Source organism: Gymnoscopelus braueri (genome assembly GCF_963280865.1).
Source record: "Gymnoscopelus braueri genome assembly, chromosome: 17".
In the NCBI taxonomy this organism is placed as follows: Eukaryota; Metazoa; Chordata; class Actinopteri; order Myctophiformes; family Myctophidae; genus Gymnoscopelus; species Gymnoscopelus braueri.
Window position 1 is genome coordinate 36984508 of NC_137617.1, and position 72089 is coordinate 37056596.

Sequence of the window (72089 nt, forward strand, 5' to 3'; positions counted from 1 at the left end):
CGAGGGAAATAGTGGAGTTTTCGCTTACCGCCTGAGCACCCGTCCATTCACCAGGAGAGCCAGTGGAGACTGAGACAGAGTGGCTGCCTAGCCGGTCCTCGCAGGTGCGCTGAGTTGCGGTTGATTCATGATCAAGATTGGTAGGTACCGCCCCTCGATGACTTGGCCTAGGCTGTGGTGCTGTCTGCTGGGTCCCTCTCTGTCTCTCTCCCACTGTCTCTCTCTGGTGAGGTGCCTACCTGTCAGGCGGTTTCCCAGCGAGACTCCACAATGTGCACAAGAAGTCTCACCCCTCTAGCTTGTTTCTAATTAGAATGATTGAGTGTGTTACTTTTGTCCCCTATTACTTTTGTCCCCGGTCCCCCTAATAGGCTACTGTATATCCTACAATAAAGGCCACTCAGCGCTGCAGGAAGAGCGAGATCCCAAACCGACCCGACGCTGCCATGACGCCGTCGCGGCTCAACCGACGCCGTGGCAACCCAACCGACGCCGTGGCGACTGAACCGACGCCGTCGCAACCCAACCGACCCAACCAACGCCGTCGCGGCCTGCGCCGACGCAACCGACACCGTCGCCGACCCCGCCGACGCTGCCATGATGCAGTCGCTACCCGCCGACCCCCATACCGACCCACCAACGGAGTCGAACCTTCATGGCACCGCAACGTCAATTTCTGATCCATCGACCATATCTGCACTCTTCTGGCGCAGCTCCCCCCCCCCCCCCCACCTGCGTGCCCCCCACCCCCCCACCGGGACCCCCCCCCCCCCACCCAAGTGACTCATAGTAATTGTATATTTTGCGCATGAGACAGAGAGCAGTTGAGATTTCATTCGGCCAGATCTCTGGCAATTGTACTTCAATTCTTATAATTTTAATGTTTATATGATCTGTAAAGTTTATACTTTCATTTGGTGTCAGGCATGAATTTATTATCATTTATTATCATTTATTTTCTTATTTTCTTTCATTTATTTACACGCGCGTAATAAACAGAGCAGTTGAGATTTCATTCGGCCAGATCTTTCTGAATTTTACTTGAATTCTTATAATTTCAATGTTTATATGATCTGTAAAGTTTATGTTTTCATTTGGTATCAGTAATTTATTTTCTTATTTTCTGTAATTTATTTCCACCACGTAACATAATCTATCTATCTGTCTATCTATCTATGCATCTATCTATTTATCTATCTATCTATCTATGTATCTATCTGTCAATTAATCTATCATCTGTCACAAGGGTTTTCAGCCCAAGGACCCCCTAGCTGAGAGAGAGATGAAGCAGGGACCCCTTATATTGTATATATTTTTCCATCCACCGATAGCTCTCTGCCAAAAAAATAGCCGATCTACATGCTCACAACGCCTTGCGCTTCGAGGCGATGGAGCTTGTAGATTGGCTTGTAGATCGATCTGTCTGTCTGTCTGTCTGTCTGTCTGTCTGTCTGTCTGTCTGTCTGTCTGTCTGTCTGTCTGTCTTTAAATCGATCTAAATATCTATCTATCGATCTATCTCCAGCAATATATACAGCTGCCCCCCCCCCCATAAATAATATCAGTCCAGCAATAATGACAGCCCCCAATGTAAGCTCCCGACGCGGTGATTAACATCACGTTGTTCAACAAATAGCAGATCTACAAGCTCGGTTATTGTGAGCTTGTAGATCTGCTATTTTCAAATAGCGTTTGTATAAAATCGGGCTGAAGTGGTTATTGTATGGTTCATAATATAATAATTAATATCTGCGAAGTGTAGGATTATTATAATTAATATTATTATATTATAATTAAAGTAAGCCATCGGTTAGTGTGATTGAGTGCGCTCCCACGGCCTGGCTGGGTCTGTCTGTCTGTCTGTCTGTCTGTCTGTCTGTCTGTCTGTCTGTTGGACGGACGGACGGACGGGCAGATACGTAATTCTCATCTCTGCGGATGTTTAAATTGGATACACTCTTCCAAGTGCCCACATGTCTCTAATGCCCACTCTATTTTTGGTGTGAGTGAGTGTGCTTCGAAGGCCTCTGTCTGTCTGTCTGTCTGTCTGTCTGTCTGTCTGTCTGTCTGTCTGTCTGCCTGGCAGAAGTCCGCGGCAGTAACACACACACACAAACGCACACGCACACATAATAAATTAGATTAAAATCCCTAAATCAATCAATCTATCTATCTATCTATCTATCTACAGTTTAGCTGTTAATTCTTGCGCGATCTTCAAACGACTGCCCATTGAATACCGTAGGTGTCCTGAGGTATATGAAATAAATAAGAAAGCAGGCGTGGACTTTGGGAGCTGTCTGTGTGATCAACAAATAAAACAGATCTTCAAGCTGCAATGCTCATGGGAGAGACGCGTTGTTAGCTTGTAAATCTGTGATGTTACGTCCATAAATTAAGCTTGGGACGTATGATTGGTCAATAAACCTGGTAGGTGGGGCTGAAAATATCTGATCTATAAACTCACAACTCATTGCATCCACACGTGTTGTGAGCTTGTAGTTCTGTTTTCACGTGCATAAATTAGGAATTCATTCATTTCATTGGTCAAATGCAACAGACAGACAGACAGACAGACAGACAGACAGACAGACAGACAGACCCAGGCCGTGGGAGGCACTCAATCACACTAACCGATGCGCTTTTCTTAATTATAATATAAGAATAATAATTATAATAATCCTACACTTCGCAGATATAAATTATTATATTATGAACCATACAATAACCACTTCACACCTATTTTATACATACGCTATTTGAAAATAGCAGATCTACAAGCTCACAATAACTGAGCTTGTAGATCTGCTATTTGTTGAACAACGTGTTGCTAATCATGGTGTTGGGAGCTTACATTCGGGGCTGTCATTACTGGACTGATATTATTTATGGGGGGGGGATAGATAGATAGATAGATATTTAGATAGATTTAAAGATAGACAGACAGACACACAGACACGCCTTTTTTTTAGGGTAGGTTTATATGGGTTACAATGGGCTATATATGTACAGTAGACGTTGTGTATTATTATGTTACGTGCGTAATTACGCACGTGGCAAAAATCTGATTGATATCGTTAGATAAAGACAGAAAATAAATAATAATAAACTAGAATGATAGCAAATCAAAATATAAACTTGTCAGATCATAGAAACATTAATTTTTTTAGAATTCAAGTACAAATGCCAGAGATGTGGCGAATGAAATCTCAACTGCTCTCTGTCTCATGCGCAAAATATGCTGATCTACAATTGTTATAAGTCACCCCCTCGGCTTGGTGGGGGGGTCCGGGGGGTGGTCCCGGTGGGGGTGGGCACGCAGGTGGGGGGGGGAGGGGAAGAGCTGCACCAGAAGAGTGCATATGGTCGATGGATCAGAAATACACGTTGCGGTGCCATGAAGGCGGGTAGCGACTGCATCATGGCAGCGCCGGTTGCGTCGGTGCAGGCCGCGACGGTTTCGGTTCAGGCCGCGACAGTGCCGGTTGCGTCGGTGTAGGCCGCGACAGCGGCCTACACGGCGGCCGGGTCGGTACCGGTCGCGACCGGGTCGACGGACTACCGACAGAACCGACCTTTAACCGACGCACCGACGCTTTCACCGACGTTGCCACGGAAGCGTCGCGACCGGGTCGACGGTACCGACGCAGTACCGACGGTACCGACCTTTAAGCAACCTCCTACCGACCCGCCGACCGTGGACTGTGGCAGAGTTTTTTGCACATTGAAGTTGAGATTTCATTAAGCCAGATCTTTGTCAATTTTACTTCAATTCTTATCATTTTAATGTTTATATGATCTTTAAAGGTTATATTTTAATTTGGTATCAGTCATGATTTTTTTGTAATTTATTAAGATTTATTTCCTTATTTTCTCATGGCACCAAGTCAATTTCCGATCAATCTACCATATCTGCAGTCTTCTGGCACAGCTGTTCCCCCCCCCACCTGCGTGCCCCCCCCCCCCCCCAGCCACCCCCCACCCACCGGGACCCCCCCCGGCCCCGGACCCCCCCTCGGCCCAAGGTGCCACTCATAATAATGTTTTAATTTGCGCATTGACACTTTTTTCCCCCTTTTTTCTGTAATTTATTTCCACTCGCGTAGTTACGCACGTAACATAATCTTTCTATCTATCTATCTATCTATCTATCTATCTATCTATCTACATATATATATATATATATATCTGTCAAGCGCTTTGTCATAATAGCCGATCTACAAGCTCCAGCGTTGGAGCTTGTAGATCGGCTACTTTTGGTGTGAGTGAGTGTGTTCCGACGGCCTGGGTCTGTCTGTCTGTCTGTCTGTCTGTCTGTCTGTCTGTCTGTCTGTCTGTCTGTCTAAAGTCCGCAGCCGTAACACACACACACACAAACACACATGCCCAACCCCGATCGCCACACGCCCCACCCCCCAAGGTGAATAAATAATAATGTAAGAAATTAAAATCCCTAAATCTATCTATCTAATCTATCTAATCTATCTATCTATCTATCTATCTATCTATCTATCTATCTATCTATCTACATATATATATATATATATATCTGTCAAGCTCTTTGCCATAATAGCCGATCTACAAGCTCCAACACCTCGCGCTGCAGGCGTTGTGACCTTGTAGATCGGCTACTTTTGGTGTGAGTGAGTGTGTTCCGACGGCCTGGGTCTGTCTGTCTGTCTGTCTGTCTGTCTGTCTGTCTGTCTAAAGTCCGCAGCCGTAACACACACACACACACACAAACACACATGCCCAACCCCGATCGCCACACGCCCCACCCCCCCCAAGGTGAATAAATAATAATGTAAGAAATTAAAATCCCTAAATCTATCTATCTATCTATCTATCTATCTATCTATCTATCTATCTATCTATCTAATCTAATCTAATCTATCTTTTGTTTACGTGGTCTGCTCTTTTTGCCAGACCCAAGGGGTCGGGCTTATATGAGGCTTTGAACCTGTTTCGTCCATACATGGGCATGGTCACTTTGTCCTCCGGCCCCAGTCCAAAAGAATTCTGTCCCCCAAAAAAGTCTGTCCATACATGGGCATAGAAGGGACACACGTCGTGCGAAGCCCGGCCATTCATGGGCATAGACACAGGCTGACACGTCATGTGAAGTCTGGCAGAACCAGGTCTCCTGGTCTTTTCCCCCTCTACACCGATAGCTCTCAAAAATAGCCGATCTACAACCTCACAACGCCTCACGCTGCGAGGCGTTGTGAGTAAATCCTCTAATAGTGACCTCTATTCAATTAAAAACCGGCCCTCTATTAATGACCGGGAGCGCCTTGAAATAAGCAATTAAAAGCCTCCCTTCTAATAGAAGCCGACCCTTCTATTACAATCCTCTTTTTTCCACTCTTTTTTTTAAAGTCTGAAGACTCTCGCCTTGGCTACTATATACGCCTGCCGTCGGTTCAAATCACAGTGACACAGAGTAATGTATAAGACAACATTTCAGTAAAGTACTTGAGTAAATGTACTTAGTTACTTTACACCTCTGCAGACGAGCTGCTCAGCGTCCGTTCTGGGCGATCAGCGTTGCAAGATTCTGCGAGAGATTAAGCAACACTGCTAGTGGCAACGAGGTCTATATGAAAACAAGCCGCGACCACCTGTAAATGCACGTTACTTGTCTGCAGAAGTATTCCATGCACTTTCTCTCTCCCTCTCTCTCTCTCTCTCCCTCTCTCCTCTCTGGGGTCCACGGCCAAATAAGCTACATATAATTTGTGGGGTTCCTGACAGCATGAAGGTGCCCCCCCCTCCTCTGAATGGTACAACTACCGTAACAGCGGAATTTTACACGTGCGTAATTACGCACGTATACGTGCATGTTGTAACATAATAATACACAACGTGTACTGTACCTATATAGCTCACTGTAGGCTAACATTCTTGGGGGTCTTCTTAGGGACCCCCAAGCTCCTCCTTAGCGCCACCTATGGAGCGGTTTCAGAAAAGAAAAAAGGAAACTTAAAACAAAGACAGCGGTTTCAGAAAAGAAAAAAGAAAAAAAGGAAACTTAAAAAAAAGACTGCTGCTGTTGGCATAGGCTATCAGGTCGATTTCGGATACCGCTGTCTCTCTATAGGCTATACCTGCCAACCTCAGACCGTCAGATAAAATGACACTTCTTTTCTGGGGGGGTGGGGGGGATGTTCATCAGTGTGGACGATTATTGTTATGCAGTTATATTTATCGTACTTTGGTGTGAACAGACTTTATAGGTTCGACTCATCTGCCTAAACGTTTAAATTCCAAATATGAATTGCTTACCTCATGGCCAGGGATGTTCAAATTATGTTCGGGCCCTCCAAAGTACTTGTCTCGTCCGTATTGTTCAATAAAAATACTTTAATCCGATCGGTGGCCATTGTCTCATAATGTATATGAGTGATACACCTCTCAACCATTGGGGTCACGTATTTGAAAGCACATAGAGAAAATACGGAAGAAATGTCCACCAATCCGATTCAAATGTTTTTTATTGAACAATACAGAAGATACTGGTATTAATGAGTAAACGTCCATAAATGTAACATCCGTGGCCATGAGGTCAGCACTTTATTTATTTGAAATATGAACGTTTATGTGATTTACGGTCTAAAAAGGGAGACATTGCAAACAACAGGTTGAAGTTCATCCATGACTGTCATGATATGACATTGATGTTTCAGGGCTAAACTCGTTCATGATTAGGCTACGCCGTTCTCAAATAGATTAGCCAAAATAAATAAAATACTGCGGCACTTGGGTATGCACGTTTTATTACTTGATGCTTTGATAAGGGCAGTCAATCCACATAATCAAAGCTGTAACGTTATGCGTTATGATCATATCAATCAATGAAATTTGATATTAAAGAAAGAAATTAACTTTCTGTGCCAATTTAACTTAATAAAATGTATTTTCATTCTTGGTTTATTTAAAGCAACACCCTAATACACAGTCCGTGTATTATGGCCGGTCCAGTAAAGCAGCTGTACAATGTAATTTAAAATGTCCAAATTTCCTACAAATATTTGGAAATAACCAGATCTACAAGCTCACACAAGCGATGCATTGTGACATTGTAGATTGGATTGATGCCAATGAAAGTTATTAGCAGAACCTTTTTTTTTCTTCGAATTTTTTTTATTTTATTTTGTTGACTTCAGAGCCATGTTGAACAGCTGTGCCAGAAGACTGCAGATATGGTCGATTGATCGGAAATTGGTGCCATGAGAAAATAAGGAAATAAATCTTAATAAATTACAAAAAAATCATGACTGATACCAAATTAAAATATAACCTTTAAAGATCATATAAACATTAAAATGATAAGAATTGAAGTAAAATTGACAAAGATCTGGCTTAATGAAATCTCAACTTCAATGTGCAAAAAATAAAAAAAAACTCCGCCACAGTCCACGGTCGGCGGGTCGGTAGGAGGTTGCTTAAAGGTCGGTACCGTCGTTACTGCGTCGGTACCGTCGACCCGGTCGCGACGCTTCCGTGGCAACGTCGGTGAAAGCGTCGGTGCGTCGGTTAAAGGTCGGTTCTGTCGGTAGTCCGTCGACCCGGTCGCGACCGGTACCGACCCGGCCGCCGTGTAGGCCGCTGTCGCGGCCTACACCGACGCAACCGGCACTGTCGCGGCCTGAACCGAAACCGTCGCGGCCTGCACCGACGCAACCGGCGCTGCCATGATGCAGTCGCTACCCGCCTTCATGGCACCGCAACGTGTATTTCTGATCCATCGACCATATGCACTCTTCTGGTGCAGCTCTTCCCCTCCCCCCCCCACCTGCGTGCCCACCCCCACCGGGACCACCCCCCGGACCCCCCCACCAAGCCGAGGGGGTGACTTATAACAATTGTAGATCAGCATATTTTGCGCATGAGACAGAGAGCAGTTGAGATTTCATTCGCCACATCTCTGGCATTTGTACTTGAATTCTAAAAAAATTAATGTTTCTATGATCTGACAAGTTTATATTTTGATTTGCTATCATTCTAGTTTATTATTATTTATTTTCTGTCTTTATCTAACGATATCAATCAGATTTTTGCCACGTGCGTAATTACGCACGTAACATAATAATACACAACGTCTACTGTACATATATAGCCCATTGTAACCCATATAAACCTACCCTAAAAAAAAGGCGTGTCTGTGTGTCTGTCTGTCTATCTTTAAATCTATCTAAATATCTATCTATCTATCTATCCCCCCCCCATAAATAATATCAGTCCAGTAATGACAGCCCCGAATGTAAGCTCCCAACACCATGATTAGCAACACGTTGTTCAACAAATAGCAGATCTACAAGCTCAGTTATTGTGAGCTTGTAGATCTGCTATTTTCAAATAGCGTATGTATAAAATAGGTGTGAAGTGGTTATTGTATGGTTCATAATATAATAATTTATATCTGCGAAGTGTAGGATTATTATAATTATTATTCTTATATTATAATTAAGAAAAGCGCATCGGTTAGTGTGATTGAGTGCCTCCCACGGCCTGGGTCTGTCTGTCTGTCTGTCTGTCTGTCTGTCTGTCTGTCTGTCTGTCTGTCTGTTGCATTTGACCAATGAAATGAATGAATTCCTAATTTATGCACGTGAAAACAGAACTACAAGCTCACAACACGTGTGGATGCAATGAGTTGTGAGTTTATAGATCAGATATTTTCAGCCCCACCTACCAGGTTTATTGACCAATCATACGTCCCAAGCTTAATTTATGGACGTAACATCACAGATTTACAAGCTAACAACGCGTCTCTCCCATGAGCATTGCAGCTTGAAGATCTGTTTTATTTGTTGATCACACAGACAGCTCCCAAAGTCCACGCCTGCTTTCTTATTTATTTCATATACCTCAGGACACCTACGGTATTCAATGGGCAGTCGTTTGAAGATCGCGCAAGAATTAACAGCTAAACTGTAGATAGATAGATAGATAGATAGATTGATTGATTTAGGGATTTTAATCTAATTTATTATGTGTGCGTGTGCGTTTGTGTGTGTGTGTTACTGCCGCGGACTTCTGCCAGGCAGACAGACAGACAGACAGACAGACAGACAGACAGACAGACAGACAGACAGACAGACAGAGGCCTTCGAAGCACACTCACTCACACCAAAAATAGAGTGGGCATTAGAGACATGTGGGCACTTGGAAGAGTGTATCCAATTTAAACATCCGCAGAGATGAGAATTACGTATCTGCCCGTCCGTCCGTCCGTCCAACAGACAGACAGACAGACAGACAGACAGACAGACAGACAGACAGACCCAGCCAGGCCGTGGGAGCGCACTCAATCACACTAACCGATGGCTTACTTTAATTATAATATAATAATATTAATTATAATAATCCTACACTTCGCAGATATTAATTATTATATTATGAACCATACAATAACCACTTCAGCCCGATTTTATACAAACGCTATTTGAAAATAGCAGATCTACAAGCTCACAATAACCGAGCTTGTAGATCTGCTATTTGTTGAACAACGTGATGTTAATCACCGCGTCGGGAGCTTACATTGGGGGCTGTCATTATTGCTGGACTGATATTATTTATGGGGGGGGGGGCAGCTGTATATATTGCTGGAGATAGATCGATAGATAGATATTTAGATCGATTTAAAGACAGACAGACAGACAGACAGACAGACAGACAGACAGACAGACAGACAGACAGACAGATCGATCTACAAGCCAATCTACAAGCTCCATCGCCTCGAAGCGCAAGGCGTTGTGAGCATGTAGATCGGCTATTTTTTTGGCAGAGAGCTATCGGTGGATGGAAAAATATATACAATATAAGGGGTCCCTGCTTCATCTCTCTCTCAGCTAGGGGGTCCTTGGGCTGAAAACCCTTGTGACAGATGATAGATTAATTGACAGATAGATACATAGATAGATAGATAGATAAATAGATAGATGCATAGATAGATAGACAGATAGATAGATTATGTTACGTGGTGGAAATAAATTACAGAAAATAAGAAAATAAATTACTGATACCAAATGAAAACATAAACTTTACAGATCATATAAACATTGAAATTATAAGAATTCAAGTAAAATTCAGAAAGATCTGGCCGAATGAAATCTCAACTGCTCTGTTTATTACGCGCGTGTAAATAAATGAAAGAAAATAAGAAAATAAATGATAATAAATGATAATAAATTCATGCCTGACACCAAATGAAAGTATAAACTTTACAGATCATATAAACATTAAAATTATAAGAATTGAAGTACAATTGCCAGAGATCTGGCCGAATGAAATCTCAACTGCTCTCTGTCTCATGCGCAAAATATACAATTACTATGAGTCACTTGGGTGGGGGGGGGGGGGTCCCGGTGGGGGGGTGGGGGGCACGCAGGTGGGGGGGGGGGGGGGGAGCTGCGCCAGAAGAGTGCAGATATGGTCGATGGATCAGAAATTGACGTTGCGGTGCCATGAAGGTTCGACTCCGTTGGTGGGTCGGTATGGGGGTCGGCGGGTAGCGACTGCATCATGGCAGCGTCGGCGGGGTCGGCGACGGTGTCGGTTGCGTCGGCGCAGGCCGCGACGGCGTCGGTTGGGTCGGTTGGGTTGCGACGGCGTCGGTTCAGTCGCCACGGCGTCGGTTGGGTTGCCACGGCGTCGGTTGAGCCGCGACGGCGTCATGGCAGCGTCGGGTCGGTTTGGGATCTCGCTCTTCCTGCAGCGCTGAGTGGCCTTTATTGTAGGATATACAGTAGCCTATTAGGGGGACCGGGGACAAAAGTAATAGGGGACAAAAGTAACACACTCAATCATTCTAATTAGAAACAAGCTAGAGGGGTGAGACTTCTTGTGCACATTGTGGAGTCTCGCTGGGAAACCGCCTGACAGGTAGGCACCTCACCAGAGAGAGACAGTGGGAGAGAGACAGAGAGAGACCCAGCAGACAGCACCACAGCCTAGGCCAAGTCATCGAGGGGCGGTACCTACCAATCTTGATCATGAATCAACCGCAACTCAGCGCACCTGCGAGGACCGGCTAGGCAGCCACTCTGTCTCAGTCTCCACTGGCTCTCCTGGTGAATGGACGGGTGCTCAGGCGGTAAGCGAAAACTCCACTATTTCCCTCGACAATTTACAATTGCTAGTGAAATTGAGAACTAAAAGACTGTCTCTTTTATTTCATAGGCAACCTGCGGAACGATGTAAAACTTACCAGAATTGTGATGAATGGAAAACCCGAACGTGGGAAGAACCTATGTTACGATACTTACCTTATGATTTAAACCGTATAAACAATGCTCTGTGCAGCTGAATCTTGAATAAATGCCCTTAAATGGGTTTGTACCCTGCCTAACTGTGTCTTGGCCTTGATCAGTGTCCCACAACATGCTCAGTAGGGTCCTCTCTCTGCCTATGGAAGGATAGAATGATAATTTCATCTCAGCAGAAGTTTTCAACAAAAAACGGATTTTGAGGTGTAAACGTAAATTTTTTAGTGTATGGTTTTTTCCTTCTGCTGTCTAAAGATAAGATGTCAGCTGATTTAAACTTAGATTAATTGTATCTCTATGTTATTGGTCAGAAATTAACATCAGCAGCCTATGCTAGTATAGGTGTTTCTAGCTAGAATATGGGATTTTATCATGGTTGCCCCATCAGGGGCAATTGTAACAAAGTGACTGGGGTCAATTGTAACAATGTGTTTTCAATGCAAGCAGATTTTTTGTCTGGGATTACATACTTTTATGTTAGTAAATGAACGTATTTCACTAAATGTCACTACATTTCAAAGTAAAAATACATTTAAATAAAAAATAGACATACATTTGAAAAAACTAAATTGAAAAATAAAATAATTAGAATAAAAATACAAAATAATTGTAATTATGTATATAAAACATTTGTAAGTAAAAATGTTAAATTATAAAAAATACATATTACTTAATGATGTGCTTTTATTTGAGATAAAGTGTGTTAATATGACTTATTTTTAAAGTGTTACAATTGCCCCCAACCACTGTTACAACTGCCCCCGTCACGGGGGGAATTGTAACACTGTGACTCATTGCATTCAAATTAATATTTTAGTCGTGTCCTTATTAATGAAAGCTTAAAAATGGTATTATTAATTAGGGCACATATATATGTTTCTTATAGCAAAGGATGACTAGGATATTTCAAGTAGTCTGTGAATTATTGAAGGCAAATACAGAAAGTGTTGCTTTTGTCCCCTATCTCCCTTAAAACAATCCAACACATTGCATGCATATGTATTTGTAAGATTACTGAATAAATAGATATTAACCAACACAAATAATACCAGTGGTGTAAAGTAACTAAGTACATTTACTCAACTACTGTACTTAAGTACAATTTTGAGGTACTTAGATTTTGCTGGAGTATTTCCAATTGTCTATACTTTTACTTCTACTCCATTACATCTCGGAGGCAAATATTGTACTTTTACTCCACTACAATTATTTGAAAACTTTAGTTACTTTGCAGATATAAATATATTACATTACAAAACCTACATTAACCACTTTAGCCCTATTTTATACATAGGCTATTTTCAAACATTTTAGTACTTTTACTTTTGGTACTTTAAGTACATTTTGATACCAATACCTTCAAACTTTTAATCTAGTACATTTTTAATTCCGGACTTTCACTTGTAACAGAGTACTTCTACATTGCAGTATTGATACTTTTACTTAAGTAAAACATTTGAGTACTTTTTCCACCACTGAATAATACACATGTTTGCTATATCTCCTTATCTCTGCCGGCTGAGTGGCTGCACTCCTCCTTGTACCCGTCATACTTCTCAGAGTAGCAGTTTTACCCTGTCTGTCTATGACCCTTTTATGCCCATATATGGACATCTCTGCATATGTCAGTTTCAGAGGTTTAGAACGTTCACGCCATATTAGGGCATCAGCTTCCCTGATTGGCCAAGCTTCACGTGATGTCATATTATACAATATAAAGTGGTCGTCCACCAAATTCGGTTCCTGTTGCAGTTCATCAACCAGACACCAGCCAGCCCCGACCAGCCCCTGATCTACATGAAAGCAATAAGGACAATACATAACGTAGCCGATCTGGTGGATGCCGATGATGTCAAGCACGGCCCAAGACATAGATTGGAATTGATAGCTTGGTTCTCAGCGATTCTGCAGTTTGATGAGAATGATATCAAGACGGTCCCTAACCGTTTCTTCCATCCGAACGCTTTTCAATACAGGTGGAGCAATATCAATTTGTACGGACTTCATGAGTATATCCAAGCAGAAGATGATCTTCTACCCGTTATACCCAACATCACTTATTATATTGTTGGCAACCTGCGCAGCGTTGGTAATGCGAATGACAAATACTTTGCCCATGTGAGGAGGCAGTATCTAGACAATAAAAATAAGAAAATGCCTAGCCGAAGCCCCCAATACAATATGGACAGAATTGTATTTGCATACAATGGCAGTGAAATTGGGGCCGTATATGTCATGCAACATGTTGAAGGCGTGCAGAACCAATATGACAGAAGACATATATATGAAGTTCCAAACCACCTTTTGAAAACCATAAAGATTAAGATGACATTTGTGAAGGAAGGCCTTAAAGTTGTCCTGCCTAAATTAACATACATCAAAAAGTGACTCAAAGCCGGATGTTGCAGCAGTAGAGTGTGGTTTTATTCCTGTAAACACAATTTGGGACACACAACCACAGCTCTTAAGACAGTCTTGGGTCTTAAGGCAGCAAAAAAGTAATTAAAAGATTAATACAAAATAAACCGAAACCTCAAAAGGAAAGTAAAAAATCACACCCAGTGTGAAGTGGGTGGTGTGGTCACAGTGGTCATCACAGTGATGGAAGTTCACTTAAAGAAAAGTAATATTGTGGACCAACCATTGTACACCCCGTGCATAGTCCTATTTATGCATGCACATGTGTCATGTTTCATTAGCCAATCACAGTCCTGAATAGACTGTGATTGGCCAATCACGGTGCAGGGTTAGGGGGGTACACTGGTGGCCAATCACAGCGCAGGGTTGGGGGGTGCAAATATCCAAACCTCACATATAGGGGCGGTTTCACCGCCCATTGTACACCCCTAACTTAAAAAAAACCATAAATGTGTTTTTTTTAAGTGCATAGTCCTATTTATAGGGCTATGCACATGTGTCATGTTTCACTAGCCAATCAGGAAATTGTGTACATTGTGTCGGTGTCTAGCAATGGAGAGTCTAGCTCAGATTTCCTTGGATTAATTAATCTGGGGGTAAAGCGATCAGCACAGGACATAGTGGATGGACTTGTGCAACTATTCGATGAATGTGGATTAGCGGATGAGTGGCAGACGAAGTTGGTCTCGGTCTGCACAGATGGAGCAGCTGTCAACGTGGGCGTGTACAACGGCGTCATCCCTAAATTACGTCAGAAGGTGGTCATCGGGGATTCCCTTGTGCACGTTCTGTGTACAGCCCACACTCTGGAGAACTGCGCCAAGTCAGCTGATCGCATGGTACCATACTGTGAGTCTTTTAATCGTTCCGTTGTCAGGTTGCAAAAAAAACAGCACAACTACAGAAACTATGTGATGAGAATGGCATTGCCTGTGTAAAACTAGGAAAGTTTCACAACATTAGATGGTCTGCATGGAGACAAGAGACTCTCTTGAAAATATGGAGATTATTGCCTGCCATTAAAATTATTTTGTACCGAATTAACCTAATTAAAGTAATAAAAAACGGAAATAAAATGCGAACGCAAACTGGTCACACATGCTGCGCGCGCGTGCATGTGACCAGTAGGGTTCCCAAAGCGAATCCAGGCCATTTCCACCATATATATAAATATATATATATATATATATATTTAAATTGACGTACGTCAATGGCAGTGAATGTGTTAATCAATCTGTTAGCAGATAGGAGGGGGGGTCTCCGTGCTGTGGTGGGCTCTGTTGACAGATCGGAGAGGTTCATAGAGCTCATGGTTGGAGATGTGATGAAGCTGTGCGGCTTCTCAAACAAGGGCTCCTCCGAGGCCGGGTACGGGGGTTCACGGGGGGCCGGGGGTCCCCGTGGCGTCCGGGGGTCCCCGTCAACACGGGACCCGGAACTCCTCATGTTTAAGCCTAACTGAATTATATATTTATGGACTTATATATAAATTAATTGTATATTTTTGGACGACTTCTGCATTTAATTTGTTGGCAATACTTTGCCACGCTTTCTCTCTGGATCTATATTTATTGCGTCGTGTTTCCTTTCTTGCTTATTATACATTTTACTTCCTTGTATGATTCCATGAGCTGCTGCAGTGCTGCTGTTCAGCCACTGAGAAGAACACCGCTCTGGTTTTGGGCTCCATGATTGGTCAAGTTCAAGGATTCTGCTATCGACTTTCATGGTTTTTTATAGGAATACGTGAACGCACATTCAGCCTGGTTTAACAATCCTGGCTTGACAAAACGGCTCCTTCTCAGCCCGGCTTGGCGTTCGTGGAACTGAATAAACCAGGCTGAACAGCGCAGGCTTGTCAAACCTGGATTTGTCTTTTAAACCAGGATAATTTAATTCCGCTTTCATGAAACAGGGCCCAGGTCATCACCCTCTTTGGAGGGCTCCAAATCTAAGGTATACAGGTCATCATCATCACCCTCTTTGGAGGGCTCCAAATCCAAGGTACACAGGTCATCATCACCCTCTTTGGGGGGTCCTCCAAAGAGGATGATAAGACCTCCCACCATGCAACAGCACAGCCCAGTTCTCTTACTCGGCGGGTCATTCCCCTGGGTGTCAACCCTGCTCCAGGAGATCGTCTCTGGATTGAATGTCCACATATCGTTGAACTGTGTGTAACCCCAGTTCTCGCCACCAAATATGTACAGCTGTTCATCGTAGGCAAAGGCCGAATGGTCCACACGTCCTTCTGGACGTCCCTCTTTAGGTACATTAATTTCCTTCCAGCACTTGGTCTCTGTGTCAAACTCTCTGAGGTCGCTGTAACAGTGTCCTTTGTTAACGTCCTCGATCCTTGTGTAGCCCCCGAATACAAATATCTTTGTCCCTATGATGGTGGCACAGTAGTTTAATATAGTCGGTGGTTGATCGCCTCCGGTTTCAATTGAAGTCCACTCCATTTTGTCAGTGTCCAACGTGTACATCATAACGTGTGGAAACCATTCCTTGTCATGTTCACCTTGATGTTCATTACGCTCATCCCATATTCCACAGATATACATGACCTTCTTCAGGGCACAGGAAAAATGACACCTCAGGAACTCTAGCTCACACCCAGAAGCGTTAAGCTTCTCCCAACTGTGAGTTTCGACTTCAAATTTCCACAGCCGATCATCGCGACCGGAGTGTGGTTTACCCCCCCACAGGTAGATGGTGTTTTCTATGAGCACAGTCGTGTGGCGGATGCGCTTACAGGGAACCGTGTTGTCGTTCTCTTCTTGGGGCAATGTCTCCCAGCGGAAAGGGACTTCACCAGTGTGCAAGATGTGAACCTCAATCTGACCGGAGAGCTGAGCGCCATGTTTCTCCTTCCCTCCAAAGCAATAGAGCTTGTTCCCCACCGCCACGGCTGCATGGCAGAACGTCCTCGGCTGTGCTCCTACTACGGACTTCGTGCTGTACATTTTGCTCACCAGCACCACTGTTGGTCAAAGTGATTGGTTGGTTGAATCTTGCTCTGTAAAGGACTTTCGGGATTTCTTCCTGACAGTTAGATGGGGAACGCACTTGCAATTCAGCTTGGTATCAGGCTCTTGTAACTTCTATAGCAACCGGAATGATTTGAAGAGATTGGTGGACGACCACTTTATATTGTATAATATGACATCACATGAAGATATGACATCACGTGAAGCTTGGCCAATCAGGGAAGCACAATATGGCACAATATGGCGTGAGGGGTGCAGCCACTCAGCCGGCAGAGATAAGGAGATATAGCAAACATGTAGCTATGTGTATTATTCAGTGGTGGGAAAAGTACTCAAATGTTTTACTTAAGTAAAGTATTACTCTGTTACTAATCTCTCAAGAACAGATTCTGCTCTGCGTTGGAATCTGTCGGGGAGGTTCGTCATAACGTGTACGCACTGGCCTACAAGTGGGCGTGCCTTCAGATCAGGAAGCAGGCCGCGCTTTACCCAATCAAATGTAGTGGGCGGGATTTACATCTGTGCGTCCGCTTTCTATTATGGCCCCCCTGGAAACAAACCCAAATCATTCCAAATATGGCATCGTCGGAGCCCACAACACCACGGAAAGTTAGTAATCTTAGCGTTTGTAGAGTTTGTGGAGAGGATTTAAAGTTTGGACTAAAAGGACAAGTATTTAAGTTATTGATAGAACAGGAATTGAAGACTGCGTTGGAGGCAATAACCGTACTACCTGTTGCTGTTGAAGATGAACTCAAATCGATTTGTAGAAGTTGCAAACAATTGCTTGAAAAGTATTCGCGCACCAAAGTAATTCTGGATAACATCGCAAATTCGGTCAAAGATCTATGTGACCGAAATCCTGCGAGACATAAACGTTGTGTTACTGTGTCGCCGACTACATCACATGAGAGAAAAAGAAGGGTAAGTGCTATGAAAAAGCCCATGTTAAATGAATAACAATGTAAAGGACAGACACAGATGAACTGTACTTTACTTTTTGCGAACTGCAGTGGTGGAAAAAGTACTCAAATCTTTTACTTTAGTAAAAGTATCAATACTGCAACATAGAAATACTCTGTTACAAGTAAAAACTCCGGAATTCAATTTGTACTTGAGTAAAAGTACAAACGTATTGGCATCGAAATGTACTTAAAGTACCAAAAGTAGAACGTTTTCATAATGCAGAATGTCCCGTTTTCATAATGCAGAATGTCCCGTTTTCAAATGTATATAAAGCGTTTGAAAGTAGCAGATCTCCAAGCTCATGAGTTTGTAGATCTGCTCTTTTGGCTCTAATAATCAAATTCTACAAAGTAACTAGTAACTAAAAGTTTTCAAGTAATTGTAGTGGAGTACAATATTAGCCTCTGAGATGTAGTGGAGTAGAAGTAAAAGTACCGGAAATTGGAAATACTCAAGTAAAGTACAAATACCTCAACTTTGTATTTAAGTGCAGTACTTCAGTACATGCACTTAGTTACTTTCCACCACTGGCAAACTGCTAACAAATAAATTATTCAGAGGCTGGGCGTTGGGTGTGATAATATGCTATGATATAGTAGGGGTCTATGACCTTTTCCAGGTCCACAAGAGACCCCTTAGTTGAGAGAGACATTAAGCATGAACATGCATGTATTGTATACATTTGTATTTCATAGATAGCTTCATAGAATTGTTTGACATTACTATCGTCAGTGTTGTGTGAATTAATGTTTAGTTAATGTGTATTTTATTTCAGACATTTAACAACCTAAACCCTTTAATACACAGCACTTGGTCTGCTCTTTTTTTAATGCACAACAATACAATCTCACAACACGTCGCGTTGAGACACATTGTGAGCGTGTAGTTTGGCTGTTTTGTTGCATGGCATACATAGGACATAAGTGGTTAAACTGTTTTTTCTAGCATTATCATGCTTAAATGTTAATACCAATGTCATGTTATTTTCAGAGTAAAGAAGGCACTACTTCATCTTCAGTGATGCCCACTGTAGAAAACATTCAGGGCATATTTGCCAGCAATAGTCTATACTGTATATGGAGATCCCCATAGATGGAGACAATCGACCTGCTAAGTCGTCATAGAAACTTATACATGCCATATGTACGGAGTCTGACATCAGCAATCTCTGCCCAGATCTCCATATATAGAGATAACCGTCATGTCCAGGACTGACGGCATAGTCCCATATTCGGGCATATACGCCACGAGGGGACAGCTGGGGAGCCTTACCAGCAGATTCACCTCAAAATCCGTTTTTTGTTGAAAACTTCTGCTGAGATGAAATTATCATTCTATCCTTCCATAGGCAGAGAGAGGACCCTACTGAGCATGTTGTGGGACACTGATCAAGGCCAAGACACAGTTAGGCAGGGTACAAACCCATTTAAGGGCATTTATTCAAGATTCAGCTGCACAGAGCATTGTTTATACGGTTTAAATCATAAGGTAAGTATCGTAACATAGGTTCTTCCCACGTTCGGGTTTTCCATTCATCACAATTCTGGTAAGTTTTACATCGTTCCGCAGGTTGCCTATGAAATAAAAGAGACAGTCTTTTAGTTCTCAATTTCACTAGCAATTGTAAATTGTCGAGGGAAATAGTGGAGTTTTCGCTTACCGCCTGAGCACCCGTCCATTCACCAGGAGAGCCAGTGGAGACTGAGACAGAGTGGCTGCCTAGCCGGTCCTCGCAGGTGCGCTGAGTTGCGGTTGATTCATGATCAAGATTGGTAGGTACCGCCCCTCGATGACTTGGCCTAGGCTGTGGTGCTGTCTGCTGGGTCTCTCTCTGTCTCTCTCCCACTGTCTCTCTCTGGTGAGGTGCCTACCTGTCAGGCGGTTTCCCAGCGAGACTCCACAATGTGCACAAGAAGTCTCACCCCTCTAGCTTGTTTCTAATTAGAAAGATTGAGTGTGTTACTTTTGTCCCCTATTACTTTTGTCCCCGGTCCCCCTAATAGGCTACTGTATATCCTACAACAAAGGCCACTCAGCGCTGTACGCATGTCTGTAACCCACGAAACAGGGGGCTCCACATCCAAGGTACACAGGACACCATCATCCTCGTTGGGGGGCTCCAAATCCAAGGTACACAGGTCATCATCACCCTCTTTAAGGGGTCCTCCAAAGAGGATGATAAGACCTCCCACCATGCAACAGCACAGCCCAGTTCTCTCACTCGGCGGGCCATTCCCCTGGGTGTCAACCCTGCTCCAGGAGATCGTCTCTGGATTGAATTTCCACATATCGTTGAACTGTGTGTCACCCCAGATCTCGCCACCAAATATGTACAGCTGTTCATCGTAGGCAAAGGCCGAATGGTCCACACGTCCTTCTGGACGTCCCTCTTTAGATACATTAATTTCCTTCCAGCACTTGGTCTCTGTGTCAAACTCTCTGAGGTCGCTGTAACAGTGTCCTTTGTTAACGTCCTCGATCCTTGTGTAGCCCCCGAATACAAATATCTTTGTCCCTATGATGGTGGCACAGTAGTTTAATATAGTCGGTGGTTGATCGCCTCCGGTTTCAATTGAAGTCCACTCCATTTTGTCAGTGTCCAACGTGTACATCATAACGTGTGGAAACCATTCCTGGTCATGTTCACCTTGATGTTCATTACGCTCATCCCATATTCCACAGATATACATGACCTTCTTCAGGGCACAGGAAAAATGACACCTCAGGAACTCTAGCTCACACCCAGAAGCGTTAGGCTTCTCCCAACTGTGAGTTTCGACTTCAAATTTCCACAGCCGATCATCTAGACCGGAGTGTGGTTTACCCCCCCACAGGTAGATGGTGTTTTCTATGAGCACAGTCGTGTGGCGGATGCGCTTACAGGGAACCGTGTTGTCGTTCTCTTCTTGGGGCAATGTCTCCCAGTGGAAAGGGACTTCACCAGTGTGCAAGATGTGAACCTCAATCTGACCGGAGAGCTGATCGCCATGTTTCTCCTTCCCTCCAAAGCAATAGAGCTTGTTCCCCACCGCCACGGCTGCATGGCAGAACGTCCTCGGCTGTGCTCCTACTACGGACTTCGTGCTGTACATTTTGCTCACCAGCACCGCTGTTGGTCAAAGTGATTGGTTGGTTGAATCTTGCTCTGTAAAGGACTTTCGGGATTTCTTCCTGACAGTTAGATGGGGAACGCACTTGCAATTCAGCTTGGTATCAGGCTCTTGTAACTTCTATAGCAACCGGAATGATTTGAAGAGATTGGTGGACGACCACTTTATATTGTATAATATGACATCACATGAAGATATGACATCACGTGAAGCTTGGCCAATCAGCGAAGCTGATGCCCTAATATGGCGTGAGGGGTGCAGCCACTCAGCCGGCAGAGATAAGGAGATATAGCAAACATGTAGCTATGTGTATTATTCAGTGGTGGGAAAAGTACTCAAATGTTTTACTTAAGTAAAGTATTACTCTGTTACTAATCTCTCAAGAACAGATTCTGCTCTGCGTTGGAATCTGTCGGGGAGGTTCGTCATAACGTGTACGCACTGGCCTACAAGTGGGCGTGCCTTCAGATCAGGAAGCAGGCCGCGCTTTACCCAATCAAATGTAGTGGGCGGGATTTACATCTGTGCGTCCGCTTTCTATTATGGCCCCCCTGGAAACAAACCCAAATCATTCCAAATATGGCATCGTCGGAGCCCACAACACCACGGAAAGTTAGTAATCTTAGCGTTTGTAGAGTTTGTGGAGAGGATTTAAAGTTTGGACTAAAAGGACAAGTATTTAAGTTATTGATAGAACAGGAATTGAAGACTGCGTTGGAGGCAATAACCGTACTACCTGTTGCTGTTGAAGATTAACTCAAATCGATTTGTAGAAGTTGCAAACAATTGCTTGAAAAGTATTCGCGCACCAAAGTAATTCTGGATAACATCGCAAATTCGGTCAAAGATCTATGTGACCGAAATCCTGCGAGACATAAACGTTGTGTTACTGTGTCGCCGACTACATCACATGAGAGAAAAAGAAGGGTAAGTGCTATGAAAAAGCCCATGTTAAATGAATAACAATGTAAAGGACAGACACAGATGAACTGTACTTTACTTTTTGCGAACTGCAGCGGTGGAAAAAGTACTCAAATCTTTTACTTTAGTAAAAGTATCAATACTGCAACATAGAAATACTCTGTTACAAGTAAAAACTCCGGAATTCAATTTGTACTTGAGTAAAAGTACAAACGTATTGGCATCGAAATGTACTTAAAGTACCAAAAGTAGAACGTTTTCATAATGCAGAATGTCCCGTTTTCATAATGCAGAATGTCCCGTTTTCAAATGTATATAAAGCGTTTGAAAGTAGCAGATCTCCAAGCTCATGAGCTTGTAGATCTGCTCTTTTGGCTCTAATAATCAAATTCTACAAAGTAACTAGTAACTAAAAGTTTTCAAGTAATTGTAGTGGAGTACAATATTAGCCTCTGAGATGTAGTGGAGTAGAAGTAAAAGTACCGGAAATTGGAAATACTCAAGTAAAGTACAAATACCTCAACTTTGTATTTAAGTGCAGTACTTCAGTACATGCACTTAGTTACTTTCCACCACTGGCAAACTGCTAACAAATAAATTATTCAGAGGCTGGGCGTTGGGTGTGATAATATGCTATGATATAGTAGGGGTCTATGACCTTTTCCAGGTCCACAAGAGACCCCTTAGTTGAGAGAGACATTAAGCATGAACATGCATGTATTGTATACATTTGTATTTCATAGATAGCTTCATAGAATTGTTTGACATTACTATCGTCAGTGTTGTGTGAATTAATGTTTAGTTAATGTGTATTTTATTTCAGACATTTAACAACCTAAACCCTTTAATACACAGCACTTGGTCTGCTCTTTTTTTAATGCACAACAATACAATCTCACAACACGTCGCGTTGAGACACATTGTGAGCGTGTAGTTTGGCTGTTTTGTTGCATGGCATACATAGGACATAAGTGGTTAAACTGTTTTTTCTAGCATTATCATGCTTAAATGTTAATACCAATGTCATGTTATTTTCAGAGTAAAGAAGGCACTACTTCATCTTCAGTGATGCCCACTGTAGAAAACATTCAGGGCATATTTGCCAGCAATAGTCTATACTGTATATGGAGATCCCCATAGATGGAGACAATCGACCTGCTAAGTCGTCATAGAAACTTATACATGCCATATGTACGGAGTCTGACATCAGCAATCTCTGCCCAGATCTCCATATATAGAGATAACCGTCATGTCCAGGACTGACGGCATAGTCCCATATTCGGGCATATACGCCACGAGGGGACAGCTGGGGAGCCTTACCAGCAGATTCACCTCAAAATCCGTTTTTTGTTGAAAACTTCTGCTGAGATGAAATTATCATTCTATCCTTCCATAGGCAGAGAGAGGACCCTACTGAGCATGTTGTGGGACACTGATCAAGGCCAAGACACAGTTAGGCAGGGTACAAACCCATTTAAGGGCATTTATTCAAGATTCAGCTGCACAGAGCATTGTTTATACGGTTTAAATCATAAGGTAAGTATCGTAACATAGGTTCTTCCCACGTTCGGGTTTTCCATTCATCACAATTCTGGTAAGTTTTACATCGTTCCGCAGGTTGCCTATGAAATAAAAGAGACAGTCTTTTAGTTCTCAATTTCACTAGCAATTGTAAATTGTCGAGGGAAATAGTGGAGTTTTCGCTTACCGCCTGAGCACCCGTCCATTCACCAGGAGAGCCAGTGGAGACTGAGACAGAGTGGCTGCCTAGCCGGTCCTCGCAGGTGCGCTGAGTTGCGGTTGATTCATGATCAAGATTGGTAGGTACCGCCCCTCGATGACTTGGCCTAGGCTGTGGTGCTGTCTGCTGGGTCTCTCTCTGTCTCTCTCCCACTGTCTCTCTCTGGTGAGGTGCCTACCTGTCAGGCGGTTTCCCAGCGAGACTCCACAATGTGCACAAGAAGTCTCACCCCTCTAGCTTGTTTCTAATTAGAAAGATTGAGTGTGTTACTTTTGTCCCCTATTACTTTTGTCCCCGGTCCCCCTAATAGGCTACTGTATATCCTACAACAAAGGCCACTCAGCGCTGTACGCATGTCTGTAACCCACGAAACAGGGGGCTCCACATCCAAGGTACACAGGACACCATCATCCTCGTTGGGGGGCTCCAAATCCAAGGTACACAGGTCATCATCACCCTCTTTAAGGGGTCCTCCAAAGAGGATGATAAGACCTCCCACCATGCAACAGCACAGCCCAGTTCTCTCACTCGGCGGGCCATTCCCCTGGGTGTCAACCCTGCTCCAGGAGATCGTCTCTGGATTGAATTTCCACATATCGTTGAACTGTGTGTCACCCCAGATCTCGCCACCAAATATGTACAGCTGTTCATCGTAGGCAAAGGCCGAATGGTCCACACGTCCTTCTGGACGTCCCTCTTTAGATACATTAATTTCCTTCCAGCACTTGGTCTCTGTGTCAAACTCTCTGAGGTCGCTGTAACAGTGTCCTTTGTTAACGTCCTCGATCCTTGTGTAGCCCCCGAATACAAATATCTTTGTCCCTATGATGGTGGCACAGTAGTTTAATATAGTCGGTGGTTGATCGCCTCCGGTTTCAATTGAAGTCCACTCCATTTTGTCAGTGTCCAACGTGTACATCATAACGTGTGGAAACCATTCCTGGTCATGTTCACCTTGATGTTCATTACGCTCATCCCATATTCCACAGATATACATGACCTTCTTCAGGGCACAGGAAAAATGACACCTCAGGAACTCTAGCTCACACCCAGAAGCGTTAGGCTTCTCCCAACTGTGAGTTTCGACTTCAAATTTCCACAGCCGATCATCTAGACCGGAGTGTGGTTTACCCCCCCACAGGTAGATGGTGTTTTCTATGAGCACAGTCGTGTGGCGGATGCGCTTACAGGGAACCGTGTTGTCGTTCTCTTCTTGGGGCAATGTCTCCCAGTGGAAAGGGACTTCACCAGTGTGCAAGATGTGAACCTCAATCTGACCGGAGAGCTGATCGCCATGTTTCTCCTTCCCTCCAAAGCAATAGAGCTTGTTCCCCACCGCCACGGCTGCATGGCAGAACGTCCTCGGCTGTGCTCCTACTACGGACTTCGTGCTGTACATTTTGCTCACCAGCACCGCTGTTGGTCAAAGTGATTGGTTGGTTGAATCTTGCTCTGTAAAGGACTTTCGGGATTTCTTCCTGACAGTTAGATGGGGAACGCACTTGCAATTCAGCTTGGTATCAGGCTCTTGTAACTTCTATAGCAACCGGAATGATTTGAAGAGATTGGTGGACGACCACTTTATATTGTATAATATGACATCACATGAAGATATGACATCACGTGAAGCTTGGCCAATCAGGGAAGCTGATGCCCTAATATGGCGTGAGGGGTGCAGCCACTCAGCCGGCAGAGATAAGGAGATATAGCAAACATGTAGCTATGTGTATTATTCAGTGGTGGGAAAAGTACTCAAATGTTTTACTTAAGTAAAGTATTACTCTGTTACTAATCTCTCAAGAACAGATTCTGCTCTGCGTTGGAATCTGTCGGGGAGGTTCGTCATAACGTGTACGCACTGGCCTACAAGTGGGCGTGCCTTCAGATCAGGAAGCAGGCCGCGCTTTACCCAATCAAATGTAGTGGGCGGGATTTACATCTGTGCGTCCGCTTTCTATTATGGCCCCCCTGGAAACAAACCCAAATCATTCCAAATATGGCATCGTCGGAGCCCACAACACCACGGAAAGTTAGTAATCTTAGCGTTTGTAGAGTTTGTGGAGAGGATTTAAAGTTTGGACTAAAAGGACAAGTATTTAAGTTATTGATAGAACAGGAATTGAAGACTGCGTTGGAGGCAATAACCGTACTACCTGTTGCTGTTGAAGATGAACTCAAATCGATTTGTAGAAGTTGCAAACAATTGCTTGAAAAGTATTCGCGCACCAAAGTAATTCTGGATAACATCGCAAATTCGGTCAAAGATCTATGTGACCGAAATCCTGCGAGACATAAACGTTGTGTTACTGTGTCGCCGACTACATCACATGAGAGAAAAAGAAGGGTAAGTGCTATGAAAAAGCCCATGTTAAATGAATAACAATGTAAAGGACAGACACAGATGAACTGTACTTTACTTTTTGCGAACTGCAGCGGTGGAAAAAGTACTCAAATCTTTTACTTTAGTAAAAGTATCAATACTGCAACATAGAAATACTCTGTTACAAGTAAAAACTCCGGAATTCAATTTGTACTTGAGTAAAAGTACAAACGTATTGGCATCGAAATGTACTTAAAGTACCAAAAGTAGAACGTTTTCATAATGCAGAATGTCCCGTTTTCATAATGCAGAATGTCCCGTTTTCAAATGTATATAAAGCGTTTGAAAGTAGCAGATCTCCAAGCTCATGAGCTTGTAGATCTGCTCTTTTGGCTCTAATAATCAAATTCTACAAAGTAACTAGTAACTAAAAGTTTTCAAGTAATTGTAGTGGAGTACAATATTAGCCTCTGAGATGTAGTGGAGTAGAAGTAAAAGTACCGGAAATTGGAAATACTCAAGTAAAGTACAAATACCTCAACTTTGTATTTAAGTGCAGTACTTCAGTACATGCACTTAGTTACTTTCCACCACTGGCAAACTGCTAACAAATAAATTATTCAGAGGCTGGGCGTTGGGTGTGATAATATGCTATGATATAGTAGGGGTCTATGACCTTTTCCAGGTCCACAAGAGACCCCTTAGTTGAGAGAGACATTAAGCATGAACATGCATGTATTGTATACATTTGTATTTCATAGATAGCTTCATAGAATTGTTTGACATTACTATCGTCAGTGTTGTGTGAATTAATGTTTAGTTAATGTGTATTTTATTTCAGACATTTAACAACCTAAACCCTTTAATACACAGCACTTGGTCTGCTCTTTTTTTAATGCACAACAATACAATCTCACAACACGTCGCGTTGAGACACATTGTGAGCGTGTAGTTTGGCTGTTTTGTTGCATGGCATACATAGGACATAAGTGGTTAAACTGTTTTTTCTAGCATTATCATGCTTAAATGTTAATACCAATGTCATGTTATTTTCAGAGTAAAGAAGGCACTACTTCATCTTCAGTGATGCCCACTGTAGAAAACATTCAGGGCATATTTGCCAGCAATAGTCTATACTGTATATGGAGATCCCCATAGATGGAGACAATCGACCTGCTAAGTCGTCATAGAAACTTATACATGCCATATGTACGGAGTCTGACATCAGCAATCTCTGCCCAGATCTCCATATATAGAGATAACCGTCATGTCCAGGACTGACGGCATAGTCCCATATTCGGGCATATACGCCACGAGGGGACAGCTGGGGAGCCTTACCAGCAGATTCACCTCAAAATCCGTTTTTTGTTGAAAACTTCTGCTGAGATGAAATTATCATTCTATCCTTCCATAGGCAGAGAGAGGACCCTACTGAGCATGTTGTGGGACACTGATCAAGGCCAAGACACAGTTAGGCAGGGTACAAACCCATTTAAGGGCATTTATTCAAGATTCAGCTGCACAGAGCATTGTTTATACGGTTTAAATCATAAGGTAAGTATCGTAACATAGGTTCTTCCCACGTTCGGGTTTTCCATTCATCACAATTCTGGTAAGTTTTACATCGTTCCGCAGGTTGCCTATGAAATAAAAGAGACAGTCTTTTAGTTCTCAATTTCACTAGCAATTGTAAATTGTCGAGGGAAATAGTGGAGTTTTCGCTTACCGCCTGAGCACCCGTCCATTCACCAGGAGAGCCAGTGGAGACTGAGACAGAGTGGCTGCCTAGCCGGTCCTCGCAGGTGCGCTGAGTTGCGGTTGATTCATGATCAAGATTGGTAGGTACCGCCCCTCGATGACTTGGCCTAGGCTGTGGTGCTGTCTGCTGGGTCTCTCTCTGTCTCTCTCCCACTGTCTCTCTCTGGTGAGGTGCCTACCTGTCAGGCGGTTTCCCAGCGAGACTCCACAATGTGCACAAGAAGTCTCACCCCTCTAGCTTGTTTCTAATTAGAAAGATTGAGTGTGTTACTTTTGTCCCCTATTACTTTTGTCCCCGGTCCCCCTAATAGGCTACTGTATATCCTACAACAAAGGCCACTCAGCGCTGTACGCATGTCTGTAACCCACGAAACAGGGGGCTCCACATCCAAGGTACACAGGACACCATCATCCTCGTTGGGGGGCTCCAAATCCAAGGTACACAGGTCATCATCACCCTCTTTAAGGGGTCCTCCAAAGAGGATGATAAGACCTCCCACCATGCAACAGCACAGCCCAGTTCTCTCACTCGGCGGGCCATTCCCCTGGGTGTCAACCCTGCTCCAGGAGATCGTCTCTGGATTGAATTTCCACATATCGTTGAACTGTGTGTCACCCCAGATCTCGCCACCAAATATGTACAGCTGTTCATCGTAGGCAAAGGCCGAATGGTCCACACGTCCTTCTGGACGTCCCTCTTTAGATACATTAATTTCCTTCCAGCACTTGGTCTCTGTGTCAAACTCTCTGAGGTCGCTGTAACAGTGTCCTTTGTTAACGTCCTCGATCCTTGTGTAGCCCCCGAATACAAATATCTTTGTCCCTATGATGGTGGCACAGTAGTTTAATATAGTCGGTGGTTGATCGCCTCCGGTTTCAATTGAAGTCCACTCCATTTTGTCAGTGTCCAACGTGTACATCATAACGTGTGGAAACCATTCCTGGTCATGTTCACCTTGATGTTCATTACGCTCATCCCATATTCCACAGATATACATGACCTTCTTCAGGGCACAGGCAAAATGACACCTCAGCAACTTTAGCTCACACCCAGAAGCGTTAAGCTTCTCCCATCTGTGAGTTCCGACTTCAAATTTCCACAGCCGATCATCGTGACCGGAGTATGGTTTACCCCCCCACAGGTAGATGGTGTTTTCTATGAGCACAGTCGTGTGGCGGATGCGCTTACAGGGAACCGTGTTGTCGTTCTCTTCTTGGGGCAATGTCTCCCAGCGGAGAGGGACTTCACCAGTGTGCAAGATGTGAACCTCAATCTGACCGGAGAGCTGAGCGCCATGTTTCTCCTTCCCTCCAAAGCAATAGAGCTCGTTCCCCACCGCCACGGCTGCATGGCAGAACGTCCTCGGCTGTGCTCCTACTACGGACTTCGTGCTGTACATTTTGCTCACCAGCACCGCTGTTGGTCAAAGTGATTGGTTGGTTGAATCTTGCTCTGTAAAGGACTTTCGGGATTTCTTCCTGACAGTTAGATGGGGAACGCACTTGCAATTCAGCTTGGTATCAGGCTCTTGTAACTTCTATAGCAACCGGAATGATTTGAAGAGTTTGGTGGACGACCACTTTATATTGTATAATATGACATCACATGAAGATATGACATCACGTGAAGCTTGGCCAATCAGGGAAGCTGATGCCCTGATATGGCGTGAGGGGTGCAGCCACTCAGCCGGCAGAGATAAGGAGATATAGAAAACATGTAGCTATGTGTATTATTCAGTGGTGGGAAAAGTACTCAAATGTTTTACTTAAGTAAAGTATTACTCTGTTACTAATCTCTCAAGAACAGATTCTGCTCTGCGTTGGAATCTGTCGGGGAGGTTCGTCATAACGTGTACGCACTGGCCTACAAGTGGGCGTGCCTTCAGATCAGGAAGCAGGCCGCGCTTTACCCAATCAAATGTAGTGGGCGGGATTTACATCTGTGCGTCCGCTTTCTATTATGGCCCCCCTGGAAACAAACCCAAATCATTCCAAATATGGCATCGTCGGAGCCCACAACACCACGGAAAGTTAGTAATCTTAGCGTTTGTAGAGTTTGTGGAGAGGATTTAAAGTTTGGTCAAGTTTGTGACCGAAATCCTGCGAGACATAAACGTTGTGTTACTGTGTCGCCGACTACATCACATGAGAGAAAAAGAAGGGTAAGTGCTATGAAAAAGCCCATGTTAAATGAATAACAATGTAAAGGACAGACACAGATGAACTGTACTTTACTTTTTGCGAAATGCAGTGGTGGAAAATCTTTTACTTTAGTAAAAGTATCAATACTGCAACATAGAAAACTCTGTTACAAGTAAAAACTCCGGAATTCAAATTGTACTTGAGTAAAAGTACAAACGTATTGGCATCGAAATGTACTTAAAGTACCAAGTACCAACACGTCGCGTTGAGACACATTGTGAGCGTGTAGTTTGGCTGTTTTGTTGCATGGCATACATAGGACATAAGTGGTTAAACAGTTTTTTCTAGCATTATTATGCTTAAATGTTAATACCAATGTCATGTTATTTTCAGAGTAAAGAAGGCACTACTTCATCTTCAGTGATGCCCACCATCCCAGAACGAGTCTTGTGTGTGTGTGTGTGTGTGTGTGTGTGTGTGTGTGTGTGTGTGTGTGTGTGTGTGTGTGTGTGTGTGTGTGTGTGTGTGTGTGTGTGTGTGTGTGTGTGTGTGTGTGTGTGCGTGTGATAGAGGGAGAGAGGGAGAGAGGGAGAGAGTGACTGTGTAGCAGAGAGACAGACTGATCAAAACAGGGAGAAAAAGAGAGTGAGAGAGAGAGAGAAAGAAAGAGAGTGAGAGGGAGCAACAGAGAGACAGACTGTTCAAAACAGGGAGAGATAGAGAGTATCAGAATGCTATGTGTGTGTGTGTGAGAGAGAGAGAGAGAGAGAGGGAGAGAGAGAGAGAGAGAGGGGTAAACATAGCTAGGACTGCAGTGCTCAGTGAGCGGGTGGGGTCAGGTGGTTCTGACCACTATATGTAAAGTCGGGGTAATTGCTGGGTTCAGATACTTAAATTAGGTCCTTCCTTCACAGCGGTAAACATACTGGAAACCAGGCAGCAGCCTCCATACCGTATAATCCTTCCTCCTCTCTTCCTAGAAGACAAGCTGCTCAAGTCAAAAACAACAATATATACTTTACGTATGTATACGGTGCATTTGCTCATGGTTGAGTGGAGGAAATTCATAACCAACGACAAATAAACAATAGATATTTCTTTATCAATATTGTCACCATTTTCAATATTGCATCTGTGTCTTGTTCATTGTTAGACTACAAAAAGGCACTCTGGCATTTTCCTTTTTCCTGCATTGAGAGCGTTACTACTGTATACAAGGCATCTCATTCACACCCTTCTCTATAAGCAGCAAAGCATTGAAGATCAACACATACAGCATATGGACCAACAATATAAAATACATGTTTTTACAAGCTGTTCCACATTTGCATGAGCTTGCTCTGCTGTTGCTTTAATCTCTGTTAACCAGCAGTGACCATAATACAGCATGTGATTACAAAAAGGGGATGTTTTGCTTTTGTGAATTAAAGACATTTTGGTTTCATTTGGTTTCATCGCAACTATTAACCACTTGAACCCTAGCGTCCCTATTCTGGGTCAAACATTCAGTGATTGTTTAATCTTATTTTTTGCTTTCTTTTCCCCAGCAAATGTCAGCACAGATTTGGTGTAGAGAGACATTCTAGCAGACCTAGTATGTGGTCAACTATAAGTATATAGGGTTTAAGTGGTTAAAACAAAAATGAACCAAATTGTGTCCTTACAAAAATTCACATATTTTGTAACCAAGAGGACATTTATTGTGACAAACAAGATTAAAAAAAAAACCTACACAAACACACGAAACAAACAGACAGGCATATGGACAAACAGCCTCACAGGCCTGGGTATCAGGGCCCCTTTTAATCACTAGCCATGAGACTTGTGTCAATAGACACAGACCTGTCGACAAACCTCACACGATCCTGCATACCAGCTGCAGTTGGAATGTCTGCAGTACAGTACAGTACCACCGTAAACATCTGTTTTTACACAACGGGTCCCAGGACACTGTCACGAGGACAACTTCAAACAAACTTTTCAGCCAATTAAGAAGCATAACACGTTTTTCAGCAAAGTACAGTATACATGTGCAAAAGAGAAGTGCCCACTGTGGGGGGGGGGAGGGGGAGGGGGAGGGGGAGGGGGAGGATATTTGTGGAGCACATTCAGAGCTGGAGCCATAATGACCTTTTCAGCAAACAGAGGGGAAAAAAATAAATTAGCATGAAACAACATCCCTTCTTAACCACTTTTCACCCTGGCGCCCCTGTTTTGGGCACGTCATTATAGGCGAAACAATTCGAATTTTAATGTTCACATCATTTTCAAAAATAGCCGATCTGCGAGCTCACAATGCGAGGCGTTGTGTGAGCTTTGTAGATGATAGATTGGCTATTTTCAAAGATTTTGAATAAGGGTTTAAGTGGTTAATGTTAGGCACTGTAGAAATTACATGGCAAGGCGCTGGTATTTCCTTTTCCTGCAACGTGTGTTGCTACACAAGGCCACTCATTCAGTCACTATACCGATTACATTTCACTTCAAGTTTCTTTGGTATAAAAGCAGCTACTGTTGCTAGCCCATGACTTGTTCGACAAAAAGTAAATTAATAGAAGTACTGTGCAAGTTCAGCAAGTCACCTTTAGAAGCTACCTGACTTTTTTTTCCTCTCTCTCTCTTCTTTTTGGAGCATTTGAAACAACCACTCACTGTTCGCAAGGACAGAGCTTTCTCTATGATGCCATATTTGCTAAGGCGTCTAAATTAAATTCTGAACAGACCTACAATACAAGCCCCAGATAGTTTAATTTGGAGTGGTAAATAATCCCTGTTTTTTATCATTACATGCAATATGAACATATTACATTCAATGGCAACTTTTGTTCATTGATCTTTTTTTTGTTAGTAATGTAATAAACTTTAAATAGCGCATCATCATAAAATATTTCATACTTTACTGTATCTCTCAGATATACACAAGTCCTAATAAATATCGATCCATCCAGATTTGTATCCTGGCTGTTGGCTTTGCCTCTGTCAAGGTTCAAAGTTCATGTTTGTCAAAGTCTCTATGTAAACTTAAACACTTTTTCTTCTATCAAACTGATGGACTTGTCTGTGAGCATTTTTTCGCTGTTGACAAATTTGTACCCAAACAGCTTTAACGTCGGCCCGCAAACCCTCTGCACGACCTGTGCGATTTTGAAGGGTATGCCGAACCTCCACTTCTCCACCTGCTCCGATGAGTTCTTCTGCGTGGAGTACACGCCACTGGCCTCTTTGGAGGCCTGCGTGTTCCTGAGAATCCACTGCCTCACTTGGCGCGTGAACGGGATTCCGGAAAACCTGTACATCTCCGCCGCCTTCCTCATGGGGAACCGGGCGATGTCCTCGTAGCGCACCAGCATGTACCGCCGGCGCAGCCACCGCGGCTGTCTCAGGCCCACCTCGGCGGACATCCTGATGTTGTCGCAGTTCCCTTTCAGCTTCCTCACCTCGTCGTCGTCGATGGGGACCTCCCCGTCCGCCGCCCACTGCTTCCAGTTCTTGTATTTGTCCGCGAAGGCCACCATGCGAGAGGCCAGCACGGCCCTGGGGTCGCGCACCAGCTGGATGAACCTGACGTCCAGACGGGGATCCTCGGCCAACGGGCGCAAGGTCTCCAGCTGGCGCACTCTCACCGACTTAATGGCTCTGTGCTCCTTCTGGAGACAGGACTCGGAGGCCATGGTCAGGTTGAGGGGCCCGCAGCGTCGCGTCCTGCAGTGGTAGCGCTCAAAGACCCCCTTGACGAAGGGGCTGCAGACCGACTCCTCGCAGAGGGAGCCGCTGGACTCCCTGCGGAACAGGGCGGCGGTGACGTGGTCCTCGGGGAGGGGCTCGACGAAGCTCTCCAGCAGGGAGAAGTCGCACAGGAACAGCTGGCGGAGGACGTCGCGGTACGCCGGCGCGGCCGCCGTGGCGTTGGTTCCTCCGCCCTCCAGCGTCAGCATCCTCTCCACGTGCCAGAGCGGCTCGAACAGGTAGAACATGTTGTCCGTCTGCTGGTTGAAGAACTCGCCCACGAAGGAGGAGCCGGTCCTGGTGGTGGCGAGGAGGAGGATGTGTTTCCGGCCGCCCGACGTCGACGCCACCGCGGCGTCCTGGGGCTCGGTGTAGTTGACGAGGCGACGCTTCATCAGAGTGAAGGCAGGGTCCAGCCTGTTGAGGGTGGTGAAGGAACCATTGTGCTTCAGCAGACCTCTGGTCTGGAGAGGGGTCTGTGGAGTCTGCTTCATTGCCAACTTATCTGACACCCTGAAAACAGACAGTTGAATCTGTGTTAAAGTTTTGTTTGTCAAAAGAGAGAGCAAATAGGTCTATTATTTAGCATGGGAATTGAAAGCATTTTTTGTGTTTGCTAAATAAATGCCAAGCATCATGGTAAATTAGCCTTAATAACCATTTAAACCTTATATACCGTACTTTGTTAACCGGTGTCCACCAGGGATCTATTCTTGGCCCTCTAAGTTTTTCCCTGTACACCTAATCTCGTCACCGAAAATAGCAGATCTACAAGCTTACAAACTCACAAGGTTGCGTAATGCAACGCATTAGTGAGCTTGTAGATCTGCTTCCGCTGAATGTTCTCCTATTATGACGTTGAGGTTAATCAAAACACTAAGAGAAAAACAACAGCAGGTCTATTAGTTAGCATGGCATTTGAAAGCATTTTTGTGTTTGCTAAATAAATGCCAAACATCACGATAAGTTAGCTGTCTTAAAGCTTGAGAGAGATAAATGCGGACAGGCCTCGGTGCAACTGTTGGAAAACACAACAGCGCTCCATTGATCACTGAAATGGGCTTACCTCGAGATAATGTTGTTTTCCTTCTCAATGATAACAAGTGCCACAACGAAGACAATGGATATTGTGTATTTGATCCTCATTCTTGGATGTAGCGGTGCCTGGATACGCTTTTATAGACTGTTTTTAATAGGTTCTGCCAATCTTCCACAACTCCAGTTGCCTTCTTAAAGAGCCCTTGAGTTATTTGTATTCCCCATCGTAAGACAATGCTTCATCCTGTAAATGAAATGAACATTAAACTGTCAGTCATACATTTTTTTGCACAGTTGAACAAGACTGAGAGTCTTGCAAGAGTATGCATCGCACTCTTGGTCTCAATTCCCTCTGTCAAAGCACTTGTGGAAATTTCTTCTAGCTGGTCATATTAATGGGGAAGTTAAAAGCCTATTGTTGCATTATGCCATAAAACCTGTCTGCTCCCCATAGATGCTTAGTCAGCTTATACCACAATAAAGGGGTCCCTGCAAAGCCCTGGTTATGCTAAGCCTTTTTTTCTGCCCTCTGCACCTCAAACTCTCCTCCTACATGCAAACTTCCATAACAATGGTGTGAAGAGTGCTTGGCAAAGCCAAAAGATGGTGCGATTCACTCGGGGACGAAAGCGCATCTTAACAAAGTGAGAAAAGAAAGCAACCCAGGGCTTTACTGGAATCTAATCTCATCTTTAAGAGACCCAGGCAATGGAACATGCCCAGTGCCCACCCACCATGCATGCGCTGAAACCTGGTACACCCCAGACACAACTCAAGTTTATACTTGAGTCTTGTCTTTGAAGTAGCAAGACCAAAATGTTAATTTGTGAATAAAACGCAATTCTACAAATCTTGTGTTTTTTTTTGTTTGTTTGTTTGATTTTAACTCCTCTCGGTCTGGATTTAGCGTGAAACCACCCACTGATGTGGGTGGACATGCAAGCCATTACTAGCAGACAGCTACTTTCCTATGTCAACACTGGGAAGAGATCTGGTCGACTGAGTCCATCAGCTTCATGACTGGCCTACTGTGAGAGATAACATCTGGGCATTGATCTGAAGGACTGCTGCTCCTGCATAAATGTAAACTCAGTGCGTGGTGAAAAGTAACTAAGTAGCCACATTTACTCAAGTACTGTACTTAACTACATCGCACCGCAACGCATTTTGAGCTTCTAGATTTGCTATTTTCGACGTATGATGTCAGGCTTATCTGGTTAAGTACAATTTTGTGGTACTTTACTTGAGTCTTTCCATTCTTTCCATACTAAGCAAGTGTTGTACTTTTAACTCCACCACAATTATTTGACAGCTTTAGTTACTAACTTTGTTAGAGTATTATGTTAAAATGTACTTAATCCTCTAATATATATAGAAAACAAAAACATACATTAACTGATAAATTATGATGTGGCATTAGGTTAAGTTATCCAGCAGCACATAAAGTTATTAAAATCAGCCCCACCTTTACCAGCTGCAACAATAAACTGATGAAAACATTAATGCAATACTAATTACAATCTGATTAAATGGAACATTCTGCATAATGAGTGCTTTTATGTTTTGTAGTGTAAATACATTTATAAAAAAAGAATTACGATTTATTTTTTAGCTTTTATGCCTTTATTGACAGGAAATGGGGAGAGAGAGATGGGGAGTGACATGCAGCAAAGGCCGTCAGGCTCGGGACTCGAATTCGCGACACGCTGTTAGGCCACACTGCCGCTACGCCAGCGGTCCAGGGCAGGCCAGTGTAAGTACATTTTGATGCCAGTGCTTTTGTTCTCTTTTGAATGCAGGACTTTTACTTGTGTTTCTAAATTGTGGTATTGCTACTTTTACCTAAGTAAAAATAATCTGAGTACTTCTTCCATCACTGGTTACCTATCACCCTGCACTAAAAATGCAGCTTTAGACTGAGGGGGAGACACATTAGGTATATACACCAGAATAAGTACACAGAAAGTTGAGGGAGGTGGGCCGGGAGAAACCTATTTGTCACTAAGCCTTAAAGTGTGGTGCTAAAAGTCTGCAGGGCATTCAGAAGAACATAATACTTATGTAAGTGTGTAGGATAATAAGCCTTCTACCTGGGAGGCTGTGGGCAGTCGAATGAAGCCTGAGGATAGATTTAATGATGGCTGCGGATATCCTGCACCCAGTCCCTGAAAGATTACTATCGGGTTACCTTTGAGATAATAGCAACTTGGGCTATGATCCTCCCACTAATCCTGGGATTTAAGCAGAAGCTATGCCACTGTGGTGAAATGGATCTGCAGTTGATCGACTCCTGGTTTGATTCTAATCAATTCACTCAGTGAGACACACAGGCTCAGGAAATGATCTAACTTGTCATTTATTCATGCAGCTTGAAGAGAAGTGTACATGATGGCACAATGCCTGGCCTGAGCAGACCTCTGAAAACAGTAGGCTGCAGGAGTGACTTAAAATACTATGGGTCAAGCACTGAAGCTACTATAGTGGTATACCAGATGGCACTGGCGGTTCTCCCTTGAGTCCTTGACCTGGTTCTCAACCTTTTCAGGACGTGACCCCTCCCCAAATGATCATATTTGAACTTGGGACCCGCACCCTGACAAGCACTTGGAATAGGAGTTGAGGCATTCAATTTAGTTTGACTCGGTTCCACAGATAAATATTGTGAAAATTGCAGATCTACAAGCTCACAACGCAAGGCGTTGTGAGCTTGTAGGTCAGCTATTTACTAAATGTTAGCCTCTTTCTTATATTATTTGACAATTTCGCCAATGTTTGACCATATATAGTATAGTTTGTTGATGACTTTTGATTTTTTTTTTTTGTAATGGTCTTTTTTCTTTTCTCTGATACAGAGCACTGATACAGAGATGGACAAAACAAGATCGCCACGGTGTTGAACAATGTAACGAGTTACAAGTAATGAAGGCAATCCATGTATTTCTTCTGAACCATCTTGTCCACCAGTAAAACACGGCAAGGCTGTCCCAACAAATAACAGTCTCACACTGAGGTCATTAGGAAGGTGTCGTTATCATATATTTGCCCCCCCAAACTGCTAAAGCTGAAATCAAGTGAGAGTTACAACAACTCAGGACCAAAAAAGAAAAAAAAGAACAGCTTTCTAGTTAGCTTTTATCCAATGTCCCACATCTGTGTTGATGAAAACACGTGTTTATGGGATCCTTCGGGTGCTACCAATGGAATGTGGAGGGTGTTGGTGATTGCATATGGATCACTGTTAAATGATTACAGGTCCTGCCACAAGGCGAAGCCATTAGTGTGACTGCTGCTATTAATCAGCAGGAACTGCAGCTTACAGACTAAAAGCTTCCCACTCCCTAATAGAAAGGTGTGTGTGTGTGTGTGTGTGTGTGTGTGTGTGTGTGTGTGTGTGTGTGTGTGTGTGTGTGTGTGTGTGTGTGTGTGTGTGTGTGTGTGTGTGTGTGTGTGTGTGTGTGTGTTTCACACGAAACAAGTCCTATACCAGACCTGCAAACCACCGACAGTCCTAGACCACCGATTATTGAAGTTTTGACCGATGTTTTCTCAATAAGTGCAACATTTTCTAATTGATTTGGAAAAACTTCAATCAAAAGATTTGATTAAAGTTTCTATCTGAGAACATTTAACTTAAAAGCAACAAAATAAATAAGTAAACACAAATAACTATTTCATAGGTACAAAATAAACACATGAACTGAACTCTATTTTATCAACCACACATTTTCACCTATAGAGTAGAAGTTAGGGTTGCCCAAATTAGGGACCCCAGGTTGAAAGTTGTTAAAACGGCTGCATAATTGCTGATGCCGATGATGAAGTAAAAAAAAAATCACATAATGGCCAATATAACCGAGAAACAAGTTGCTGTGTTTTGGAAAACGAACGCTCAGGCTGCCCCCCACCCAAAATACATGTCTGGCGTTTTGTGTACATTGATGATGATGATGAGCCTGGCGGGACCCTTCAGGGTTCCTGTTCGGTTCTTTACACAACCAGAGAGGTTGCAGTTCTCACATCCTGTTGCAACCTCTCTCCGTCCTGGGCCAGCTGCGAGCTCTGTGGTCAGACCCAGGAGAGACAGCAATCTAAACACAGGCCTTTGGTTGGACACTGCGTGTGAAATTCTCCCAACGGGAATCGGAGAAGTTTAGGGCTCTGACTGGGTGCACTGCAAAATCCAGAGTGTCAACCACTTAACCACATGATAACCACAAACATTTTTGAAACTTGAAAATCTCGAACTACAATTTTTTTTAGCTTAGATCAACTGTTTTCCAGTGACTTTAGAAATGCTTTGAATTTCCTTTTCTGTTCATTTTCTTTGTCTCTAACGACACACCCCAAAATGTGGACGCCAGGGTCGCCGTGGTTAAGCAAGTGTCCATTTTCACACTCTAAAGCAGTGGTTCTCAACCTGTGGGTCGGGACCCCCAGGGGGGTCCCCACATGATTTTTTTGGGGGTCCCCAGTTGACAGTAAAGAGACAATTTAAGGACTTTCAAGGCTTTTTTATACCAAAAGAAAAAAGGGGGGAAAAAAGAGCATTACTGCATCAAAAGTAATCAACAAACTATACTATAAAAACTGGTCAAACATTGGCCAAATTGTCGGCAAACATTGTGAAAATACCCAATCTACAAGTTCACAACGCCATTGTGAACTTGTAGATCGGCTATTTTCACAATATTCTGTGGAACCGAGTCAAACAAAATTAAATGCCTCAACTCCAAGTGCTTATCAGGGTGGGGGGGGGGGGGCTCCAGTTCTAACATGATTATTTTGAGGGGATTGCTGCCTAAGAAGGTTGAGAACCACCGCTCTAAAGAGTTCAAGACGGAGCGCACTCTGGATTCTGTAAGCGTAGAACACTGTCGACGTGGAATGGTGTGTAATCAAAGGGTGTGTACTAGCCCGTCCACTGAGGTGCGCTTTCACCAAGAGGAAATCTCCACTCCGTCTTGCACCACACTGCCGCATGCCACAACCACAAAGGTCTCTCTTACACAGCCAGCTGAGACTCCAGAAGCCCCTCCTGGGCACAGATCAGTGCACACACAAACTCCCAGGGTCATTCACTCGTCAAAGGGTCAGTGACTAACCTGTCTGGGATGTTTCTAGTCATGTCTGATCCGGAGACTAAAGGTGCCGTAAGCGATGTATTTTTTGTTTTATTTTGTTAAAACAAATATTACATAGCTCCATATTCCACAAATGTTAAATAGTTCCATATTCCACAAATGTTAAATAGCTCCATATTCCCATAGTAATAATTGCAATATAGTATTTGTTGTATATCAGGGGGCTCCTCGTCTCTCCACCTCTTTAGTAAACAGAAACAAGAAAAATCAGGTCGGGATACCAATTTCATCCAATCAGGAGAGAGAACTCGTACAGGATAAACAAGTGAAATTGGACGGGATGAAGCAAATACATGAGCAGACAAAATTGGAACTGGAACACAAGCGGATAAGTGAGCTTTGTGGGGTCCTCTATCCTGATTGGATGAAATGTGCAACCTGAACCTGAACATTTATTTTCTGTTTACTAAAGAGCTGGCCTGAAAAATCACCTATCAGGAGACCACAATGGGAGATGAATGCATTTTCCCAAAGAAAGGAGGTGTCATTTACTGCCATCGTTTTTCCTTTTTCTCTGACTGTACCACATGCTGTTTACATTTTTGACTAATAAAGTATTCAATCAATCAATCATACTCATTATGGCTTTGCATTTCTCTGAGCATAACTGGTGTCTGGACGTTACATTCTAGCAAGCATCTACCTGATGTTTCCCTGCTTTTTTGTATATGTAATAGCAAAGTTGCCTATAAGTGATAATCAATAAAGTATAGGTGAAAGTGAAGTGTAGTTTCTAAAATAGCAGTAATTGGTCCGATCAAATGTGACTTAAAGGCAAACAAATAATGTCAGCATCAACAATTAATCATCAATTCAAGCCTAGTGATGCTTCATCTTGTACATGTAATCTAATCTTACACACAGTAAAATCCTCGGTGTTAATGTATCCATTTGTAACTCTGAAAGTGTGCAAATGGGTCCATTTGGTGACATTTGTACAGTCTCTTGGGTTATATTAACACTCAGGATTTTACAGCGCTCGCAATTATCTCAGCTTATTGTACCAAACGCTCAAGCTGTGTTGAAATGGACCATAAGCTGACATTTTCAAATATATTCACAAACTACTGAGGCATATGACACGTTTGATCATCTGCTCATAACCAGACCGCCATTATACTACTGACTGTACCATTTATCATCTTGTTATAAATGCTTTTAATATCTGCCACCCCTTTATTGTCAAGTGCTGTGAAGGCACATTCAGCACCATGCAGCCAGCCAGACAGACAGCCAAAAGCCACTTTCATTCATTGTGTTTTGAAGGCCAGTGGTTCTCAAAAGTAGGGTGGGGGGGACCCCCTGGGGTCCTTGAGGGGGATCCAGGGGAGGAACAATTAAGGAAAATGAGGAACAATTAAGCCTTGTTTTGATTTTCAGCTATTCAAAAAACAGCTGATCTACAAAGTCACAATGTGTTGAGATGCGACGTGTTCTGTGCTTGTAGATCAGCTATTTTTTTAAATGTTTGACAGAAGTTGACAAATGTTGACAAACTTCTCTTATGGGGGTCCCTGGCACAAATAATTTTTAAATGGGGTTCCGAAGCTACCTATCAATTTGGAGGCTACTTAAAGGCTATGGTGGGCTGCATTGTAGGCTATTGCTGTCACAGCACAGAATCATTCATACTGGTATGCAACTCGGTGCGTCAATTCTTATTGGCACCATTCACCTCTCCTTCTCTGTTTGTCTGCAAATTCCAAACTACACAAGAATGTAGCCTGCTATCCATACCTCATGTACCACAAACTTGCAAAGTTTGCTTTCCAATTGACTGATGCGTGCTGGCAAATCGACATTAACGTGGCATTCTAATTATACACTACTTCTTCTTCCAGAGTGGTAGGTGTGATAAAATAGTGTACTATTATAGTGTACGTGGAAACTGAGAAACATGCTCCCACGGCACGTCGTGTCTTGTAGCCTGATCTGGGGCAGTTAAGTATTTCATGCTGTAATCAATTACACTCATGCCCAGACAGACAGACAGACAGACAGACAGACAGACAGACAGACAGACAGACAGACAGACAGACAGACAGACAGACAGACAGACAGACAGACAGAGACATTATCTGTATCTGTATCTGTATCTGTATCTGTACAGAGTCGAACAATATCAGACATGGATATAGCCTACAGCAGTGGTGATAAAAGTAACTAATTATCCAAGTACTGTACTTAACTACAATTATGATTTATTTTGACAGCCTAATTTATTCTTCTACCAGACTACAGTACATTGAGGCAAATATTGTACTTTTTACACCACTGCAATGATTTGACAACTTTATAGTTACTAGTTAGTTAGCAAATGTAGATAAATATTTCAAAACATATATGAAGTGATAAAATAATGGTAAAGCAACTTCACCAGCAGCAACAATAAAGTGATGAGCACATGCATTAGTAATCCAATAATATCATTGAGAAATGGACCATTCTACATAATGACTTATGAGTACTTTTGCGTTTGGTACTGATGCCAATACTTTTGTACTTTTATTCTTACTTAATTAATTATTTTTACTTATACAAATCTGAGTACTTTTCCCACCACTTACAGTCTCTGCATACATGCCACATTTTGACATTAGGTTATGAAGTGGGGATGAAGTTTTGGAGCTGAGCATTACAGGTTACAGCTAATATCACTAAGTACAGCACAGGCTTAAACAGTGTTTAGATACTCTATATAATGTAGTAGTCCAGTAGTCTAGTCTATACTCTGTTTTATTTAGAATAACACAAAACAAACAAACAGAAAAAGTTTAACTGTCTACCAAATTAAACATGCCACAACAAAGTTTATTGCCAATGAAATTAAATCTTCTCATAAACAAAATACTTGCCAGATACAGTAGCCTATGAGCATTGAGTACATGCAGGGACCCTATTTGAAACAAGCCATTAGGCTTTAATGGGCTTTTCAATCCTATATTTAGTTGACCTTGTATTTAAAGTGTACTTTCTTGTGCTTTTTTTCCCCTGCAAACTGCAAAAGTTTTCAATCAAATCAAATCAAATGAAAGCCTATAGATCTATTGCCAATCATGCAATAATAGGCTATACCCACCATTCTGTGAAGAAGCATCCATCCATCCCACTTCATGATATCCATAATGAAAGTGATCAGGCTTCCCACAGCACAGGTCTCCAGGTGAAAGTTATTCATTCCCATGTCGTTCACTTCGCAATATTATGCCTGCCTATGGCTATTCCACTTATTAATACAAAATATCGAATCGAAAAGAAATGTTTACCCTGCATTTGTCCGGGTGAAAACTTAGATGAAAACATGTTTTAGATAAGTTAAAAACTGTTAAAAAGTTGTATTCATAACATGAATGAGATACGGGCTACTCTCCCCTGTGCGCTTGTGCTCCAATGTGAGTGACAGCGTTGCCAGGTTTTGAGAGAGAAACAAGCAACCAACCTGGTCTATGAAAACAAGCCCAAAAGAAGCGATCCCGCTTCGCCCTTTAAACACGTACGTTGGCTATTTGAAAATAGCCGATCTACAAGCTCACGCGACGCGTTGTGAGCTTGTAGATCTGCTATTTTCCCCAAAATGGGGGTCGGGTCCCTGGCATAAAATATTTTCATTTCAGATGGGAGTCCGCCGCAGACAAATACATTTTAATTTGGGGGTCCTTGACTTGAAAATGTTTGAGAAACACTGGTTTAAACAACATTGGGAAGCAACCCCCAAATAAGCAACTACACTTTTAGAAACAAGCCCAAAAAAAACGCAACCCGCAAACTACCAATATTTATAAGCAACTTTACAGAAAAACAAGCCCAAAGTCGCTTATAATAAGCGGACATGGCAACGCTGACGTCCCCAAAAGTGACTTGACATGAGGCACACAGCTGTCACTGACTCCTTTTTTTTAAATATATATATATAAAGTTGTCTTATCGTATCTGAAACTTCAGGTCAAATGGAAAAACTCGCAGACAATGACCAGCTATAGGTTGGCGCCTGGACATCTTTCATTTATTTACTTTTTAAGTGATAAAAAAAACCATGGACGTTGTGAGCGGACTATGTAAAGAAGGGGAAAGAACACCACCTAGTGGACTAAGTTCTTATTTGCCTACATTTTTCCCCTTTATTTTTTGCTCTGAATGTAAAACATAAAAACAGGCTAAACAGCTGTGAATTAACTTGCAAGGCAAGAATGTCAATAGAATTTTATTTTTTGTTTGATTAAAAATATATGTAAAAAGCTGACGACAACAACAATAACCATAATAATAATGATAATGATAAATAATGATAATGATAATAACAATAATAATAATAATAATGATCAGACAGTAATATAAGCTGAAGCGTAGTGAGCACCAAGCCAGAGTACAACATTTTATGTAACTTTCCAAACATTTTTCTGATGACCTCTCTTAAACTGTAGTTTTCAACAGTGGACAATGAACTACAACTCCCATAACGTGTTGACTGTGTCCCATAATGATGACGTCATACAGCGTGTGACAGAATTTTCAGGAAGGTTGCAAATAAATTGCGTCAGTATCTCAACGCAGGGAAAGGTGAACCAGGTCTCTTGGTATGTAACTTATGAGGTGTTATTTTAGCATTTTTTATCCTATTGAAATGTTCAACATATAGTATGTGTTGTATTTAATAGTTGGGGTGTTTTATATACGCCATTCTGACGTCGCTGTCTCAAGAAATACGTAGCCAGCTAGCTAAAGTTAGCTTAGTTTCACTGTTAAGGTTAAAGCTATAGGCATTATGTAGTATTCTCCAATAAATGTGTAAAATCTATACGTTAACCTGGTTTACTATTACTGTTAAACCAGCTAAATTCATTAATCTACTAGAGATTTTATCATTATGTAATATTATGTAATTGCATAATGTTATGACTGTGTTGTTTTGTTTTGACCAGTGGTGGTAAAAGGTAAAAAAAAATAAACAATACTACAATGTAGAAATATGCTCTGTTACAAGTAAAAGTCTGGTATTAAAAATATACTTGAGTAAAAGGACAAAAGTATTGTCATCATAAAATGTACTTAATGTACCAAAAGTAAAAGTACCCATTATGCAGAATGTCCCATTTCACATGTTTCAAATGTATAAAAATCTTTTAGCCCCCCCCCCCCCCCAAATAAATGCTAATTGCATTTGAGTGCAAATGCAATTTCTGGGGGTTGGCTTAATTAAATGTAATTAAGTTACTTTCCACCACTGGTTTTGACGCATTCATTGTGTTTGTTTATTTATTGACAGAGTGATAGCAGCATATTGATCATTGACCATGTTGGTGGCGAGGCTGACATGCCTGAGGAGTCTCCCAGGGGTGGCTGGGCTGCGCCCCATGCTGACACACGGGGGCACCCCGGCCCTGAGAAGTTCCACCCTGAAGGCTTGTCCACCCCTGCTAAAGCCTCATCAGGTATTATAACATCTGAGTCATGGTTCACACAAAGGATTGAGACACGCTCAACTGGATTAATGACGGGGGCAGATTCTCGTGCACGAGAATGCTTCGCACACCAAAGTCCTTATAGTGGTGCCGGCCCATGGCAGAATAATCTAAATAGTAGCCTTTAAAGGTATCATGACATTCATGTTTACACCACATTCAGAGTCTTTGTCCTGGTCCTTCAAACGTGTACAAAAAGTTTTAACTGAAAATTCCACTCCAGTGATTCACTGTAGGTGTTTTTGTCTCACATTTCTAAAGCCTTTTCAACTGCAATGAAAAAATAAATCTTTGCCTGCGGGTGTCGCTGGTGAGGGATTTTGCCTGTCAATCATCGCCTCTGCTCCGCCCCCCCCAAAGGAAAGGATAGGGGAGGGGAGGGGCGAGGAGGAGAGTGGGCGGGATTAATTGACTGTGACCTCACTGTCGAAGGGCCAAGCTCAGATTACTTTTCAGCCTAATTATTCAGAAAACCCCAGACCACAGAAAATCCACTGAATGTTCAAAGTTCAGATTTTTTGGGTGTAATTGAGGTCATAAAACCCCCAAAAAAACATAAAAAATAAAAAAAGTGAAAATGAATGTCATCGAACCTTTAAGAAACAAGAAGTTGAACATGCACACTGGTAGCCAAAGTGCCAATATTTTATTTTTGGACGCAGAGTAAAAAGAAATCAACGTTTCGGCAGGCCTTCTTCAGGGAGAAGATTCTCGAACGTGCAGAATCAAAAAAGGGAACATCCACACTCAAAATAAGTTTTAATGTACGTATTTTAATGCGTAGCAGCGGTCAAACAAATAAAACATTTGTTTGACTGCTGCTATGCATTAAAAGACACATTTAAACTATTATTTTGTGAGTGCGCATGTTCACATGTTATCTGAGTCATCATATAAGCTGCTCAAAGATACACCCATTTCATCGGTGGTACTTCCAGAACTGTCCAAAGCGGCCTGCACCCTATGGCGTACGCTGGCTTTAAACACTCAGCACTTATTCATTTGTCCATGAGAGTCGAGCCAAATGAGTAGAGAAACCACTAATTTTCAGTTGAGAGGTTTCAGGCTATGTTTTTTCACCAAGTCTTTGAGGAGGAGCACTTAGTAGATATTTCGGGGGAAAGGTTTAGGGAGCTCTTTGTCTTCATGATTAGATTTTTCAGATTATTTATTAATTTATTAGGTAAGCACTTTGATAAGGAATTGCTGATTATTGAACTCAAAATAGGAATACAAAGCCTAGGAATGTGCCATGTATTCGCATATGGAGTGGTCGTGGACCTATAAATGCCTCATTTATAACTCAAACACTAAACTAACATGTACCTAGAAAGGCTGACCAGATGGTAGGATATTAATGGTGGTTGCTTGCTAATCACATGCAGCAGCGAGTAACACTTTTCTTTGATCAAACAGCAGGCATTCACTGGCATAAACAAAGTTGAATTATTCATGCAAAACATCGTGTGTGCCTGTGAATCAACTCAACTGAAGTTGTTAATTCACAGGCATACACAATGTTTCCTGTGGATTTCAGTGTTACCTGATGCTCAAATGTGTTGCTTTAATCCTGGTTGGACAGGAGGGGTTGATAATCATGGCCATAGTGTACTCGTATCAAATGTAATGCATCTTACTTCTTTAAATTGTATTTGTCACCTGATGTATGTTCCTTCTCCAGGGCTATTCCACAAAGGCCAGATTGGGCTTCCGTCGGGGGAAGACCGCCAAAGACCAGCTCAAAGAAGCAGCGTTCGAGCCAGCCACAGATACTTTCATTAGAGGTAAACATGAAAACTTGTTTCTATTCCTGGACTTTACTAAAGTCCATAAATGGTCTTGGTCAACATCGTTTTGAGAAAGAAACCAAGGTCCCGGTGCAAAGTGCAGGGATATTTTCACCCGAAAGGGTTTATTTTTCAATAATGACTGTGCCGCTGTTCATCATCCTGCTTAAGAAAGAAAAAAATAATTTTACACAAAATTTAACAAAGCAATTTTATTGATTTATTTAGTAAAGAAAATAGTCCATTACATCTTTATGCCAATGTGGTCCGCCCTGTGTAACACTTGCATCTTGCTTCAAATGTAAAAAAAAAATAACATTCTTTAGTGTACTGTTTAGCTGTAAAATGACATTTTGTGTTTGTTTATTTGGCTGCCATGTTTGATACAGCATAAACAAAGCACTGCGGATTGATATGATTCAGGTGTGCAGTCTCTGGCCTGTTAATCATACTGTAGCGGCGGTCTGCTATCAAGAAATAACAGACTAGCTGAATGCCGTGACTGACCAAACAGAAATGAGCGTTCAATCAAGCCTGTGTATTAAAACTCATGGAAAAGTACTGTATGTTTGGTGTGTTAATGTGTATGAATGTTTATTCTCTGTTTATTCACAGTCGAAGGCATGGGCAGAATGGTACTGGCTGGGGGTGCAGCTGTAGGCCTTGGTGCGCTGTGTTACTATGGACTGGGCATGTCTAATGAGATCGGTGCCATTGACAAAGCAGTGTAAGTACCAGAGTATTTACCTATCCCTCCAAGGCTTGGGTTGATACAAATGGATAAAATATATCTTACTCACGCAAGAGCACGCACCTTATGTATAATTTGATATTGTTGTCCTGTTATCGGACTTTCTTTCCTTTTTGTTTCTTTCTATACTATTGTATTTTGTAACTGCAAAACACTGGGAGCTTGTATGAAAAATAATTTTGAGAGTGAACAAATGGACCCAAACATTTAGTTCAATTTTTGCACTCTCAGAGTTACAAAATGATAAATGAACACACTCTGGATTTTACTGTCTTGCAAGTATTTGATCTCCTGTTCATTTCAAGGACTTTTTGTGTTCTCTGTACAGGCTCTGGCCCCAGTACGTCAAGGACAGAATCCACTCCACCTACATGTATTTCGCCGGCAGTATTGGAATGACAGCCCTGTCAGCTGTTGCAGTGAGCAGGACCCCAGCTCTCATGGGTCTGATGATGAGGGGATCTTGGCTGGTAAATCCTTCACTTATCACTGAATAGTGAATTCTGGGGTTCACAAGGTTAATGAATGAGGCCCTATAGAGTCTGATTTAGTACTTACAGAATCCTCCCCAGAACACATTTGATGTAGGGATGTCAACGGTTAGCCACAAAAAAAGATTTACTTTGGTTATTGGTTAGCCATTTGTTAACTGTAGTTATTCAGGGTCCTTCAGGGCTCTATACATGGTCCGCTCCTTTTTCCTCTCTACAAAAATGTCTTTGGTGAAAATAGCAGATCTACAAGCTCACACAAGATTGTAGGATTGGCTATTTTTGCTAATAACATTGTTGACGAAGTTATTTGGTTAAATAGTTTAAACACACTCCGAGTCTTCTCAGACTCGGCTGGTTCTACATTTATGGTAGCTGTTGACCAGAGCAAGCGAGAGTGGAGAGAGAGCTGCTTGACTACAAAGTGAGGAAAACATTGCTGTGGCTCCATTTAAATGTATCCACTCCGAAGTGAGCGTTAATACTGAAGAAAAATGTGTGAAATTTCACTCACCCAAACAGAATGTCTGTAATCTGTCACTTTTCCCCATGCTGGGACACGCTACATCTTTTATGCGCAACTAAAAATATGAATCTCCATAGCAACGCCTCACTCACTTCCACTCCCTTTTTTTCACGGACCAGAAGAAAGAAACATTACATTTTTGTTTTTGTTTTTTTTATTTGGAATTGACATAGAGGAAGAGAGGGATTCGTCTTGTAAAGTTACTGAATGACAGAATGTATGCAATCAGCTTATGTGATATAACAGTGGTGACTAACCTGACTTGATATGTATGCATTATTTATTTCTGAAGTGCTGTATTTGATACTTGGTGTTTAACTCTTTGACTGCGGACGACGCGATAACGCGTCAAGTGCTACTTTGTCCAGTTGGCCGTCGACGCGTTTGACGCGCTGGACGCGCGTTCATTGTTTAATCTCTGATTGCGCTATGCTGCTTAATATTCAATGTTATTCTCGAGTTCCACTTACTTCACGGACATCTGCATCCGGTTTCATGACCTGGATTCCGTTTCCGGTTTTTGATTTTTTTTCCCCAGTCATTTTCGTCCAAAATAGGTAAATAAACGGGTTTTCACACGGTATAACGGACAAACGGACAGGTTCTCTTCTATAATCTATGGTCTGGGTGACGATCAGTCATCGCCGTCGTGTATCACATCGTAATTTTGGCCGATCAAAACAATCTGGGACGACGTCACATCCGTTTTCATGTTTTTCCCTGTCTAATCTATCAAGAAGGGTGAGAGAGACCCAACGACCTGATCAAGCTGTCATGTGCTGCTCTCTAGTGGCGGATTTATGCTGGGTCTTTAAATTATGTGTCCTTAAATTATTTTCATGAGAAAAAATCAAAATATAAAAATAAAAAAACACGAAAATTGCTGGCACTGGGGGAGTACTTTATGAAAATACTCTGGCAGTCAAAGAGTTAATTATAAAAAAAATATCTAAACTTTCTTTTATAACTCAGGCAATGGGAGCTACGTTTGCTGCCATGATTGGAGCTGGGATGTTGGTCAGGTCCATTTCATATGAACAGAGTCCGATGCCTAAACATCTTGCCTGGCTGTTCCATGCAGGTAATTTAGATGTTTTGCAAATGTATTAATCAGTCCTATATAATATATTGATATTGTGATATGATGAGATTTTGGATATCGTAATATTGGAATATGACATAATTTACTTGTTACTAGTTTTAAAGGCTACATTACAGTGGAGAATTTTCTGAATTTACCTGACTGTTCTTAGGTGTCATTATTATTATTCATGTTTATCAAAAATCCCATTATGTAAATATTTTGTGAAAGCTCCCTCATCCCCACAATATCACTATTCTGGTAATTGGTCAAAATTACATTTGATTTTGTCCATATTAATCAGCCCCCCTTGGTAAGTAAAATTGTCCTTGTTTTTACTTCAAGTGAACACTAGATGGCAGTGGCTGCTAACTCTGCTACTGGTGGCCACAACAGATGAGAGATGCACTTTGAGTGCTGTGTTTTTAATGGCCCGTTCGTTTGTTTTTCCACTGCTTTGAAAAAGGTGTAATGGGCGCCGTCATCGCCCCCCTCACTCTTCTGGGAGGACCCCTGATGATGAGGGCCGCTTGGTACACAACGGGCATTGTGGGTGGCCTTTCTACAGTGGCCATGTGTGCCCCCAGTGAGAAGTTCCTCTACATGGGTGGGCCACTGGCTGTTGGTTTCGGAGTGGTCTTCGCCTCCTCCATTGGTTAGTGTTATCAATATTAATAATTCATTTCCAACACTGCCCTCTGAATTTAATCTGAACTCTGTTTATCGCTTTATCTTCCTTTTGTACAGTCTGAAACCATACACAGTAAAATCCTCTGTTAATTCATCCATTTGTAACTCCCTGAGTGTACAAAATGTAAATAAATGGAATCCATTTGCAGTGGTGTGAAGGTTTTTAATTGTTGGTCAGTTTTCATCCCCATGCATTTCTGTCCCCATCCAGGATCGATGTTCCTGCCCCCCACCTCAGCGTTTGGAGCTGGGCTCTACGGGATCGCCGTCTACGGGGGTCTGCTGCTGTTCAGCGCTTTCCTCCTGTACGACACACAGAAGATCATCAAGAGAGCAGAGACCTACCCCCTCTACGGTGTCCAGAGATATGACCCCATCAATGCGTACGTGATGCCAGAAAGCACTTTGCACTATATGAAAATCAATGTTATTGCTATATACTCAGTAATTATCTTGTCCATGGGTCTTCAGCGTTTTTCAGGCCAAGGACCCCTTAGCTGAGAGATGAAGCAGGGACCCCCACTATATATTGTATAAAATTGTGTCGCAGATTTAACTTTTTCATAGATTTCATAGACATCCTCATAGACTTGTTTTTACAGCACTGTTACAGCAGTGTATTTTCAGACATTTAAAACTCTCAGTACTTGACCTTTGGCTCTGTTATTGGTCTGCTCTTTTTTCCCTCTACACCAAACCTCTTCCGAAAATAGCCGATCTACAAGCTCACAACACTTGCAGATCTGCTATTTTCGGCTAATGTTCCCCTCATAACATAGAGATGCGAGGGTTCAAGTGGTTAATGTAGATACAATAAAAAGTTCCTATCACACAATGATTTGTAGACCCCCCTGTAGTAACTCTGAGGACCCCTTAGGGGTCCCAGACCCCCTGTTGAAGACCCCTGATCTCTGACACACAGGGGAAGGGATGGATGGATGGATGGATCTTTTATTTATTTGTATCTCTATCTTTTCATACAGGTGCATGGGCATTTACATGGACACTTTGAATATCTTCATGAGGCTGGTGATGATTCTGTCAGGCGGCGGTGGCAGGAAGAAGTAGATGTCACCCGTTCCACCTCAAGGTCCCCTTTCACTTCCACTGAGCAAACGAGCAGCGTACGCCAGATTCTACCTTGTTTTAGTTTTAAAACGCTATCCAACTGGTAAATAATAACCATAATATGCTGTGTTGTTGTGTGAAGATGAGGAGGATTGCATTTTCGAGCGCATATTGCAATTTATCAGTCTAAAGCTTAATTTACAGTTTGCCATACGATGAAAGTGAGTGAGAATGTGAGTTTGTGAGTGAGTTTGTAGATTGGCTATGTTTGGTATGTGATACCAGTGTATGACAAATTATAAATCGGGCATTATGTTTGATGCATCCCAGGTTTGCTGGAGGTGAATCTGTCTCCTCTGACCCTGACTTGTTTATATTGTTCATTATGTTTTCTTATTTATTTTTAACGCATAGTTGTTTCCATTTCTGATGGGGTTAAAAGAAGTTCAGGACACGTACGGTCATCTATATCTGGGGATGCTTCTAGCTCTCACAATTATTCAAATATGTGAACCAGCTGCACTTATTTTCTTAAGATACATTGAGATGTACTTCAACAGGTTCGCACTAGGGAATGCAGTTCTGTGCAAATTGTTTCAGTTGGAATCATTCAATAAAGACATTTAAAATATTTCTCTGGTCTTTTCAGGCTGTTGTCTTTTGATATAGAGTACACTTGTAGAATGGTAGCTTTCATGAAATCTTCATACTGCTGCATTTTGTAGCTAATAGTCTCTGGTTGAAGAAAGTACATATAGTAGTATACAGTCATCATTACTAATTTATTTTCCACTCTTTGTTGCCATGTAGCAGAAAGCTCACTTGCTTTTATTTTGTAGGACTACAATGCCATTTTTGTGTGACAGTCCTGTGGTTTACTGCAGGTTCAAATCCACGTCAGTGTATCTGTTTTATTTCCAATCAAATCTCATGTTTACACCTCCATGTTCCTATATAATCTTAACCACGACCAAATGTAAATGTAAATGTTAGTCAATTTACATGTCTGGATATTTTATGCAACTGCAAATTTCATTTTAGGCGCTCAAATATGACATTTCTACCTACACATACGTCATGTCCTAGTATGAGCAAACAGGGGAAGAGATCATACATGTTTCCCTTTATACATTGCCAATGAATAAAACTATGTGAATAACTTTGCAAATAAATTGCTAATGTAGCAGGATGAGCGTTGTCTCCCACTCTGCCCATGGCCCATCCTCCTCCCACTAATCAGTGGGCTGACCTGCAGTATTTTGCACCTTCTGCCTGCGCACCTTCTGACCTTCAGCAGACTGTCCTGAAGGTCTGACTCTACTAGCCGACAATGTTGTGAACTGTCTGTTTGAGGTAGAAGTGAGTAACTTATGATGGCTGCGAATTGGAAAGGTATGAGTAAAATTAAATGCTTCATATCTTACCACACATGACGTGTGCTTGGAGAGTCTCCTGGCGACATAACGTGTACAGTACGCTCTTAACTGCCCTGTCTGTCTCTACATTTTCTCTGACAGGATCTGCAGATTCATCGCTGGTTGCTAACAGGTACTGTTTGCATGTTGATAATGTTTCATAACCACATTTGGAGAGATTTTGCAGTAATACGTAAGCTAAGGACCTGTGGCTAATGATGAAAGTTTGATGCAGAGAGATGCACATCAATGAGTAAAATGACTGACTGATGTGCGTACAGGTGCTTTATGCACCCCTCTGGTCTTGCTCCTGCTGTAACCACAAAGCAGAAGTTGTATGATCTAAAGATCAAACATCTCCCATAGGATTGCAGCAGCTGTACAAGCTCACAATTTGTCTCGATGGGCTCGTAGATGGGATATTTTCATCCAGTCATCCAAGTGAGTTCGGCACAATAAGTCCCCCCCCCCCCCCCCTATTTAATCCAATATTATGAGTTACTAACAGCGCTTTTACAAAGTATGCATATGATAAATGTGTGTTTGTCCTCAGAACTTCATGAGACTATACTAAAACAAGTAACTGATCTAACAACGCAAAGTCAACAGCAGGTCAGTCGTCATCAGTGCATGTCATTTACTTTTACATTCGTTTTTTTCAGATTCTTAAAGACCTCCATCGTAACAAATACTGAGCAAAATCTGACAGCTGCCAATGAAAATATGAACAGATTACAGAAGACAATTGTTCAAGACAAAGTTGGTCTGTGTCCAATTTTCCTTTTTTATTGTTTCTGTTTATACTTTGTAATTTTCAATTGAGTTGGAGTTATTTGTCGAAAGGCATGGGAGACAAACTGTAAATTTGCCTTTAACTTCCCCTCTACTAGGAGGTTGTCACACAACAATAACCCCTAGTTATGGGTTAGTTGTTTTCCAGGATGTTGGATCTGATCAACCAAACTAGAGACCTCCGTAGCGAGCTGAGCCAAAAGGACCAGAACCTTGCTCTTCTGTCAGGAGACATCAGCGAAATCACAGTACTTTCACTCTCTCTGTTTCCCACTCGATTAGTCTTGTTTATGATTCTATTTCTATGATTTTATTATGTGGATGTTTTTGTGATAATATATCAGGTTGTTTCTTTTACCAGGCTAAGTACAATGCTGCCTGCTCGGAAAGGGAGGAGATCATGACAAAAACGTTTTTTTGTGTGAATGGGTGGTTGTAGTTGGTCTTCTATTGAGAACCTTTCATCCTATATGGCCGGGTAGGACCACTACTGGTTGACAAGTGGTATTGAATGGAGGTCAAATCACAATGTAGTCTGCTCAAATCAGCTGTCCCTTATACTGTAGCTCCACAGTAGAAATGTTGACGCTTGCATGGGGGACCCGGGTTCAAATTCCGGGCCGGACTTGAAAATGTATGGATAGCAGATTTAAAAGGTTTCCAGCAGAGAGAAAACATGTCTATCAAAATACACAGATTAGTTTGTCTAACTATCAGTAGAAATATTGGTTTGTACGGATTAAACTCTGTCCTTAAAGCCCCCTGTGAGTCCTTAACACACACACACACACACACACACACACACACACACACACACACACACACACACACACACACACACACACACACACACACACAGTCTGAGTCATTGGTTATACTTAACATTAGTTACGTGTCGCACACCGAAAATAGCAGACCTACAAGCTCACAGGGCATCATGCTGTGACGCATTGTGATCTTGTAGATCAGCTATTTTCCGGTGCACAACACCAGCGTTGAGGGCGTCAGCGTCTCTAGTGGGACGGCGAGGGATAGCAGGGGGTCTGGTACCATGTATTTCCCCATAGACAGTCTGTGTGTAGAGGCAGATGACAAAGCATTAGCATGGTAATCCTCTTGTCCGCCATCTGGATGCTCTAAAATTTAATCTCAAAACCAGGGCACATGCAACAGATGCAAACATCTGTAAATGTACAGGTGCGTCGTTAAAGTAAAATACACATGTGTGAGGCGCACGCACAGCAGCTTGTCAAGTATTTAAATCAATTTGATCATGTACGCGTTAAGGGCATGTTCTGGATTATGATAGATGATTATAAAATGCATATATAAATTCATGCAGATGGGAGGGATAAAGAGGGGCAATAATGGAGGAGATCGGGGAAAAGCCTGACTGTCTGAGCACACAGATTTTCCGTTACTGTGGATGAATATGTTGTCTGAGACATTTTCAGATTCATGGCCAATGTTGGGTTGGGGTTCAATTATCTTAACTGCTTGGCAGGTTGCCTCTGTCTGTCTCTTATGTACTGTGTGTGTGTGTGTGTGTGTGTGTGTGTGTGTGCGTGCGGGTGCGGGTGAAGTGTGTGTCAGATTTCAGATAAGTTCACAGGGTCATGACCCATATCCGTGTTCTTCTGGCCTTGCTGTTGTGTGCAGAAATACCCTAGCCCGGTAGGGTTTACCAGGCTAGAAATACCCCTCCCACCCTGACACAACATCACGTTGTGGGAAGGTTACTTCTTGAAATATAATCCACTATAGTCCATGAGCCAGACAAGATTTCATTATCGAAAGAGTGGGCAAAACCATACCTATATTAAATTGTTCATAGGGTCAATACGAGTAAATAAATATATGATAACCTTTCCACAGGAGTAGCTTTTTCATGGTTATCACACATTTTGTTATTTTCCCCATACGTACATGACAGGTGAAAAAATTACAATTTAAAAAAGAGTTATCATAATGAAACTTCCTGAGTTGATTACTTACATGAAGACAATGATTTATCGTATTACAAGTTTTCTGAAATTGTATATTTAAATATGCGCATTAGGAAAAGATGCCCGAATTTGCATAACTTTCCAGAATCAACATTGGAACATTGGACAAAGCCAGAGTCAACATTCTTATTTCATTTTGTTAAGATGTTGGAGTCAAAGGTTTTTAACGAGGGAATATTCAATATCTGGCACAATTTTGGGGATCTGGCTCATGGACTAAATGCCTAATTTACATATTTAAATATACAATTTCAGAAAACTTGTAATACGATAAATCATTGTCTTCATGTAAGTAATCAACTCAGGAAGTTTCATTATGATAACTCTTTTTTAAATGTTGTCATTTTTTCACCTGTCATGTACAGTACGTATGGGGAAAATAACAAAATGTGTGATAACCATGAAAAAGCTACTCCTGTGGAAAGGTTATCATATATTTATTTACTCGTATTGACCCTATGAACAATTTAATATAGGTATGGTTTTGCCCACTCTTTCGATAATCATTGCTCAATTTTGGGGCTCTGGCTCATGGACTACTACAGGTAACTATTGTTTTTGATTTTGCAATGATTGTGCTTTTTTGAAGTAAGCTTGTTGAAGTATATTTGTGTGTAACGTTTTCATTTGTAATTATAATGTAACAAAACTACCAAATCTTTTTTTTGTTGTTGTAATTTTAACTGATTAAGGTTACATTTATTTAGTAATTTAATTGCAGAAATCTATTATATAAACTGCTACTTCCCCAACCCTGTTTAAGAAGCCCCTCTGTGTTCCAAAAGCACTTAATCCAAGTCATACAGTACCATAGTTGGTTCATATCAGGCCAGGCCCCCAGCTCCTGAAAACATTGAATATCTCTTGGATTCGGTGTGTATTTTAAAAACCGGAGGAAGTTCATCATTGGCTGCCTGTCTGTGGCTCTATGGGTGTGAAACTGCATGTCACATGCTATTTTTATACCTGTGAATAAGCACCTCAGTGTGAGTAAAGCAGCATATTATTGAACATACACCTCACTGAACCTGATAAAGCAAAATGTGCACTTCATGTGCTGCATGTTTTTAAACCACAAATTATTCTCTTTTTAATTATTATTTTTAATTAAAGAAATGGCCACCACTGCTATGCCCTATAGGTATGGATTAACCAACATGGTGTGAAAAAGGTTGTGAATCACGGATCTAAGATGCCATTGGATTAACCCATTAAAACCAGGAAAGCATCTGTGTAATTTTAGATTTTAGTGTTGGCTATTCAAAAATAGCTGATATACAAGCTCATAGCTTGTCACTTCGTGCCGCACTGCGAGCTTGTACATCTGCTATTTTTTGGAAATTTGCAAAAATCTTGAAAGTGAAAATGTTGAATAATTTTGAATTACGAAAAAGTTTGAGAACTACTGATTTAGAAAGCTTCAGGTCTTGTTGGATTAAAACCACTGGGAGAAAAATAAGATCCTCTATTCATACGGTACCATATGTACTCCCTGTGCTGTATGGTCTGTAATGTAAGTAAGCAAATCAAAGTGACTGATTTATCTGTAATGCCGGAAAGGCATGACCTTTCTCCATCGCAGGCTCGTTCCCATCACATCATATGTTGAGGTGTGATAACACCTCAACGATGTGAGAAATCGTCAGGCATCCATCTCTCATCATCATCATCATCTGCGCGTGTGGGTTTTGAGTCATCATCATGTGAGTGAACGCGGGTGAACGTGCTGCTGCCTGGAAGACGTCTTGAGGAGTGAACGGTGCGTCACTGGATTAGTGTCTTTGAGAAGCTGCTCCAGCCCCTTCCTTCCACTGAGCCTCTATAGCTGAGCTGAGCCCACCTCCAGGAGCGCACGCCTGCTCACCACACCTTCCCCTAATAGCCTTCCACATGAGCCAGCCAAGCCTTACCTCTCCACCAGGATGAAGAAGGAAAAGAAAATACATATTTTGCTGTTGTTGGTCATCTCGGTTCACTTGACCTCGGGTAGGCTCTGGTCTCTTTTTTTGTTGCATTGTTTATGTGGTTATAATAATACTTCCTCTCGCCTGTTTATTGGCTTCATAATGTCTAGCTAATCCTCTTCCGCTATACGCAGAGGGCATGATCTGCTTAAGAGAGAGTTTACGCGACTGGTGCTTTAAGGTGTTTGTGGTGTGATACTGTTGAATTAATGTCCAACCCTAATAATAATTGAAAATACTTTTCAACATTTAACAATCCTTCTCTGTTTCCTTGCCTTCGGTACCCGTCCTTCTAGCAAGTGAGTGCGATGTTATTATCAATAGATTACATCCAGGTTTACACTAAAAATAGAATCCAAAGTATGTGCCTATGGCACGTCAGTTGCATGTTCTGCATATGATTACATTTTTTATGTTTCACAAACTCTTATTTTCCAAAAAATATGGTGGTCATTGAAAGAATGTGTGTTGTTCTTGTTCAAACAAGATATTTGTGTCTGTGTTTCCTAAAAAGGACAAACGGACTATGCTCCTTATTTCTATGACAATGGACCAAGCAGCACAAATGGGAATATGGCATTGTTCAGCATCTCAGAGGACACACCAGTCGGTGAGTTGGACGAGGATTGTAGTAATCAATGAACCGTTTGTAAACTGTCTTCAGTAATGTGTGCATTCAGAGTGCATTCAGAGTGCAAAGGTGTAACGGAAGGATCACCTTATATTGAGCCCCATGCTGGCCATTTTTAATACCTGTGACCTGCATGCAGGCTTAAGAAAGAAAACACCATGGCTTGACCAGATGGCCAAACCTACAGTATTTGTTGCAAAATTTTATGAAATACATCTAATTTCAATGAAAGTATTTCAACTCTGCACATAGACACAATCAATGCAATATGGATTTGAATTGTTTAGTTTCTCTCTCTGTCATATCTTTCCAATGTAGGAACACAGGTATACATTCTGAATGGCACAGATCCAGAGGGGGATGCAGTGCGATATGGAATGTCTTTTGAAAAGGGGTCCAGAGAATACTTCAAAGTGGACCCCGAGTCGGGAAACGTGACTCTAGTGCAGGAGCTCGACAGAGAGGTACGTTCAATGCAGAGGTTGTTCATTTTAAGAAGCCTGGTATACGCAGTACGTAGCTCTGGTCCATAGTCCTTTAACACTATATATGGACCAGAACCAGGTACGCAGCAAAATCAGCGTTCATTTTCCCCGGCCATTTGTACACTCTCTAAGCTAAGTAAACACTGAGGATTTTACTGTATATGGAACTAAATCATCTGTCAGCCTTGAGGTTGAAAGAAACAGCCCCTCTTTTTTTCTTTTTAGAAACAAGGTGAAATTGCAGCAATAGTGAGCATATCGGATGGTCGCAATAAAGTGAGTTTTCATATCAAATGATGTGTTTTGGTACTTTGGTAATAACCTGATAACACATTAAAACACTATATGCTTCATGTATACAGTATGTTATGCATTTTCAGTCATTTGGATCGCCTGGATCCATGATAAATGCCATATCTATAAGTTACAAATACTGTATACACTATACATATTGTACTGTATGCAGTTAGTGGGTGAAATGTCTTTTTCATCCTTTTGTCATTTCCTTCAGGTTGTTGAGACAGTAAGAGTGTTTGTGACGGACGCCAATGATGAACAGCCTGAATTTCAAAACATACCTCTCATCATTGATGTCCCAGAGGTAAATATGATTATAGTAATATAACATAATGTAAGCAGATCTACCGTACTGATTCACTATGTCTTTTATTGATATAAACACTGTGGGGGAAAAAATGGTCATGCCTGGATGGATGGCAAAGTGGACACTTTCTACTGCAGTGGTTCTCAACCGGTGGGTGGGGACCCCCAGTGCGGTCCCCACATGATTTTGCGGGGGTCCCCAGATAACAGTAAAGTGACAATTTAAGGACTTTTACAACCTTTTCAATACCTAAAAAAAAATGCATTACTGCATCAAAAGTAATCAACAAACTATGCTATACAAACTGGTCAAACATTGGCCAAATTGTCACATAATATATAAGAAAGAGGCACATTTTTTAAAATAGTAGATCTACAAGCTCACAGCTCCTCGCATTGCGTGGTGTTGAGAGCTTGTAGATCAGCTATTTTCACAATGTTTATATGAGGAACCGAGTCAAACTAAATGTAATGCCTCAACTCCTACGATTCCAAGTGCTTGTCATGATGGGGGGTTTTGACGGGTCCCCAGTTCAAATATCATTATTTGGGGGGGGGGGGGGGGGGGTCCTCAGTTCAAATATCATTATTTGGGGGGGGGGGGGGTCCTCAGTTAAAATATGACTATTTTGGGGGGTCGCCCCCTGAAAAGGTTGAGAACCACTGTCCTACTGTACAGTGCGCGCAACTTGGACGATCATGTGTATTTAATGTTCGCAGGACACCACTCCAGGAAGTAGCATCTACAGAGTCCAAGCAGTGGATAAAGACATAGGTTCTGGAGGCAGTGTTTCATACGCCCTACAGGTAACACTATAGTAATAATATAGTCCCATTATTGTCGAATACCTCCATGCTGCAACTGCTGCAACTGCAACACTTTGCTTAGAAAACTGCAAGATAAAACCATAGCTATAGCATATGATCCTAATGAATGATTACCCACCTTTTGGAGAATATAACATTACTGGTGCGAAATTGAGTGAAAGAGTTGCAATTAGTGTCTCCGGAGCAGATTTATTTTAAACTGTGGCCATAACCTTTCATTAAGTCCAGTTTTGATATCATTATGTTCAAATAATGTGCAAAATAAGTAATGCTTTCTATTCAATAAGGGGTAGGGGTACACATACCCGTATCCTAATATGAGAAACACTGTGTTAGCTAATACCAGCCATGTTGTGGAGGTAAAACCAAAGGTTCCCCTGACACCATAAACGTGCCACTCTCCTAGGCGGTGGTGTAAAGTAACTAACTCAAGTACTGTACTTAAGTACAATTTTGAGGTATTTGTACTTTACTTGTGTGTTCCACTCCACTACATCTCAGAGACAAATATTGTACTTTTACTCCACTACAATTATTTGAAAACTTTTGTTACTAGTTACTTTGTAAAACATACATGAAACACTTCAGCTATGGCTATTTGAAAATAGATTAAAGTGACATGTTGTGAGCTTGTAGATCTGCTATTTTCAAAGGATTTTTATACATTTTGAAACTTGTGAAATGGGATATTGTGCATAGAGTACTTTTACTTTTAGTACTTAAGTATATTTTGACGCCAATACTTTTGTACTTTTACTCAAATACATTTTTAATGCCGGACTTTTACTTGTAACAGAGTATTTCTACATGGTGGTATTGATACTTTTACTTAAGTAAAAAAATTTAGTACTTTTTCCACCACTGCTCCAAGGTCAAGTGATGGAGGTAGATTAATTTGATAGCGGAGTATAGTGTGGAAATGGTGTTAATGTTACTTTAGTGGATTAAATTTCAATCACATTTGATGAAGGCATTGATGGCTTAACAGGAGCTTGGGCATGCTTGACAGGATAGCATTTGAGATGCTGCTATTCTCATTCAAGACCAGAAATGTACAGAAAATGAAAATGAAGAAAATGACAGTTTTAGAAATAATAAGTTAGGATATAATAGATATACTGTAGGATGTACGATTATTATGGTTGGATTGACTGTTAACCACTTAAGCTCTGTAATTTGTTGTGAATTGACCCCCCAGCTAAATGTGTTAATATCACAATAATTTTAACCACTTTAACCTTTTATACTTTGGCTATTCAAAAATAGCAGATCTACAAGCTCATAGCGTGGCACTCGGTGCCGCCCTATGAGCTTGTAGATCTGCTATTTTTGAAAAATCATGAACATTTTTGCAAACCTTTGAATATATATTTTATAAAGCGAACATTTGTAACTCAAATCTTTGCTTCTGGGGGTCCCTGGAACAAAATATTTTGAGATGGGGGTCCGTGGCCAAATACATATCATTTTGGGGGTCCTTGACATGAAAAAGTTTGAGAACCACTGGTATAGACAACGTTGTTGTACAGTATGACGGATAGTGAATACAAGCTCACAACTCACAAAAGATCTGCTGTTTTTGAAATTTGTAACATCATTTGACATTGCCGGAAAAAATGACACCAGGTTGATAGTGTTTCAAAGTTGCTCAAATAGATATAAGCACACCTGCAAATACACCATTACTGACCATTTGACCGATTTGCATTGACAGATCACGCCAGATATCAAATTCACCATCGACCCCAACAGTGGGGTTCTCAGAATCAAACCAGGAGAGACTCTGGACTACGAGGACACGCCGACACACTTCGTGACAGTGGTTGCCAAGGTGAGAGGGGTCAAAGGGTCATCCCTTTTCATGGGCTGGTCCTGTGTTGTGCTGTAATGAGGCAGGCAGCAGAGATGGATTATAAGACACATTATAGATACATTAGGATGTATTATCTTCACTTTTGAAGTCTACATTTTGGCTGCGTACTGCAGCTTAACATAAAGTAGTAAATCAAGTATTTAAAGTTGTTGTTTAATTAATTAATTATGTTGAATGTTTGAAGCCCTGTGGATCTCACACTTAACCCCTCTGGCGTCTGGCATCTTGTTTTAAAATACAAAATGACCTTTTTCTGCGCCAGTGCCATGTGAGACTCCAAAGATTGTTTTAAACAATTTAAAATGCGAAATGTTAAGTCATCTAAAGCTGCTCATAAGCAATTAAATACAGTATCTATTCCATATACATTTTCCTTTTAATTGACATACTGCCCACCTGTGCCAGGAAGAAGCATAGAAGAGGTACACAATGGAAAAAAGTGTGGTGTGATGGACCCATGAAGTTGTTCATGTTTATTTTTCTTTACACTAAATTAAACTTGCAGCTTAGGAATTTGTCTGCGTAGCCTCATAGAATGAAGGAGATGGGAACAGACGGGTTCATCTCCACAGCTTCATCTTTTCACACGGTAGTGAGGTGTGTGTGGTAGCTCTATTATCAGAGGACATGTTCGAATGGGTCTGGGAAAGCATCTGTCATTTTAGATTTTTAGCTATAGAAAACTTGCAAAAATAGCAGATATACAAGCTCACAGCGCGTCACGTCGCGCTGCAAGCTTGTACATCCGTTATTCTTTAACATTTTTGAAAAGTCTTGAAAGTGTTTGAAAAATCTTGAATCATTTAGATTTTTTTTACACAAATCTTCTCGTCTGGGGGTCCCTGGCACAAAACATTTTTAGATGGAGGGGGGAGGGAGGGGTGGTCCGCGGCCAATTATATGTCAATTTGGGGGTCCTTGGCACGAAAAAGTGTGAGAACTACTGATTTAGAAGGCATTTGTAGAATCAGCCTCAAGTCTTAATAGGTTAAGTTGAGCAGATTGTAGCATCTTCCTCCAAACAGAACCTCAGAATGAACTCCATGTACCCCATGCTCACCCCTTTTGAATTTTAACACGATTAGCATGGTCAGGCTGAGCTTCCATCTTTAGCAGTCACATTTAAATTAAACTGCAGATTTAAACATTTCAAATAACATCTAATATGTCATGCTAGATTAGTGAGAAATGTGAATAATTAGTTTAATATCCCCCCCAATTTGAAATGGGGTGTAAGGGCACCATTATAACTTAGTATTCAAACCTAGACATGATGTCCCTCAAATAAGCCATTAGAATCAGTAGAATCAGAATTTGTGTGACATTGGCCTGGAGATATGGGTGAATTTGAGGTTAATTAAAACATTTCAAACTTAAATTTCTAATGGATTAGTGCCAAATTGAGGTTAATTAAAACATTTCAAACTTTAATTTCTCATGGATTAGTGCCATGATTTAAACCGTGTGCAGCCATGCATCGCACGATATAACTGGATTATAGCAAGATGTAAATATTGCAACAGGCTTCAAAAATAATCTAGCTATATCCTTGGTATGCACAGAAATTATATAATGGTGGCTGCATGACGCAATAGAGAGAGATGACACTCTGTGGTGCCAATTTCACAGGTTCAGTCCATGCAACAGCAAACGTGTATTCACCAGCAGCCATGTGCCTTGTGTAAGAGTTTTTGAAACACACACTGAACCCCAAAATAGCCCCTCTCCCCTGACTTGTTATTGACCATATTCACTCATATTTAGCGCTGCAACAATTTATCAAACAAATCGATTTGATTTATTGTAAAGACTAATAGATTTTAATTCAATAATTGATTTGCAAAAATAGCAAAAACAGCTGACCTTAAAGTAAAGTGACGTTTTCTGAGGTTATACTGTGGATCGGCTATTAAAGTATTAAATGGTTTTAATCAATTTAGTCTAATATTGTCGATTTATTGGCATCTGAATATGATGAGTTTCATGTTCTTTCATGTTCTACTTTCACCAGGATGGAGGAGGGAGATACAAGGGCAACCATCAGGTGATGACCTCCACAGCCACCATAACCATCAATGTGCTCGATGCCCAGGACACGCCCCCTTCCTTCGTTGGCACGCCTTACTTTGGATACATTTATGAAGTCTCTGTCCCTGTAAGTCTATAACTTTAGATACATTTATGAAGTCTCTGCCCCCGTAAGTCTATAACTTTGGATATATTTATGAAGTCTCTGTCCCTGTAAGTCTATAACTTTAGATGCATTTATGAAGTCTCTGTCCCTTTAAGTCTTTAACTTTGGATACATTTATGAAGTCTCTGTCCCTGTAAGTCTATAACTTTAGATACATTTATGAAGTCTCTGCCCCCGTAAGTCTATTACTTTGGATACATTTATGAAGTCTCTGTCCCCGTAAGTCTATAACTTTGGATACATTTATGAAGTCTCTGTATCTGTAAGTCTTTAACTTTGGATACATTTATGAAGTCTCTGTCCCTGTAAGTCTATAACTTTGGACACATTTATGAAGTCTCTGTACTTGTAAGTCTTTAACTTTGGATACATTTCTGAAGTCTCTGTACCTGTAAGTCTTTCTATAACTTCTCGCCATATCAAAGTACTGTTCTTTCTTGTTTGGGTGCAGTTTAGTTGTGTGCGCTTGCTTTTTTGCCAATGCATCAGCATTTGAATATATTCTAAAGGATATTTAACTTTGTACTTCCAGGGCTCTGAGATATTTACTGTGACCGCCAGAGATGGAGATCAGGGCAATCCCAACCCAATCTATTACTCTCTTATAAATGGTAAGCAATAATAACAATAACGGAATAATAATAACATTGTGTTTTGTGTTCATTTATTTATCGCACAACTGGTCCCCTTCTAAGCATTGTATTATTTTGTATTGTTCTTGTTGAACTTTTAATGTATGTTATTTAATGACCTCTTCCGAATAAGCCTATTGGCTTCTTCCTTTTCTTGCGCCATAACTTGTTTTCTTTTGATATGTATTGTTTCTATTTTCTATTACAATGTTCTAATAAACTAATCCTAAACCCAAATTGTGTTCACAAAATACAAAATATATGACAAAATTGTATCTTTTCTGCCATCAAATTGCTTTGGTATTTTGTTGAACATTGGGTTTTATGTAACCTAATTTGTCTCTTACACCTTTTCTTTCTCGTTTTCAGGTAGCGATAGCGTCTTTGACATTAACAGCACGAGCGGTTGCATCACCCTGACAACACACCCATTCCAGTTGAAAAATGAGCTGTATGAAATTAACGTCAAGGTGCGACAATGATTTCACTTTGTGTCTTCTCTCAGTTCTTAGTTGGATGTCATCTAATCATAATAACAACCCCATCATTATTGACTGTTTGTCTGTCTGTCTGTCTGTCTGCCTGCCTGTCTATCTGTCAGTGGTGGAAAAAGTACTCAGATATTTTAAGTAAAAGTAGCAATACCACAATATAAAAGTACTCTGTTGGAGTGTTCAAAATGTTACTTGAGCCTCAAAATATATATATATGTACTTAAAGTACCAAAAGTAAAAGTACTAAAATGTTTGAAAATAGCAGATCTACAAGCTCACAATGCGACGTGATGCGACGCGCTGTGAGCTTGTAGATCGGCTATTTTCAAATAGCCTATGTATACAGTAGCTCAGGTCTGATGGTTAAGAAAATTCCCCCTCCCCTCTGTTGTTCTTTTACAAATGGAGCCCTGTATCTGTCTATCTATACTTTTAACCCCAGGCGTCAGAGGTAGGGCCTGGCGACCATCTGGGGGACTATGCCATGGACATGGTGACGGTTCGAGTGGTTGACCTCAACAATCACCCTCCAACCTTTTACGGCGAAAACGGGCCACAGAACCTGTTCGAGGTCAGCATGTACGAACATCCGCCCGCAGGAGAGATCCTCCGAGGCTTCAAGATCACTGTCAACGACTCCGATCAGGTAGGAGGAGGATTCCTGTGCCACATCATGTGGCGGGTTCCAGGGGGTCCCCAGCAAAAGGTGTTAATACATTTTCACCCCTTTATCCATATTGTATATACGTTGGCTATTCATAAATAGCAGATCTACATGCTCACAGCGCGACACACACACACACACACACACACACACACACACACACACACACACACACACACACACACACACACACACACAGAGATGTTTATAACCTAGGAGTAAGAACCTTGCGCACAGCACCTTCAAGAGGTTAGAATAATGGTCAAATTGTTCTCCTTCTTGAGTACCCCCCCCAGTCTTTTGTGTATTTACTATTATTATTATTATTGATGCTGTTACATTGACTGATGAACCAGAAAACTATAATCTTTACTTTTCCCTGTATACAAGACCTAATAGAAAAGAGCACCTGGAACCTTGTTAGCTCTATCACACACGCAAAACATTTCTCACGGTGCGTGATTCCATCCATGCCTACGGAACACTGTCAAATCCTCAGTATTAATGTAACTCTGACAGTTACATTTGTACACTATCAGAGTTACAAATGGATAAATGAACACTGAGGATTTTACTCTAACATGTAGTATCTCTTGTGTTGTGGAATTCTGGATCTGCACCAAAACAATAGCTATCAGGCCTCAGCAACGCTATATTGAGCAATCCGAAAACAACATCATCTACAGTATAGCAGCTGGTGCTCTAATATTCACAAATGGCTTTACATAATCCAAATTAAACATCACGATATTTTCTCGACGAAGAACATTCGTCACATTCGATCAAATCAGGTTCAGCGACACGACATCAACATCCATATGTGCAACATTACATAAACATCTGCTTATCAGCCTCGTTCTTACATATGTCGAGTTATGTAATACCATTTTAGATTATTTTCTGGGGGGGTTCTCCTAATAACAGTGTCTCCTGGGGGACCCCTGGTCAATAAATTTGACTAAGGCTATAACTCATATTCATAGCCTTTTGTTCTGTGTCTTCGTACCTGTGCAGGGGGCAAATGCAAAGTTCAAGCTGAAGCTGGTGGGTCCCTGGAGGGTCCTCAGGGTAGTCCCCCAGACCGTCCTCAACGAAGCACAGGTCACCATCATCGTGGAGGACACGACTGGCATCGACTACGAGAAGGGGGCAACCTTGTCTTTCAAGGTCAGATTTTCTGTCTGTCTGAATCTCTGCAGACAAAAAGTGTGTCATTATCAACGTTACAGATCTATGCCTATTGATTTCTTGTTTACAAATTTAACAATAGCCCCGAAAGGGGATTTAATATTTATTTTGGAACGCATCTGTCTTTGCGGTGCAGCTGCTGGCGGTGGAGATTGACACGCCCGAGAGGTTCAGCGCGACAGCTGACATAGTGATTAATCTCCTGGATACGAATGACAATGTCCCCAAATTCACGTCGGAGTATTACATCGCCCGGATCCCGGAGAACTCCCCCGGAGGCTCCAATGTTGTGTCTGTGACGGTGAGTCGGTGGACTCGGTGGGAGATTAAACGCTTGCTTTTTTGACCCCTGCTGAACAATGATTATTATATAAGCAACAATCTGTTAATAAATGCAATATTGCTGGGTGGCGTTCATTAGGAGAAAGCAGGTGGTTTTTTCCAAAGGGATCAAAGCTCAACGTGACAGGCAGCGCTATTGTTCTGACAGGCTGCATATTGTGTGTGTAGTACTGTACTTAACGCCATGTGGCTTTGTAAGCTATAGTATTGAAAGGTAATAAAGATCAAGTCGCCTCAAGGTTAATCATATTGCCCTGTGTCTCATGCGTGCCCTACTGTTTTACTTCCCCCCAGAGACAGCCTCGCTGCTGTAGACAGACCCTGCTGGGTTAAACCCCGCCCGCCGACCCCATTGTACATGAGCTTAAACCCAGCTAACTTCAATCATCTAAATGGACTGGCAGTTGGTTCAGGAACCTGTACGGGTTCAGACATACACAAAACAAATTGGTGGTTCTTCACTGGTTGTTTGAGGCAGTGTTGATTTCGTCGACTAAAACTATGACGAAAAATGTCTGTTGACTACCTTTTTTCACTTACGAAAACTAAATAAAAACTAAAAAAAACTAAGCTATGATGACTAAACCTATGAATAAATATACTGACAATTTTGTCAACAAATAAAAACTAGACAAAAATGTTTGGGAGGGACTATAGTGGAGAAGAGATCCAGTAGAACTAAGACAAGTTGTCATGGGTGCGTGCGGGTGTCACAGACCGAAAATAGTTGATCTACAAGCTCACGTTGTGAGCTTGTAGATCGGCTATTTTCGGCATGCAGCTACATTAAGTGAAAATCATTTCGATGCCATCACGGCCCGCCAAAAATACATTTTAGTCGACTAAATCAACTGTAGATTTAGTCGACTAAAACTAAACTAAAAGTAAAACATTTCAGGTGACTAAAATATGACTAAAACTAAACAGAATTCTATTCAAAAGACTATGACTAAAACTAAGTTAAAATGTGTTCTCAAAATCAACACTGGTTTAGGGTGGTTGAGGTGCTATATATATATAGTCATATAGTGTGAAGCCACTACATGGTTCTTTAGGTTCCCTACTGGTTCTGTATTTTATTTTAGGCACCTCTAATGGTTCTATTACAGCACCATTTGACGAAGGTGCGATATAGCACCCTTAACCAATCTCTGTGTCTGTTCTCCCCACAGGCAAATGATCCAGATTCAGGGCCTTGGGGTGATGTCAAATACACAATTTATGGATCCGGATCAGATTTGTAAGTAGCACCCTACATTGTAAAACCCTAGTATTAAACCCATTAAAACCGGAAGTCATTTTAGATGAAAAAAAAGCATTATTTTATACTTTGGCTTTGACAATTCTTTTTACATTTTGGACAACTTTTGAAAATGTGTCAAAAATAGGGAAGTAAGGGTTAATGTCGTTAACATGGCTTAAAAAAAAAAGAAAAGATTGTTAAATTGTGATAAAACATAAATCCCAAATACAGACATTCAGCATTTCCCAAAAGAAAATGCAAATATTTAACTCGATCTGACCAGAAGCAGTTATATATAAAACATATCACATACATATGGTGATAGAAATGAATGATCAGAGAGGGTGGGGATAACAAACGCAGAGGGATGGATTCCCGCCCCATGCCCCTCAACAAATCAAACCCTGACACGGTCAATGAATTATGGTAGGACACGGAAGTCCATGGAAATAATAGAGCGATCTTCTGGCTCCCATGTCAACAGCCTTTAACCAGTGGTAGTAAAAGTAGCAATACCACAATATAGAAATACTCTAAAAGGCCTGTGTTCAAAGTGTTACTTGAGTAAAAGTACAAAAGTATTGGCATCAAAATATACTTAAAGTACCAAAAGTACTAAAATGTTTGAAAATAGCAGATCTACAAGCTCACAACGCGTTGCGATGCGACATGCTGTGAGCTTGTAGATCGGCTATTTTCAAATAGCCTATGTATAAAATAGGGCTACGGTGGTTAATGTATGTTTATGATATAATCATTTATATCTGCAAAGTAACTAGTAACTAAAGTTTTCAAATAATTGTAGTGGAGTAAAAGTACAATATTTTCCTCTGAGATGTAGTGGAGTAGAAGTAAAAGTATTGAAAATTGGAAATACTCCAGTAAAGTAAAAAATACCTCAAACTTGTACTTAAGTACAGTACTTGAGTACATGTACTTTGTTACTTTCCAAGTCTGCCTTTAACCCTCTCTGGTGCTCTCTCTCTCTCTCTCTCTCTCTCTCTCTGATGGAGAAAGTAAACATGAGACCAGACCAGTATAGTAGCAACCAGCCCCAGCAAACACTCCTCCTCTGCTTAACAAACAGCTTATACTCTAAGATGGCAGCCAGATACTGGGCTAATCTCCTAATTGGATTGGAGGGTAAAAAATAGATTCCCTGGTCTGACTCACACAGGGAGAGCCAATTAGCATGCGCTGTGACAGCTGGAGCCAGGGAGAGATGGGGAGCTTTGGAACGCATGGGTGGCACACAGCAAACAGAAAATGTGCAAATTTATACGCGTCTCTCCAGGCAGGGAGTTGGGTTAAAACGTGTGAAAGTTATCAGTTCAGAGGCAACTTGTTAATTTTCACAGTGAAGATGTGGAAAGAGATGAGAGAAACGGGATGAGTAAGGGCTGTAGCTGCAGCGACAAACAAGTAATATACGTCTTTACTGCATTTAGTTGCCAGTCATTTTTGCAATTTCTGACAAATATTTTCGGCGTCGAATAGAATTGTCTCTTTTTCCCGTCTGACTTCTATAAAAAACGTAACTTGTGAAATATTTATATTCTTAGCCTCCGGGCACGCACGCGCGCGCGCGCACGCGCACACGCACACACACACACACACACACACACACACACACACACACACAGTGACACTGGCTAACCTAACCTAATTCCATTTGCTCAATTAGCATTGCTACAAAATACTAATAAGCATCCAAATATAATTAACCCATTAAGACCCGAGGCCGATTCTACAAATGCCTTCTAAATCAGTAGTTCTCACACTTTCAAGATTTTTTCCAAAATGTTCAAAAATAGCAGATGTACAAGCATGGCAACGCTAAAATCTAAAATGGTGATATGGAAAATGACGGGCAAAGGCAACATACCACATGTAATGGACAGCATAGTGGTTGTTATTAACCACGGGTGGCCGTAGGTTAGTGGGTAGAGAGGCCGCCTAGTAATCAGAAGGTCTGGTTAGCCTCCGGTCTATGTGCTGAGTGCTCATTATGACTATCAAGGTTGTGGTTTATTGTTACATCTTGTGTACAGGTACATAAGAGTAAAACGTATTTTTGTTCGGCTTCCTTCAGACAATGCAGCAGCATAGGTAATAATAATAACAATAAATAATAATGATAAAACCGTAAAAAGATTAAAAAAAATGCGTGAGTGCAAAAAAGCTTAAGAGAACACACGTGCATATGACTAACTTTGACCTAACTTTATGTAAACAACTTCTATATACAGTAGCAGATTAGGCAGGAAAAGTTCAAGCATATTCGAGTGCAAGAAAAGGACAGGAGAGGGGGGAGGGAGAGGGGGATGGGAGGGGGATGGGGCGGCGTTTAGCGTTTCCTTTTGTCCCGGTTTATTTTAGTTCTTGTCAGTTTGTTCATGTGCCTATTTGTACGGGGAAAGAAGCTTTTTAGCAGTCTGTTGCCAGTGGCTCTGAGACTATCTGAGTAGCCATTAGGCTGGGAGAAGCTGAAACTGATTTTCCCCTGCGGCATTAATATAGAGGTCTACAAAACCAAATCAGATTAAACCCAATACTTAGTCGACTGGAGTCCCCCAGGTTGTCTATACATGGTCCCCTCCCTTTTCCCTCTGCACCAAATATCTATTTTGGCGGAAGGTTAACCATTAGCCCCTAATAGGGACGCCAAGGTTCATGTGTTTAATTCACTCCCCATGTTGGACGGCAGGTTCTCTATCCATGCCTCGTTGGGCACCATCTACACCCAGCCTTGGGCCACCCTGGATGCGGAGGTCAGGTCCAAGTACAACTTCTACGTCAAGGCTGAGGATGCAGACGGCCAGTACAGCTTGGCCGAGGTCTTCGTCACCGTCATGGACCAGAACGACCACTCTCCAGCGTTTGACGAGAAATTCCTGGACAGGACGATGGTTATTGGTTCACCTGTCAGAGTTGAGGTATATTTGCCTATAGGACCCCCAGTGCATGTCATTATCATTTAACTACTTGTCTTAACCCATTCAATCCGGGAAAGCATCATTTTTAGATGTCTTTGACCATTCAAAAATAGCAGATATACAAGCTCATAGCGCAGCTTGTAGATCTGCTATATTTGGAAAAATCGTGAACATTTAAAATATTTTGTTCCAGGGACCTCCAGAAGCAAAGATTTGAGTTACAAATGTCTGCTTAAAAATATATATATATTCAAAGATTTGCACTTAATGTTCACGATTTTTCAAAAATAGCAGATCTACAGGTTCATAGCGCAGCACTCTGTGTCGCACTATGAGCTTGTAGATCTGCTATTTTATAACCCTGTAGGTTTAGTAACGTGTTTATTCAATCCGGTCTGAGCTTTG

The 72089-nt window shown here is 41.8% G+C and overlaps 3 protein-coding genes across 3 annotated transcripts in view; 2 read left to right on the forward strand and 1 right to left on the reverse strand.

The window, feature by feature from the left end:
- Nucleotides 1–30757: 30757 nt before the first annotated feature.
- Nucleotides 30758–42908, reverse strand: LOC308104697 (carbohydrate sulfotransferase 3-like). The gene is made up of 3 exons (XM_080455193.1): nt 42621–42908; nt 34429–34644; nt 30758–33875 (listed from the first exon to the last, which is right to left on the reverse strand). Exons 2-3 carry the CDS (start codon nt 34506–34508, stop codon nt 32648–32650), a joined length of 1308 nt encoding a protein of 435 aa, XP_080311319.1. The 5' UTR covers nt 34509–34644; nt 42621–42908; the 3' UTR covers nt 30758–32647.
- A 1119-nt stretch (nt 42909–44027) lies between these two features.
- Nucleotides 44028–52029, forward strand: ghitm (growth hormone inducible transmembrane protein). The gene is made up of 9 exons (XM_080455033.1): nt 44028–44115; nt 44805–44970; nt 46682–46784; nt 47403–47514; nt 47867–48008; nt 49528–49636; nt 50103–50291; nt 50538–50709; nt 51310–52029. The coding sequence occupies exons 2-9, from the start codon at nt 44833–44835 to the stop codon at nt 51392–51394; spliced, it is 1050 nt and encodes a 349-aa protein (XP_080311159.1). The 5' UTR covers nt 44028–44115; nt 44805–44832; the 3' UTR covers nt 51395–52029.
- Nucleotides 52030–57057: 5028 nt separating this feature from the next.
- Nucleotides 57058–72089, forward strand: part of LOC308104106 (cadherin-related family member 1a) — a 17510-nt gene continuing 2478 nt past the window's right edge. The window contains exons 1-15 of the mRNA XM_080454407.1: nt 57058–57593; nt 58086–58181; nt 58521–58666; nt 58913–58963; nt 59199–59288; nt 60011–60097; nt 61833–61949; nt 64003–64146; nt 64718–64796; nt 65187–65287; nt 65754–65957; nt 66990–67142; nt 67300–67464; nt 68678–68745; nt 71456–71684. Coding sequence (XP_080310533.1) covers nt 57530–57593; nt 58086–58181; nt 58521–58666; nt 58913–58963; nt 59199–59288; nt 60011–60097; nt 61833–61949; nt 64003–64146; nt 64718–64796; nt 65187–65287; nt 65754–65957; nt 66990–67142; nt 67300–67464; nt 68678–68745; nt 71456–71684 — 1794 coding nt within the window. The 5' untranslated portion in view covers nt 57058–57529. The remainder of the gene's footprint in view (nt 57594–58085; nt 58182–58520; nt 58667–58912; nt 58964–59198; nt 59289–60010; nt 60098–61832; nt 61950–64002; nt 64147–64717; nt 64797–65186; nt 65288–65753; nt 65958–66989; nt 67143–67299; nt 67465–68677; nt 68746–71455; nt 71685–72089) is intronic.

Bases quoted from the DNA above. Each gene is read 5' to 3' on its own strand.
- ghitm (XM_080455033.1), top strand. From the start codon at position 44,833: ATGTTGGTGGCGAGGCTGACATGCCTGAGGAGTCTCCCAGGGGTGGCT. The intron at 46,785-47,402 runs GTAAACATGAAA...GTTTATTCACAG, and splicing joins CACAGATACTTTCATTAGAG to TCGAAGGCATGGGCAGAATG. The intron at 48,009-49,527 runs GTAAATCCTTCA...TTTATAACTCAG, and splicing joins TGATGAGGGGATCTTGGCTG to GCAATGGGAGCTACGTTTGC.
- LOC308104697 (XM_080455193.1), bottom strand. From the start codon at position 34,508: ATGAGGATCAAATACACAATATCCATTGTCTTCGTTGTGGCACTTGTT. The intron at 33,876-34,428 runs GTAAGCCCATTT...GTCTGTTTTCAG, and splicing joins GAAAACAACATTATCTCGAG to GGTGTCAGATAAGTTGGCAA.